A 72,089-nucleotide genomic window follows, 5' to 3' on the forward strand; every position below is an offset into this window, starting at 1 on the left:
AACGACAACCTTCATAATAGACCCAAATAATATAAAGTACCTCGGTGTGACTTTAACCAAGCAAGTAAAAGATCTGTACAATAAGAACTTCAAGACACTGAGGAAAGAAATTGAAGAAGACCTCAGAAGATGGAAAGATCTCCCATGCTCATGGATTGGCAGGATTAATATAGTAAAAATGGCCATTTTACCAAAAGCAATCTACAGATTCAATGCAATCCCCATCAAAATACCAATCCAATTCTTCAAAGAGTTAGACAGAACAATTTGCAAATTCATCTGGAATAACAAAAAACCCAGGATAGCTAACGCTATCCTCAACAATAAAAGGACTTCAGGGAGAATCACTATCCCTGAACTCAAGCTGTATTACAGAGCAATAGTGATAAAAACTGCATGGTATTGGTACAGAGACAGACAGATAGACCAATGGAATAGAATTGAAGACCCAGAAATGAACCCACACACCTATGGTCACTTGATTTTTGACAAAGGAGCCAAAACCATCCAATGGAAAAAAGATAGCATTTTCAGCAAATGGTGCTGGTTCAACTGGAGGGCAACATGTAGAAGAATGCAGATCGATCCATCCTTATCACCCTGTACAAAGCTTAAGTCCAAGTGGATCAAGGACCTCCACATCAAACCAGACACACTCAAACTAATAGAAGAAAATCTAGGGAAGCATCTGGAACACATGGGCACTGGAAAAAATTTCCTGAATAAAACACCAATGGCTTATGCTCTAAGATCCAGAATCGACAAATGGGATCTCATAAAACTGCAAAGCTTCTGTAAGGCAAAGGACACGGTGGTTAAGACAAAACGGCAACCAACAGATTGGGAAAAGATCTTTACCAATCCTACAACAGATAGAGGCCTTATATCCAAAATATACAAAGAACTCAAGAAGTTAGACCGCAGGGAAACAAATAACCCTATTAAAAAATGGGGTTCAGAGCTAAACAAAGAATTCACGGCTGAGGAATGCCGAATGGCTGAGAAACACCTAAAGAAATGTTCAACATCTTTAGTCATAAGGGAAATGCAAATCAAAACAACCCTGAGATTTCACCTCACAACAGTGAGAATGGCTAAGATCAAAGACTCAGGTGACAGCAGATGCTGGCGAGGATGTGGAGAAAGAGGAACACTCCTCCATTGTTGGTGGGATTGCAGACTGGTAAAACCATTCTGGAAATCAGTCTGGAGGTTCCTCAGAAAATTGGACATTGAACTGCCTGAGGATCCAGCTATACCTCTCTTGGGCATATACCCAAAAGATGCCTCAACATATAAAAGAGACACGTGCTCCACTATGTTCATCGCAGCCTTATTTATAATAGCCAGAAAATGGAAAGAACCCAGATGCCCTTCAACAGAGGAATGGATACAGAAAATGTGGTACATCTACACAATGGAATATTACTTAGCTATCAAAAACAACGAGTTTATGAAATTCGTAGGCAAATGGTTGGAACTGGAAAATATCATCCTGAGTGAGCTAACCCAATCACAGAAAGACATACATGGTATGCACTCATTGATAAGTGGCTTTTAGCCCAAATGCTTGAATTACCCTAGATCCCTAGAACAAACGAAACTCAAGACGGATGATCAAAATGTGAATGCTTCACTCCTTCTTTAAATGAGGAAAAAGAATACCCTTGGCAGGGAAGGGAGAGGCAAAGATTAAAACAGAGACTGAAGGAACACCCATTCAGAGTCTGCCCCACATGTGGCCCATACATATACAGCCATCCAATTAGACAAGATGGATGAAGCAAAGAAGTGCAGACCGACAGGAGCCGGATGTAGATCGCTCCTGAGAGACACAGCCAGAATCCAGCAAATACAGAGGCGAATGCCAGCAGCAAACCACTGAACTGAGAATAAGTCCCCCGTTGAAGGAATCAGAGAAAGAACTGGAAGAGCTTGAAGGGGCTCGAGACCCCAAAAGTACAACAATGTCAAGCAACCAGAGCTTCCAGGGATTAAGCCACTACCTAATTACTATACATGGACTGACCCTGGACTCTGACCCCATAGGTAGCAATGAATATCCTAGTAAGAGCACCAGTGGAAGGGGAAGCCCTGGGTCCTGCTAAGACTGAACCCCCAGTGAACTAGACTATGGGGGGAGGGCGGCAATGGGGGGAGGGTTGGGAGGGGAACACCCATAAGGAAGGGGAGGGGGGAGGAGGATGTTTGCCCGGAAACCGGGAAAGGGAATAACACTTGAAATGTATATAAGAAATACTCAAGTTAATAAAAAAAAAGAATAATAATAACAAAGCCATAGAGCACAGGTGAATAAACATTGGAGTGTGCATTCATGTGCAATGGTTTGAGCAATCCTTCTTAGGTATTATACTCAAATGGAAGGGAAAATGAAGATAGGAAAATTATCTTTTTGATTACAGGAGATCATCAATAGTATGAAAATGGCATCACAATGGGAATTTTTTGCATATCATTTATCTGATAACACCTTTCCAACCACAATGTATAATCACCTCTATCCTTCAATGGTAAACAGAGAAATAATCTAGGTTAAAGGTGAACAAACATGTGGATAGACAGTTTCTATGGATGATGTCAAAATACTAGAGCAGAACATGAAAGAATGTTGAACACTGTGTGTTTTTAGACAAGGAAAAGATACAACAAAATGTCCAGCCACTGCCACTAAATCAGGGAATATAAATAGAGATATTAGTATAGGTCTTGTCTAAGGGGTGGGGAACATGAAATCCACAAGTGCTGTTCCTGGGAAGGAAAATATTGAAATTGCTTTGGGAAATGCCAATTCATTCCTTAGTAACCTACTAAAGACCAATGAAGGGGTGTGTGTGTGTGTGTGTGTGTGTGTGTGTGTGAGCGCTCATAACTTCATATTCATAATGTACCAAAGTGGCTGTCAACTTATGAATGGAAAAATGTAGCCTACCTATGGAATGCAATGCCATATAGCAATGGAAAGGAAGGACATACTGACTCCTGCTTCAAAAGGAAGTTTGAAGTACACAGAAGCACAAGAGACCACATGAAACAAATGTCTATTTCTATGTAACAGCTAGTATAAAAAAACTCTATCAGTGGCAGGATTTAGTGGAAGGAGATGGGGTTACTGTTCCTAGGTATGGAGTTTCTTTTTGTGGCAAGGAATTTTGATAAAATCTATTTGATGATGCTGAGAGAGTTCTGTGAGTAAAGCAAAAATCTTCAAATACCCTTTGAATGGCTGCGTTGCATGGAGTCTGAATGGTATTTCAATAGAACATTTACAAGACAGATCTCTCACAAATTGAAATCCTTAATTCAGAGAGTAAATATCCATGGTGTGAAAACAAAGCTCCCCTCTCCAAGCCTCTTAAGACTCTGCCCATTTTGATCCTGTCCTGGATTGGGACACTCACTGCCTCCTGCCTTGGGCTTCCCAGTCTGCTCACTGCACCAAAGCTTCTGTCCTTGTTGGAAGTCTGTCTTTAGACAGCAGGGTTTACCTAGTGTCCTAGTTTTCTTTTTATTGCAGCAATAAAATCCGAGGAAAACCAGCTTGTAAAGTAAAGGATTAATTTGGCTCACGGGTTACAGGCCATCATCATAGGAAGCCCAGGCAGGAATCAAGGAAGAACCCAGAGTCAGGAACTGAAATAGAACCATGGAGGGAAGCTGCTAATTGAGTTGATCCTCATTGATCCTCATGTTTCAGAAGACTTGATATTCTTAACCAACACAGGACAACCAGACTAGGAGTCACACTGCCACAGTTGGCTTGGCAATCTCATATTGATCACCAAGAAAATGCTCCATACATTTTCCTACTGCTGATTGATAGGGTTTTCGTCTTTTGCTTTTTTTTTTTAATGTGAGGTTCCCTTTTTCCAGATGACTCTTGCCCCTGTCAAGTTGAGAAAAGGCAGAAGAAGTTGACACATTTTCTTCTTGACACACGAATCACCAATGCTAAAACCCTAACCCTGTGCGTCTTATTTGTTCCAAGGTGTGGTGGCAACACTACAATGTGCTTTGCCAAAGTTTTCTACATCTGTGAAACAGAACACAGCAGGAGGCAGAATGGGGACCCGCAAGACACTTGGTTCCTCATGTGGCCTCCAGAGGGCGCTGCTGCACTCACTACTGCTCCTTCTTCCTTTGTAGATCTCCACTTGCTCACCTCATCCTTCCTGCAGCTGCCTGAGAATTTAGCAAAGGAAAGTGACAAGAATCAGATATTCAAAACTTTCCAGGCTCCTGTTTGTAGCGTCAGTTTTTATCTGAGCGTAAGATTTTTCCAGCAGACTCTTCCCTACACCTGCTTTTAAGCTCCTACTTTCTTCAGTCACTTTCCTGCCTGTCCTGTTCCAGAGTTCCTCCACAACAGAGCTGCAGCCTTCCCAAGGCTCAACCATGTTCCTGGTGCTCCTCCCAGTGCTGGGGATAAACTTTCTCCTGAGTGAGTACAGCTTCCTTGTGGTCTCTGCATCTCTGCATTCTGACTGTCCTCACTGAATCTGCACTGCACTTACTGACCTAATATTCCCTTCCAGGAGTTGCCCAAGCTCAGTCAGTGACTCAACCTGATACTCATGTCACTGTCTCTGAAGAATCCTCTCTGCAGCTGAGATGCACCTATTCCTCGTCTGTGCCACCTTCCCTGTTCTGGTATGTCCAGTACCCACAGCAGGGGCTGGAGATGCTCCTCAGGTACTATTCAGGAAACCCCATGGTTCAAGGAGTGAATGGCTTTGTGGCTGAGTTCAGCAAGAGTAACTCTTCCTTCCACCTGCGGAAAGCCTCTGTGCACTGGAGCGATTCGGCTGTGTACTTCTGTGCTCTGAGCGCACAGTGTCTGGGGCTGTAGGGGGAGCTGATCACAAATACCCATGGCCGTGGGTGCTCAGACACAAGGTCTCTCCTGTGGTCTCTGAAGCATCTCTTCGGACTTGGAGAGGAAAGAAGGGAAGTTGCGCTGTCCCAGCTGCCTTTCTGCAACTCATTTCCAACTAAACCATCCATTATTTCTAATGCTCAATCGTAGAATGAGCTCATTCTGTGGATTGGAGGCGACTGTGTTGTTATCCTGAATGCTATTTCCTGCGTGGACTTTGCTTGGACCGTGACTAGACCAAGGATATGATGGGGAAATACCAGAAGCTGGACTTTGATTTTGTCGCTTTATGTATCATTTACACAGACAGTGAAAGGTGTACTCTACAGCTTTTGTCCTGGAATTTTCCTCCTCTTTTCAATCTTTTGTGTTCATCTCCCTATAAACTCTTTTGCTGTTAAATGGACTGATCAGAATTGGTCATACTATTTAAGTACCATCGTCTTGGAAATAATTTGATGCCTTATTAGTCAATATATGATTTCATCAGTGATACAAATTTTTGACATCTGTCATAATTATGTATGTTCTAGCCACCATTATAAACAAAACAGGAGAATAAGGAATTCGAGCTCATTTGTTTTTTTTTCCCCAAAGAATTCATCGCAGTTGTAAATGTACTATCTTGTTTTTGCTGCCATTTTCAAATCTTCTCATCTCCTTGAGACTCCGTAGTCTGATTTCTTCTTCATCTTTTATAACTGCTCGCTGCTTTGACTCTGGTGTGTATGATTTTAGAGAGTATCAAGGATAGATTCTTTGACCCTAACATAGTCCTGCCCTTCTGACAAGAGTTAGGCAAGAGTCATAGGGAAAGTTAATGCTCTCTGACTACAGTGAGGAATTTTAGTTTCTTCTCCATCTGAATGGGAGGATTGTAGAAGTTTTTATACTCTCTTGCATACAGCAGAGGAGGGTGAATAGTCAGGATAAGAGAGAAAGAAAGGGAGATTTTTCTAGTGCTGCTCAGCTCCGAAATGGAAGTAGGCGGGCACCATGAACCATGAGCACCTAAGCACGATTTTCAGTGCACACATCAAAGCTGGGCATGGTGGCTGTGCTCTCCAGACAGCCTAGACTAACCGTGAGCTCCAGGTAACAGTGAGAGAGCTTTCTCCAACAAACAAGGCAGATAGCTTCAGAAAAATGACATCCAAGATTGATTTCTGGCATCCACATGAATGTGCACATTTGTGCACATAAACACACACACACACACACACACACACACACTCACATACACACGGATGCACACACAGATACACACACACAAGCTCTTTAGAACATGAGGAAGAACATTCAAGGTTTTTCTCTAGTCTCTATATGTACACATACACATGTGCTTTTACATGCCCCACTTAGTTGTACCCACACCCCAAGAGCACATACATGTACACATAAATATTTTAACATAGAACACAAACACAAGTATCTGAAGATTCTAATATTAAGTAATCTATTCCACACATTACTCTGTTACTCTCTTAGTTTTGACTTTCTTTTTCATGAAATGAGAACGCAGGGACAGTGTATATCATTGTAAGACACAGAGCCTACAGCAGCCCATGAATGCTCATGTATAGCTTTCCAGTCTACTCGCCTGCTGCAGGCCATAGGGTTCCCCATTCTTGCCACACATATTTGGCCTGGCTGAGAACTTCAGGCCTGTGGAGTTGTGTGGCAGAGCTTCCTGTTTCTCATTCTGCTCACCTGCATGCAGCTGATAGATCCACATGTTCTTATGTGCATCACCACCACCACCATCATCATCATCACCACCATCATCATCATCATCACCACCATCATCCATCACTGTCATTGCAGTACAGTACCTCACAGACAAACGTACTGCACTCTGTTCCACTGTGTCTCACAGTGGCTAGACAAGGAATTGTTAGGGATTAAATACTTGGTTATTAGTGGGTCTAGGTATGGGCTATACTATGCAACATGCTTCTTCTCTTGCTAGAGAAACCCACTATATGATGTTCCCTATGACATGTGATGACACTTTGTGTATTTATCATGTTGTTGTCAACAGAATCTCAGTTTCTTCTGTCATTGTCTTTATTTAAATGGCGTCTGACAACCCCCAGAAGGAGCATTCTTGTCAGGCTTAGCTCACACTTTGAAGTGAGAGTAACTTCAGTGGGACAAAAGCAATAGAGCCTGTCTGAATCAATATGATTTCATGTTAACTGTAAACCTACCCAATTGTACCTGTATACTCTGTGTGTGTGTGTGTGTGTGTGTGTGTGTGTGTGTGTGTGTGTGTGTGTTTGAGATGTTCATATGTTTTCCTTCTCCATGTGTGTCCCGAGCAAACCTGAGATGTCCTGGTGCTGTGACACAAGCCCTGGGTGTGAAAATATCTAAAGCCCTGTGAGAACCTACAGGGGGATTCACTCCTTTACAGTAGCATTGGGAGCTCAGTGCAGGAAATGCGACCCCAGTCTTCCCAGCACCTTGACAAATTGGTGAGGCCATTAGACCTTTAAGTAGAATTCTCAGGCGGATTTTGGCAAGAATGGGGAAGTATTACCTGGGAGACAATAGCTGTAAAACAAAATAAAATGGTGGAAAGATAAACTGTTGAATTATTTCATCTGTAGAGTTACATCTTCAGAAACTTTTTTGGCTGTGCTTGTGCAGTAGAATCTAAAAATGGCCAACTATATTCATGTGGAGGGGGGATTTCACAGCACACCACAGGGTGTGTGGCTGAGAGAACAAAACTTCTTTTCTTGAAGTCTTAGAGGGGACAGTCCAAGATGGAGTTGTGAGCAGGACCCACTTTTTCTGAGATCTCTCTCTGTGGTCCCAGAAGTCCACAGTAGTGAGTCCAAACAAGGTCAGAGGATGTGCAGGTCTGTGCTCATCATCAGTCTGATTGGTCTGGCCCTCATGTGTACATTCATTTTACTTCAGTCAACTTTTAACCAACTGTCTTCAAGTATCATCACACTGGAGTCCTGGGCGTGAGCACTCCAGCATATATATTTTGCGTAGCACATAATTCAGACTTTAATATCCTTTTAAGAATAATAATGTTATCTGTATGATATTATATGGAGTTCTGCTGTGCACCTGAATACACATACACACAGACACACACACCTGGACAAATTCTATCCTATATGCTCAAATATTGGGTTGTTTTATTTGATATTGTTCTAAAGTAGTGCATTGCAATACTTAACATGATAATTCAGCAAAACAGTCACCTTTTAATGTAATTTTATTCCATTCGGTGTATACATGTGTATAAGCATGGAAATGTATGTATGTGTGAAGTGTATATATATATATGTAATATATATATTATATATGTGTGTATCAGTGTATATGTATGTGTGTATGTATACAAGCTTAAATGTGTATAAGTCTAATAATGAGTCAAGCTGAATCACATGTAAGTTTGATGATTGCATTTACACACAATCACTTGCATGTTTCTAGAAGAACCTGAAACAAAATAAAATGAGGTAATTGTGAAGGAATGGAAGGGAATGGAGCCGCAATAGTAACTGAACAGAAGGACTTTATCCAGAATTGGCTATGCAGCTCTCTATCCTCTCAGTACATGAAAATTTCTCAGTTTTGGCTTCATTTTTTTCTGCTTCATTTATTCTTGGTCTTTCTCCTCTGCCTATTTCCCATTTTCTCTTTGATCTAAATGTTAAGTCAACACTCACTCAAACCTCTCAGAAACACGGTTTCTGTGTAGCATGAGCTGATTCACCTGACAAACTTGACTGTCTCCTAGGCTGTCCTCTCTCTCCACCTGAGAGCAGAACAGGCCTGCTGTGGAGAAGGCTGTGGTGGTTATGGTGAGTGGGTTAGAGAGAAGGCGTCAATCCTTCCACAAGGACAGCAGGGGAAACGTGTCCTATGTTGTCTTCAGCATTGGTGGTTTCTGATTAGAGTTTCCCAAAGTAACATGAGCTGTAACTTTAATTTTTCAAAACTATTTTTAATGATGGACCTTGTATGTTGATGTCTATATGAAGGTGAGGGTTGACTCAAGTTAGGTCAAGGCCATGACTGGACAGTAAATATAAGGCAGAAGCAAAGCTTTTGAAGGCAGAGGAGAAGGGGGAGGAGTGGAGAATCAAGACGAAGATGGAGAAGGATGACCCAGATCTGGGTGTCTTGAACTGTGAAGGTAGTTGGGATGGATTTCTGTAGGCAATCTATGTAGAGCTTATCTATGTAGGAGGTTTATATCCTTATCAATTGGTTGTGAGTTCATTGGGAGGATGTATTGTGGATTGAGAATTTAATATATAAATCTGATTTAAAAATTACACTTTATTGAGTCATGATTTCACTGGGTTGTTGGGAGTATGAGCAGAGTCTGAGGCAGAGAACCATGATAGGCCAGCCCATGCTGGACTTCTAGAGCCCTGATTTTACTGGGCAGCTGGAACCAGAGAGTTCACAGCTAGCAGAGAGCCACCGGGAGAGATACTAATTAAGGATAAATTATGCTTAGTTCCATTTGGCTCCCCCTGTTGCTGGAACTAACTCTAGAGACCAGAGTGGCAAGGTTCCACTTGGAAGGGACTGCAGACCCCCAGGTTTAGAGAGGACTTGAGTGCAGTGTGGCCTCTGAGATAAAGATAACCCGCAGTGTCATTTGGTCCCATGGGTGCTGGCACTAGCATGGATAGTTCCTTTTGGCCCAATGAGGCTGGAAATTGTGAGAGAGCAACTGCCAAGGTTAGAGAGAGCCCAGAAGAGAAGCACAGGGCGGTAGGGGCAGGAACCGGTTGCAACACTTTTTATTACTGCAAGTGTTCTTAAATGTTTTACCCTCCCTTTTAGCCTACCACCCACCAGAGGTAGTGGATAAAAAAGGATACAGGGGAAGTGGATCTGTTTAGAAATGGTTCTTGAAGCAAATCCTATCTGCATTGTCAAGAAATGAGCAGTTCAGTTCACAGGTCAGCAGCTCAGCCCACTTGGAAACACTTCACGGATACTCCAGCAGTCCAGTTCAGTAGTGTCAGGATAGCATCAGCAGTGGCACAACCTAGTAGGAACAGCCAGGCCTCAGCTGAATCTCTGTGTAAGCAGGAGAGACCAGGATCACCAGGAATGTCAGGGAAAGTTCTTGGCTGTGCTTCTATGGGTGAAGCCAAGATCAGCCAAAATGTAAGACTGAGAAGCATTTAGCTATGCAAGCAAGCCAAGCAAGCTTCCGTCACTGTCTGCTGAGTCCTTTATGTACTCCTCCAAACACCATGTGTCCTCCATGGGTCTTGCCTCGATAGGTGCGTCCATCTTAGATGACATCACTCTGCCAATCATCCTGAGTCTGAGGAAGTAGAAAGAAATAGCAACATACCGCCAGAAGTTTTCTAGTGCAGTCCTGAAAAATGGAGTTCAACTACATAGTGTGAGGCAGACCAATGCATGCATATCATTAACGAATCCTTCATCATCTGTTCTTTCACGTGCTTGCTTCAGAAAAAATTCTTTCACCCGTGTCTGCTTCAGAGAAAGATTCCTTCATGTGTTTGCCCCAGAAAAACATTCTTCAACACAACTAACTTTTCAAAGACCCCTTAAGTTTCCACTTCAGTGTACAAAGAATTAAAGTTTTGATTCATTCAGAAGATCTTTTTTTGATAAACATTTATACAACTTTTACATTTGGATACAGTTTTAATACGTCAGTGTTTTTGGTAATCTCAATTTTTTTCTTTTGTTGTTTTGACAAAGACTTCATTGTTCTCTTTGGCAAAATGAACTGGAGCATCTGCATACAGAACTGTATTTCAGTTCTAATGATGAAGTCCATTGTTGAAACTATGTGCATATATTGTTACACATAAATATGTATTTGTCAAGCTGTTTGAAGGTGGGATGTGTAACCTGAGATGTGTCCATAACGCAGTGCAAGGCAAAAGCAGAGGCTACAGCTGCTGCTAACGTGAGAAAGACTCAATTGTTTGTTAGTTGTTTGTTGTGATGGAGCTTCATGGGGTTTAGGCTGACATCAAGTGAATTCAATTCTTAGCTCACAATGAGGTTGAGCTTCTGATCCTCCTTCCTTGACCTGCCAGTTGCTGGGATCCCAGACATGCCCCAGCATCCTCAGCTGAGGCTTATGAGATTGCAAATAAAAGTACAAAAGGAGCAACACAAATTTGAGATTTTATATCAAACAGAAAATGAGACATGAAATACTCTATATTTCCTGTTAGTCTGCACGTATAATATATGATTACGATTTTTTAAGAAAACACCAGGCAGCATCAGCTCCAAAAGGAAAGCTGAAGGAGAAGTTTAGGATGGCGAGTGATGAATTCAACAGGATGGACCAGGGTGTTCAGGGTATATGCTTTTACCATGAATGGAGTGTGCTTTTAGTCTTTTAAAAATAACTTACGTGTTCATTAACTTATTCAAATACTAAGACTATTAAGTTATAAAGGGCAATTAAATCTTCCCACCTTTTCATTTTTATAATAAAAAAGGTGTATAAAAATATACACCTTTAATTAACTTTGCATCCTAACTGCAGTTTTTCCTCCCTCCTCTTCTCCAGTCCTCCCTCCCTCCACATCCATCCTCACCCCCACCAATTCCTTTTCCCTTTAACTTCAGGAAAGGGGACGCCTACCACATGTATCAAACAGCCTTGGCATATAAAGTTACAGTAAGGCCAGGGTAGGTTCATCTTCTCCTGTTGAGGCTTAAGGAGGCCACTCACTTTAGGGAAAGAATCCCAGAGGCATGAAAGAGAGTCAGACACAGCCCCTGCTGCTGCTGTCAGGAGACCACCCACATGAGGGCCAAGCTACACAACTGTCCCATAAGTGCAGAGGGCCTAAGTGAGTCCCATGCAAGCTCTCTGGTTGATGGCACAACCTCTATAAACACGATGGGCCCAGGGTAGTTAATTGTATAGGTTTTCTTGTTTTTTGACTAGTATTGCTCCTACTGTCCTTCCTGCGCATCTTCCACAGGATTCCCCAAGCTCCACCTAATGTTCGGCTGTGGGTCTTTGCATAGGTTTCTACTAGTTCCTCCATGAAGCCTTTCTGATGATGGTTATGCTAGGCACACCTATGGGAAGCATAGTGTGTCAAGTGGGCAACCTCATGGCACGGTTATCAGGCTGGACTGGTAACTGTTTAGGAATCCTTCATTGTCTGCTCCATCTGTACCCCTGCACATTTTGTGGGTAGGAAAATTGTAAGTTGGAGGTTTTGTGGCTTGGTTGCTGTCTCAGTCCCTTCATTTGATGTCTTGCTTTGTTACAGAAGATGGCCAGTTCAGACTCCATGTCCTTCATTGCTAGGAGTCTTAACTAAGATCATTTAATAGATTTCTGGGAGTTGCCATTGCCCCAGGTTTCTAGCTCGTTCCGGACATCCCCCTTCAATTCCAATTGTCTGTCCCGTTATTCTCTCTCTTTTTCCTCTCTCAATGTGATCATTTATGTTTGCTTTCCTACCCTCAACCTCATTCAATCCCAGCTCCATATCCACCCACCATGACTATTGTATTTCCCTCTCTCAGTGAGAATCATGTTTCCCCCCTCCCCCATTCATCCTCCTTGTTACTTAGCCTTATTGTGTCTGTGGATTGTAGCATGATTCTTCTTCACTTCATGGCTAATGTCCACTTATAAGTGAGTCCACACTGTGTTTGTCTTCCTGAGTCTGGACTGCCTCAGTGCGAATGATTGTTTTTCTTGCTCCGTCTACTTTCCTGCAAGTTTCATGATGTCATTGTTTTGAAAACTGAGTAATACTCATTTGTGTACATGCACCCCATTTTCTGTGCTGACCTCCCATCCCTTCCCAGCTACCTCTGTTCTTCTTTCCTATTGTTCCCATTAACTTATGCTTATCTTGCCCTTACTTTCTCTGGTGCTTCTCCCCAACCCCGTGTTCCCCTTTGTACCTTTCTGGCCTCTGTGGTTACTCCAGGTTCTATCTGTCCATCTGAAAATGTAGAGCTGGGAGTCTCTGCAATTTCCACTGCAGTCAGCTCAGTGTCGGAATGTGTGGTCTTTGTTTCTCTGGGTCTCAGTCAATTCATTTGAAATTATCATTTCTAGTTCCGTCTGCAAAATTTGTGGCGATGTTTTTCTTTACACTGAAAAATACTCCAGAGCTTATAAGTGCCACATTTTCATTCTGCACTCACCAGGAGGAGGACATTAGGCTGTTTCTATTTCCTACTTCCTGTGAGTGGAGCAGCGATGAACAAAAGCAGGAATCTGTGAGGCAGGATGGAGAGTTCTTTGGACGCACACTGAGGTAGAATAGATGGATTGTATGCTACATCTGTCTTTAGGTTTTTGAAGATTTTCCACAGGATCCAGAGCAGCTCCACAAATTTTCAAGTTCCCTCACAATGAATGTGGGTTCCTTTCTCCCAACACCCACCTCAGCATTTGTTGTCAGTTGTTTTAATTTAGACGTTCTAACTGGTGTAAGTTGAAATCACAAAGTTGTTTTAAATTGTGTTCTCCTAATTACTAAGGATAATGAGCAATTTTGAGATTTTTAAAGCCATTTTTGTTTCTTCTATGGAGAACTCCATCTAGACACTCTTGTCTTCTGACCATTGGCATTTCCTTCACCAGGAAGTAAAGGGCTGGTTTAATGAGGCTTGTGGAGATGGCCTGAAGTCACATTTGTTGGTGGTGTCAGTCCACTAGGGGGCACTGCAGGGTTCCTAGAAATTACTGATTCTTAAGATGCCCAGAGGTCTGAAGGGCTGAGCTGAGATACAGTACATAAGTCAATCCACTCACAAAGCAAGGAATAGTGGTGATGGTTCAGAGATATACAGACCCTTAGCTCCTTGTCACTTAATAGAACCACAGATATCCAGAGCTGGTTCACTGGATCTCATATGTGTATAAATCTCTTTAAAGAACAATTCTCTGATGAGATGTAAACAAAACAGAGTCTCCCTGAGGATGGACACACAAGAGCAACTTTTATCACTGTTTTTTCTGTATCTTAGAATTTCATCTATAATTCCATAAAATAACATACTGTGGTGTGTGTGTGTGTGTGTGTGTGTGTGTGTGTGTGTGTGTGTTGTATTCTAAACTGGAAAGAAAAAATAATTGCTTTTTTAAAAAGGAAAACTAGAAGATATAAGGTATGGAAACTAGAAGGGAGCGAGCCTCCCTGAACCTGAGCCGGCGTCCTTAGCTGTGCTTCCCTGCAGAACCCAGCAGAACAGCAGAGCAGACGTCCAGAGACAGCAAAGAAACCAGGGCTGAAACAGGGCATGTCTTGTTCTTCCTATAACCAACAAAACTGTGCTGATGATCTTAATTGCAAGATATTCTTTTTATTCGGTGTAGTAGATTATATGCTGATTTGCCTGATTGTGTAATTTAAGAGTCCTGCCAGGACTTCCTTGTGTATGTCTTTTCTATTGACCACACAGCAGAAGATGGCCAGCACACAATGCCTTATCACTTAGTTTGAACATGTTTTGTTTTAATGGTCCTTCGTCCGTATTTTATAGTTTCCTGTCTTGTGGTGTGTGTGTGTGTGTGTGTGTGTGTGTGTGTGTGTGTGTGTGTGTGTGTGTGCGCGTGCGCGCGCACATTTCCTCTTTGTTAATTTTCATTTACTTCTGTTTGAGGGCTGTTTGTTTAAGTGTTTGCTTTCTAAAGAGAGAGGAAAAGAAAGGGCTGGACTTGAGGAGTTGGGAAAGATTTGGAGGTGATACAGAAGGGAAGAGAATGATCAGAATACAGTGTGTAAAAACCATTAGGCCAGAAAAGGTCAAACAGTCTCGCTAGGACTCTAAAGGCTCCGCTTTACACACTGAGCCATTGGTTTTCCTATTGGCATTCATCATTAATGTGTTCCCGTTCCTCATACATTTCCCTCAAACTCTCTCATATTACGTGTTACATTAGAAACACAGTGTCCTGGGCTCTACATCAATGTCCTCCACAGTCCTGGAGCAATGACAGTGCAGAGTCATGAGGTGCAGGTGGGTGGAGTTCCTCGTTCAGATGAATGAGGGAGCTCAGTGACTCAGAGAGAACCTGTAGTCTGTGAGCACAAGTTGTCTGGACACAAGACTGACCCCCTTCAGAGCTGGAGAGAAGACATCCCAGCAAGTGGACAGGGCCATGGAGAGGAACCTGAGAGCTGTGCTGGGGATTCTGTGGGTGCAGATTTGCTGTGAGTTGTGCTAAGCTAAGTTCCTATTAGGGATTCTCCAGAAATGTCGGTGGTGGAGAGGGAGAAAGTAGATGAAAATCTCCTGTGCATTCTTCCTCATGGGTGTTTCATGGGGTATTGATATGGGTAGATACCTCTCCCCATTCTGATTTCTTTTTCTGTTTCTAACAGGGGTGAGAGGAAATAATGTGGAGCAGAGTCCATCATTCTTGAGTCTACATGAGGGAACCAATTCTTCTCTGAGATGCAATTTTTCTATTGCCATGACAACTGTGCAGTGGTTCCTACAGGATCCCAGGGGCAGCCTCATCAACCTGTTCTACCTGGCTCCAGGAACAAAGGAGAACGGGAGGTTAAAGTCAACATTCGATTCTAAGGAGCGCTACAGCACCCTGCACATCAGTGATGCCCAGCTGGAGGACTCAGGCACCTACTTCTGTGCTGCTTATGCACAGTGCTCCCAGTAAGCCTGCAGCCTGGCTCCAAACTGCAGCTGGGTGTGCAGCTACAACCCCTGCCCTGGAAGACTCTGTAAAAGGCTTCGCACAGCTGTGGCCTTATCAGATCTCCACCAATTACAGAGAAGATGTGAGGAAACATAACATCTTTGCAGAAGTTCACACTTAGATTTACCTAAATTCAGACTTACGAGACACTGACTGCTTGTATGTCCAATGCTCAGAATCATCATCAGCCCGCAACATTAAAATACACACTCCGTTTTACTAAATGCTTGTGCTAACGTCACAAAATAACCCCACTCTCATATATACTCCAAACAGCAGCTGAGTGTGCAGCTACAACCCCGGCATGGATGACTCTGCACGAGGCCCAATCATTTGGGTCATTTCCTTTGATCAGAAACAGAAAACATTGTTTCTGTCCTTTGTTTAGAGTGCATCTGCCCAAACTTCCAGATAATTTGTCAAATATGAAGTTGATAAAATTGTTAATATTTAGATCTAATAAATTAAGCTGTAGGAAAGCAGAGTAAACTAATCTTATTATTTAATCAAGACATCATTTCTACCATGTCCTTGTATTTAAAAATCTAATACATTTCATTATGTAATATGAAACTAATATTTCACATAAAAATTATGAGAGCTGAAAGACAAATGACTCACTAGAGAGAGAGATATTTGCAATTTGTATCACAGTTGTATTTATAGCAATTGATTCTTCTGAAATATTTATACATTTGCAATGTAATATATATATATAAATTTTCATTAAAACTATGTTTTCAAAAGAAAACTGAAAATTTTCTAAATATCACAATAGGGGATTAAGTCATTATATCATAATTAAGTGCGAGACAATTGTTTTTCCAAGTGGTGGCTGAGTTCATATCGCAGTTGAAGGAACCTTGCTTATCCTAGTCTCTGTAAGGAACTACAGACAGCCATGCCATTCACTCACTCAGGTATTGTCTGTCCATTGTTCTTGTCACTTAGAACCAGGAGCTGAGTGGCTATAACAGTGAGTTGATTGATCGAAACATCTCCTTTCCTGAGCTTCACTAACTAATTTACCCCCTTGTGATTCACTCACATTCTTCCCCAATGCAATTGTATTTTGAAGTGAAAATTTCTGGTTCTTTGGAGACTCAATTGTGACACGTGATGCTTTGCTGGAAGCTATCTTATGAGAGAATTCTTTGTTGAAGCAGACATGTGAGAGGGTGTTTTGCTGGAGTGGACACTTGAGAGGTTTTGTGATATTTGGAAGAGTATGAATGGTACCCAATAAATAGTAAGAGAACACTCTTGCATTGGTATGCCTTGAAACACTTCACCTGTCTTCACTGGCCAGTCTTCTCTTGGTGTGCAACACTTAGCAGGGCTTCACTGGGCTTCACTAAGAACACTCTTGCATTGGTACACCTTGTAATGCCTCATCAGTCTTTGTTGATTGATCTTGGTTTTCCTGATTTTATAGAGAAATGTGCTAAAGAACTTCTCGTGGTATTCTGGCTGCTTCTTCAAATTTCTGCAGACTTGTGCCGATTTGACAAAGCCTCACTCATGGTTTCTGCTGGACCGAGCTGCTGTTGCTGGACCCCATTACTGACTCATGTTTGATGTTTGCTATTGGACTGGATTGCTGAGATCCTGAGAACAAAGACTGGAAGCATCTCAAAGAAAGACTTCTAAACAGGTCCACATCCTTGCCTTAGTAACCATCTTTCTCTTTTCGTTCATGGCCTAGAAGGGAAGTTGAAATGTTAAAGAACTCCAATTAAAGGAGGTTTTGAAAAAATCCAAGCCTACACATGGTGCTCCATGTACGGCACCATATGTTAAAAAATTATAGCTGATTGCTTTCCCAGTCCTGCTCCTGGAATGATGACTCTGAGGCTAAATATCTATTAATAAATTCCTAGGCCACAACCTTTGGCTCATTCCCTGACTAGCTCAGAACTTATTTATCCATTTAAACTATCCTGTGTCTGCCATGTGGTTAGTTACCTCTCCTTCAGTCCCTGCCTGTTTCTTCCTTCATTTCTCCTCAGCGTCTCCCTTCTAGTTCACGTCCATCTCCTAGGTCCATCTCTCATCTCACCCCTCTCACCCCTCTCCATGTCTCCATTTGATCTCTTGGTATTTCCCAGAATTCTCTCTTCCTGCCAGGGTGCCACCTCCTATTTCCTGCCTCAGTTCATTGGCCATCAGCTTTTTATTGACAGGTGATGTTTATAAGCGATTCTCTCTACAACCCTTGTTTAAAAAACAGATTATCTGAGCTTCCCAGATGATAAACAATTCCTATGTACCAGAAAGATTTATGAAAGCGTGTCTAGAAGTGGTGTCATTACAGTGGCAGCCTTTGCAGTAAGAATTGTTGGTTCAGTCATCTCAGCGAGTTCCCAAATTGCAACCACCCTAATTCTAGTTCCTTTATAGGGTATGACTGTGGAATTAGATGAGATGGTGATGTGGCAATTAGGTGTAGACAGGGATCCCTGATAAGGCGTTCTAACTGATCTTGCTAGAACTTTTTCCTAATCCCATTCCTGATTATTTTGTACTCAGAAATTCCTGTTTAATATACAAATATGCCTGAGTATTATAGATGACCATTTAAGACTTTTTCTAGTCAAGACATAGAATTGAATATTGAGAAGCAATATAAATGTTATAGTCTCTGTAAATCATTAAAGTAAAATAAAAATTAACATTAAATAAAAATAGAAACCTAGAGAAGGTTTTATTTATTGAGAAAAGCACTTTCTATTCTGCTGTTCTCATCGACCGTCATCGTGACTGTGTCCCTTTCATCCCATGCTCTCAGAAGGTCTGTGAATTCTCACACTTAAAGTTGGTAATGCCCATTCTCTTTTTAAATCTGGTTTACTGTAAATAGAATCAGTGTGATGCACAATTAACTTCGTCCTGTTATAGTCATCTGTCACCTGCTCCATTTCCTGTACTGACTCTTCGAGATCTTTTTCTCATTTCTTGTTTTTGAATTTCAGTTTTCTCATTAGCATCCATTAAGGTCTGAACTTCAACCAAATATTGAACAAGTTTACACTTCTTTTTAGAAGTGGCTGTCACTGTCTTCTCTTCCTGATCAAAGGGATTACTTTTATGAATCTACATATTTCTGGTCCTCAGTAATGTCCGACAAAACTGTTGTTGATCTTCTTAATTAGCTGTTTCCATTTTCTGCATCCCCATTCAAAGAACCAAGTTTGCATTAACATTTTTCTATTCAACAATTTTCCACATTCTATAAGTTTTTATCTTTTTATTGCAATTGTTTTTCAAGTCAACAAATTTCATCACATGAAACGAGTACCATGTCCACCTACAGACTACTAGACTATCTTAAATTTCACTTCTTTAGTCTTTAGTTGACTTTCAAATTCTTCTCCAGAATTTCAACTTCTCCAAAGCCAGGGCTGCCTCTTGAGCTGTCACCTTCATTAGTGACTGAATAATTATGAATAGATGTGCCATGTTTGCTCCATCTTCATATTTAATTAATTTATTTCCACTCTTGATGAAGCAATCAATAATTTATCTGCCAACTTCTTGAAGTGGCAGGTCATCTGGATCAAATCTGATGGTTCTCAGTTTATATTAGTGAGCATCTTAAATCCTTTCACTGTTTTTCACCTTCTACACTGAGGTTTGCAAATGGTTGCAGTCACACATTGACAACAGCCCCCTCTCTAGGTTATCTCTGGCTCAGTCTCTTCCTGTAACCTTCATCACACACTCAGGTCCCACCCACTCTGACTGAACAATCTAACAAACGGTGGCTTGTAGGTGACACATTTCCCTTCATAAATATTTTTATATAAATTACAATGCTGAATTTTCAGTGTATAAGCTAATTTTCCTGAGTACAAATTCTGTGTTTTAAAAGGTTGTTTTTTTCTGGATCTGCAGAGAGAAACAATTTTTTGTTTTACATCAGGTATCACAAGCTTTATCAGTTGCGAATCTGAGCCAAATTGTTGCCCCTGTGAAGAGGGTACATAACTCCAGAAATCTTGCAAGATGAGACCATCAGCGTGACTTTTGCTCCTATATTAATAATCAATATGCCATTCTCAGGTTTTTAAAGTTGCAGGGTACATATATTTCTTATAAGAAAGGTGTGTTAGATTTAGTGATTGAACACCCCCTCCATAAAGGAACATCCTGCCTATCTCTGCTTAGGCTACAGAGTCCACCCCCACATCATATCACATATGATCATTATTTTTTAGCAAATTATATTTTATTTGACTATAAATATTAATCTCCCAATGATCCACTATCAATCCCTTTATGTTGTGGGAGGTTTAGAAATGTGGTTAGGATCCTGTCTGATAATTCAGGGGCCCACGGTCATGTCAGTGAAACAGCAGGTTTGTTAGATGCATGAAAATGTGAATGAATGGTCTTAGGTTTCCATATTATGTGACACTTTCTCCCAGTCCCATTATTCTCTATGCCTGACACTACTTTCTTTGGATATTTTCTATGTTCAGTAGCACAAAAGAATTTCAGAGACTGAAAAATTCAGAGAAGTCCCTTATCCAATTCCATTACAAAACAGAAATTATGAGAAAATTATTCCAGACTTCCTCATTAGCATTATGTCTCCACTTCATTCCTGCAGGAACAATCACCCTGTAGAAAATCCACCATTTTCAGCTCTGAATGCAGAATCTGGAAAGGAAATGTGTAATCTGTCTGATCACAAGGATCAACAGCTCAAATCTGTGTAACATGCGAATTTTGAGCAAGCAAGAATCAGGCTGCACCCTACTGCTCTTTTTGTTTTTAATTGGAAGTGGATTTTTTTCATGCAATGCTTTCTGCTCAATGTTTCCCCTCCCTCATCTCCTTCCAGATCCTCCTCACTTCCCCACACAAACAATTCCATGCCTTAGTTCTCTCTGTTTAGAAAATATACAGGCAAACAAACAAACCAGAATAGAGATTAGATAACAAGAAAATCACACGAAGCACACACACATGTGATACCCATGCCTCCATAAAGAATCCATAAAAACCAAACTTGGAAAATATAATGTACAAGCATATGACGCCTCCCTTAAACAATGACCAGATAAAGCATTATGATAAAACATCTTGAAAATTTGCCCATCGGCCACTGCGCATGCTCTTCAGTGTGGTTTGTGAAAGTGAGTCTTAAGTGAAACTCTCGACAAAACTATTTTGTGAGCAGTTGTTAATTGGGGATGGTTTCTGGATTTGAGAGGGCATCATGTTGACCTCCTATGATTGACACTGGGACGCTGTCTTTAGTGGAGCTCTAGAGACCCTGTGTACACTGCTTGCCTTCCATCCCCACTGCTCTTCAGTAACAACAGAAACGACAGAAAGCCCACATATACATGGAAGCTGAACGATGCTCTATTCATGATAACTCAGTCGAGGAAGAAATAAAGAGAGAAATTAAAGACTTTTTAGAACTTAATCAAAATGAAGTCACAACAAACCCAAACTTATGAGACACAAGAAAAGCAGTGTTAAAAGGAAAACTCATAGCGCCAACTGCCTCCAAAAAGAAACTGGAGAGAGCATTCACTAGCAACTTGACAGCATACTTCAAAGCTCTAGAACAAAGAAGCAAATGCACACAAGAGGAGTAAAAGGCAGGAAATAACCAAACTCAGGGCTGAAATCAACCAAGTAGAAACAAATGGACTATACAAAGAATCAACAAAACCAGGAGCTGGTTCAATGAAAAAATTAAAAAGAGAGATAAACGCTTAGCCAGACTAACCAGAGGGCATAGAGACTGTATCCAAATTAACAAAATCAGAAATGAAAAGGGAGACATAACAAAAGAAACTAAGGAAAATCAAAAAATCATCAGATTATACTACAAAAGCCTATACTCAACAAAACTGAACAATCTGGATAAAATGGACAATTTTCTAGACCAAGATCAGATACCAATGTTAAATCAGGATCAGATCAACCATCTGTCACATATATACATTTACGTATGAAAATATCACATATATACCTTGCATGTGAAACACAATAGTTATGATATGTGAGATTTAAATATAAATATTATCAACATTAGTGTGTAAATATACTTTTCTGGATTTCCAAGTCCAGGAACCCATTTAACATGACATATTGTATGTTGTGAGTCTGAGTATCTCATAGGATAAGAGCACTAGTCCTTGCTTGTTAGGGATGCAACCATGAGGTGCTATTAGATCTCAAGTATTGGGGAGAATGCAGAGAATTCTCTTTGGTGTATGTTGATGGTTCAGGCTTGGGGAAGAAGCAAAGGTGATTTTTCAGTGGCTGAGGGGTTGACTCTAGAGCTAGAATTATTACTAAGAATGAACAACCAATTTGGAGCAGAGACTGAAGGAAAGGCCATCTAGAGACTGCCATACATGGGGATCCATCCTACATGCAGTCACCAAGCCCAGTCACCACTGGGGATGCCAAGAGGTGCATGCTGACAGGAGCCTGCTATAACTGTCACCTGGGAGGCTCAGCCAGAGCAAGACAAATACAGAGGGCAACACTCACAGCGAACCATTGGACTGAAAATGGTGTCCCCAATGGAGGAGTTAGGGGAAGGAATGAAGGAGCTGAAATGGTTTGCAATCCCATAAGAAAAACAACATTATCAACCACCAGATCCCCCAGAATTCCCAGGGACTAAACCACCATCCTGAGAGTACACAGGGATGAACCTATGGCTCCAGGCACATGTGGAGCAGAGGATGGCCTTGCTGCATCAGTTGGAGGAGAAGCCTGTCAAGGCTGGATGCCCCATTGTAGGGGAAAGCCAGGGCAAGTGGAAGGGTGGGAGGGAGGGGTGGATGTATGGGGAGCACCCACATAGATGCAGGGGGTGGGGGGATAGAATGGGAGGGTTCTGGAGGGGAAACTGAAAGGGAGATAATATTTGAAATGTAGGTAAAGAAAATATCCAATAAAAATGAATAAAAAACTAAAAAACAAAACTAAACTAAATAAAACACAATGAACAACACCCTGATAGCTGTATCATGCCCGCTAGTCATCGCGATCTACATTGGCTTTTACCTTAATTGGGAAGAACAATGGAGACATGTTTCCTACATTATTGATATTTCTGTGGCTGTATTGTATGATGAGTTAATATTCTAGGGCCACAGAATAATCTATGAGACATCTAGGCATATGCTATCTCACTCAGGTTTTCTCTAGCTACTGTAGAAAAGAAGACGTCTGTAAAGTGATGGCCTCACAGTCTTTCTCCATCATTTCCATCTCTGCATAGGGATGAGCTAAGGTGAGCAGGTGGAGAGCAGCTCCACTCCATCCTGAGAGGCGAGGAGAGGACCAGTACTCGCATCAGCTGCACTTGTGTAGACAGTGCCCTGCTCTCTTTCCCTCGGTACAAGCAAGAACCTGGGAAGCATCCTAAGCTCCTCATTGACATTCGTTCAAATATGGAAAGAAAGCAGACCCAAAGATTGATAGTTTTACTGAATAAGAAAGCCAAGCATTTCACTCTGCACAAGCCATTGAGACTCAGCCATGTGCTTCTGTGCCGAAAGTGCACACTAGTCAATGGCTCCTGTAGTCTGTCCTCAAACCTGCCATGGGGCCTGGAGCCCCATCCACATCCTGTGTCACAGGCCTTCCAGTGCAGGTTTAGCCATGGGTTCCTTTTAAGTTGCAGCTACAGTGCAGACATAAAAACAGAAAATTCCAATGTCAGTTATAACTCAATCCATTTAGGACAATTTTCTCTATCCTTCTTTTTAAAAATAGTTTTAAAATTGAAATATAATTTTAATGCTTTCCTCTGGCAGCACATGGAGGCTATGAGAGAACAGAACTCATTATGCTGCAGAGACAAAAAGACTGTAGCTGACTCGGCCCCATGTGGAACGTCTACATCCCACACTCTCCTCCCTTGGCTCAGAAGTCATCGAGGAAGAGGCTGTGGACAAACTGTGAGAGTGGTGGATGACTACACAGAAGCAGTGTTTCCTGCACATAGTAGGGCAGCTGCACATGTGAATTCACAGAGGTTGACAGTACACACGAGTCCTGCAAAGGATCAAGCCAGAAAGATTCCATCGCAGAGAAGGAAGATGGACGTACCCACCTTTTTTCATTAAAGGTTCAGCTCCTGGTGCAAAGATTACCTTCCAATGAAGGCCACATATCCAAGAGTACATGGGCAGTGCAGCCTATAACACAAAACTTGCTGAGTTTTATTTTAAATGGGACGATGGGACACAAACTGGAGTGTTATACAAAAGTGGATAAATCTTTTCAGGACTGGAAGGAGCAGAGGATAATAATCAAAATTCATTGCATAATATTCTGTAAGAACTAATAAAAATCAAAAAGTACATAAATTATATCAGAAGTCTATTTGTGTGTGAACATTCTTTCATGTACACTCGCCACACTATATACGGTAGGACACACATAGTTCAGTGACACTAGTGATTTCAGCCATCCAATGGGGACTTGAGACCTACCTTCTTTGGGTGTGGTTCCAAGTTTATTTACACTGTGTTTTCCAGAACTCTGTGGTGCAGGTTGGAGGGAAATCAGCAGAGGGCGCTGTCTCTTCAGATGTGGTTAACATCTCATTCAGGTAGTGACTTAACATGACAGACTCACTGTGCAGACAGAGGTCCTTGTCTCTGAGGGAGGAGTTTGAGGAGATCCTCCAGAGGACTTGCCCTGTGACTTTGGTGCACTCAAGGACCAAGTGTCATTTCTTCTATGAACATGCTTCCTGACACCTGCTCTGTTCTTGTGCTCCTCCTAATGCTCAGTAAGTTATGTTCAACTCTAAGGGTTAATGATGTCCGTTTCTTACAACTCTAGAAGTCTTTAGTGCTTCTTCTCAAATAAAAAAAGTAATTCCTCTGTACTTAGGTGTTTATGTACTTATTTGTTCATTTTTTATTATTTATTTTCAGGGAGGAGCAATGGAGACTCAGTGACCCAGACAGAAGGCCTGGTCACTCTCACAGAGGGGTCGCCTGTGATGCTGAACTGCACCTATCAGACTACTTACTCAGCTCCTACCCTGTTCTGGTATGTGCAATATCTCAGTGAAGCCCCTCGGCTACTCCTGAGGAGCTCCACAGACAGCAAGAGGACCGAGCACGCAGGGTTCCACGCCGCTCTCCATAAGAGCAGCCGCTCCTTCCGACTGCAGAAGCCCTCAGCACAGCTGTCAGACTCTGCCCTGTACTACTGTACTGTGGAGACACAGTGAGGGAGACGGCAGGGGAAGCTGCACATGAACCAAGGGTGCAGGAGGGCTGAGGGGGAGGCTCTGTGAGGGAGCCTAAGTGCTTTCACTGAGTGATGTTTACCTGGTTTCTTGAAAACATGAACAAATGTCAGATCAGATAACTAGAAATCTAGGAATTGCTGGATATTCTAACAGGGTAGGATAGACATCAGTGCAAAAAAGAAAAGAAAAAAACAGAACAAAATAAAAAACCAACCAACCAACAAACAAACAAACCAAAACACGATTTGATTACCTGACATAATTGTTCTCTCCCTAGAGATCTCTCGCAGGAAACATATCTGGGAAAACCCTGATTAGGATTTATCTCTACGAAAATGTCTTACAAAATTCAGTGGCTTAAATTCTCTTACAATCTTTCGCAAATCTCCATTAATTCATAACCTAATGAGGAACAGAGACTCTAGTCTTTAAATATTTTCTTCAGGCTCACTCCTTAAGTTATTTATATTCTTCCTCTCCTTGATCCATAAAACAGAGAATGTAGCCCAAATTCTGGACTTGCTTGCTTATCTATGACTGTGAAGTGACCATGTTCAAGACAATCTATTAACCATAAAAACAACAATGCCAACCAACCAGGGCTTCCACGGACTAAACCACTACTGAAAGATTCTACACGGACTGACCCAGGGCTGCAAATGCATTGGTAGCAGAGAATAGCCTTGTTGGGGCACCAGTGGAAAGGAAGCCCTTGGTTCTCCCAAGGTTGGACCCCCAGTGCAGGGGATTATGGGGGGCTGAAAGGGGGATGTATGGGGGGAATACCTGTATGGGGGAGGGGGAGTAGAGGGGATGGGAATTATGGATAGGAAACCAGGAAGGGGAATAACCTTTGAAATGTAAGTAAAGAAATATATCGAATAAAAAATTTAAAAAAAAGAAGAGACCAGCATCATTGAGATGAAATCTTCTGGGAAATGTCTTCTGACAGAATGAAGAAGTTGTGATTCAGAGATAGCCAAGGTTGTACCTTGTGCTGCAGCTGTATTTGGCTCATGTAAGAGTCACTAAAGTGTTCCTGGTTTTAAAGTCATGAAGAGCAGCTGAGGCATAGCGCTGTGAGAGGTCATGGCAGGCTATTGGTGAAGGTTCAGACTCAGTTGCAGTTGATGGCCCAGGACTGAAGGAGTCATGCAAAGGATTTGAGGCTTGGCATGATGAAGAGAGCCTATGAGAGACTATTAGTGAAGCAAAAGACCTTAGTGTATTGGAGATGCCAGTACCATGGGATGATCACCAAGAACAGCAGCAACACTGGAGTGGATCAACCTGAGCTTAGAGTGCTACAGAGGTCAGAGCTGGAGAAGTGATTTAGCCTTTGGAGGAGCCCAGAAAATCATATGTTGCCTAGGAGACCCCAAGATGTTTGACATGCCATATTCATGGGCAATCTGTTGAGGAAAGCTGCTAACAGGGAGTGGAACCAGCCCAGGAGAAAGAAGTTTGTTGCAGTCAACAAAGATGATAAAGGAGCTGGAGATCTGAAGACCACCTTGACATCAGACATGGAGATGGCAGAGTTTGAAGTTTGCCCAGCTGGTTTCCTGTCTTGTTTTGGGGATTACGGTTAAGTGATTGGATGAATCTCAGAAGAGACCTTGAACTTAAACTTTTAATATTGTTGAAACTGCTATAGACTATGGGAACTTTGGAAGGTGGACTAAATGTGTTTTTTTTTATTATGCTGTAGGTAGATATGGCCCCCACAGACTCAGGTGTTTGAACAAGCCTATGGGGATCAGGGAGTGGAATTTGATTTGTATATGCTTAGCCCAGGAAGTGGTACTATTAGGAGGTGTGGCCTTGTTGGAGTAGGTGTGGCACTGTGGGCATGGGCTTAAAACCCTCATCCTAGCTGCCTGGAAGTCAGTCTTCCTCTAACAGCCTTCAGATGAAGATATAGAACTCTCAGCTCTGACTGCATCACGCCTGCCTAGATGCTCCCCTGTTCCTACCTTGATTGTAATGGACTGAACCTCTGAACCTGTAAGCCAGCTCCAAGTTAATGTTGTTCTTTATAAGAAAAAAAGACAACCTATTAGAAAGCATTTAACTGGGGGCTTGATTACAGATTCACATCCTGGTAGGGAGTGTAGTAGCAGTCAACCAGGCATGGCACTGGACCAGTACCTGAGGCCTTCAACTTACCACAAAGAGGGAGATGTTGGCTCCAAAGCTCACCAACAATGACATGGCTCCTCTGACAAGACCAACCCTCATGATGATTTCTAAACAGACTATCAACCGGGAACCCAATTCTCACACTTTCTGACTGCCTTCACTTGATGAACTTTTCATGAAATACAGAAAGACTCCATGTATAAGAAGAGCCAAGAGGTGTGATCACAAGATATGTCATGGTCTTGAATTTTTTATTGCATATATTTTATTTACACTTCAAATGTAATCCCCTTTCCTGGTTGCCATCCATGAACCTCCTATCCCATTCACCTTTCCTGATCTTCTATGAGGGTACTCCCTACTCAACCACCAACCCCTTCCAACCTCCCTGCCCTGAAATTCTCTTACACTGGGGGGTCCATCCTTGGGAGAACCAAGGGCTTCTCCTCTCATTGGTACACAACAAGGCCATCCTCTGCTACATATGCAGCTGGAGCCATGGCTCTGTCCATGTGTACACTTTGGATGGTGGTTTAGTCCCTGGAAGCTCTGGTTGGTTGGTATTGTTGTTCTTATGGGGTTGCAAACCCCTTCAGCTCCCTCAATCCTTTTTCTAAACTCCTCCAATGGGTACCCCATTCTCAGTTCAATGGTTGGCTGCCAGCATCCACCTCTGCATTTGTGTTCTTTTAGTGTCTGTGTGACATCTGCCCAGTATCTTCTGGCTTTTGTAGTCTCTGGTGAGAAGTCTTGTGTAATTTTGATAGGTCTTCCTTTATATGTTACTTGACCTTTTTCCTTTACTGCTTTTGATATTCTTTTCTGTTGTTGTTTTGTTCATTGGGTATTTTGACTACTATGTGACAGGAGGAATTTCTTCTCTGGTCCAATCTATTTGGATTTCTGTAGGCTTCTTGTATGTTTATGGGCATCTCTTTCTTTGGGTTAAGGAAGTTTTTTTCTATACTTTTGTTGAAGATATTTACTGGCCCTTAAGTTGTGAATCTTCACTCTCTTCTATAGTTATTACCCTTAGGTTTGATCTTCTCATTATGTCCTCCATTTTCTGGATGTTTTGGGTTAGGAGCTTTTTCGTTTCACATTTTCTTTGACAATTGTGTTAATGTTTTCTATGGTATCTCCTGCCCCTGAGATTCTCTCTTCTATATTTTGTAATCTGTTGGTGATGCTTATGTCTATGACTCCTGATCTCTTTTCTAATTTTTCTATCTCCAGAATTGTCTCCCTTTATTATTTCTTTATTGTTTTTATTTACATTTTTTGATCCTGAATAGTTTTGTCCAATTCCTTCAACTGTTTGGTTGTGTTTTTCTGTGATTCTTTAAGGGATTTTTGTGTTTCCTCTTTAAGGGCTTCTATTTGTTTACTTGTGTTGTCCTATATTTCTTTAAGGGAGTTATTTATGTCTTTCTCAAAGTACTCTATCATCATCATGAAATGTGATTTTAAATCTAAATCTTTTTTTTTCTGTGTGTTGGAATATCCAGGATTTGCTTTTGTGGGAGAACTGTGTTCTGATGTTACAAAGTAGTCTTGGTTTCTGTTGCTTAGGTTCCTGTGCTTGCCTCTTGCCATCTAGTTTTCTCTGGTGTTAGCTTGTCTTGCTGTCTCTGACAGTGGATTGACCCTCCTGTAATTCTGTGTGTCAGCACTCCAGGTCTGGGTACAGAGAGATGGGTCACAGGGTCAGCTCAGGGAGCAGGCAGAAACTGGAAGGATCCTGTCCCAGACTGCTCCAGGCTTCCTGTGCCCAGACAGCTCCAGGTGGGTTCCTCTAGGGCCAGGAATATGCGCAGAAGTGGTGGTGTCACCTGAGCTGTCAGGATTGTCGACACTTCTGAGAGTCCAACTCTCTTCCCCAAGGGATCTGGGTACAGTGTACTATGAGAAAAGGGTGAAGGCCATGGTCTTGAATTTTAAATTGTATTCTAAAAGTAAAAGATTCTGAAGACTGTTACTCAGCAAATACTCCTCAATTACAAATTTTGTTTACCAGGTGATGATAAAGTGTCCATAAATATATTTTGGATCTGGCTAGGATGCATGACTGAGTTGGACTTATTTAAGTGACCCATGGCCTTTAGCTAATGCTGGTTTATATTTTGAGTATTTTCTCCTTGGCTCCTTAATTCAAAAATCACATGTTTGTTTCCAGACAGTGTCTGGTGTTGGAATGGGTATCTCAACTCCCTACATATGCAGTTGATATGTTTGGAGAGAATTCTGTACTTCTTGTGCTGTATTTAGCACAAACTTGCCTCACTGAATGGGCCTGTTAAGGTCTCAATTACATCATTTTGGTTGATCAACTTCTGTCTTATTTAGGGTTTCCATCGCTGTGAAGAGACACCATGACCAAGGCAAGTCTTATAAGAATATTTAATTGGGGCTGGCTTACAGGTTCACAGGTTCAATCCATTATCATCAAGGTGGGAGCAGGGCAGCATCCAGGCAGGTTGGCAATGAAGGAGTTTAGAGTTCTACATATTCTTCTGTAGGCTGCTAGGAGAAAACTGACTTCCAGTTAGCTAGAAGGCACACTTCCTCCAAAAAGGCCACACCTACTCCAGCAAGGTGCCACTCTCTAGGCCAAGCATATTCAAACTACCAGAATCATACGCATGCACACATACATGCTGGGTTCTGCAAATTGCCAAAGTAAACTGAAAGCCAGCAGGAATTGCTGGTCTTTGTTTTTGATGAGTTTCCTTCTTTCTGACCAAGTTTCAATGTGACTCTATCTCCTTCCATCTTCTTCAAGTATTTGTAAACCTGAATTCTTAGATGACTGTTATCTTCTAACTCTTGTGAATTTTGCCTTGTTTGAGGGGGATTTGAAAAAAAACCTGGAAAACACACACACACACACACACACACACACACACACACACCCCACAGGTTCATTTATAGACTAAACACTCACAAATTGCTGGCATTGATAAAGCCCCTCTTCCCCAGGAAAGACAATCACTACAAGAAAAAACAGATGAGAGAAGACCCTTGGGATGAATTTCCTTTTTGTTCCTGAAGTCAAAAAACATATGTATTAACACTGAGCCATTGCATTCCATTGACCCAGAAAAAACCTAATGTTTTTAATCCTGTTTCTTTCCCAGTGGATAGTACCTTAACCAGCCATAGAGGTCTCATAGTTGTAGTTCCTCTAGCTTTAGCAGTCAGCCTTTCCTATCTAGAGTCCTGTCTTGTCATTGACAGTAGAGGTAATCATTGACAGCAGAGGCAATCTAACTCCGAGTGTTTTTCATTGTCTCTGTGCTGCAGGGCATCCACCAAGGGCTATAGCTGTACCATAAAGCCTCACCATCATGGCTGTGCTAGTCATCCACACTCAGTCTGAGACAGTTGCATCTGAAGTCTAGGGTTTAGTTCAAAACCTGGTTTCATAAGGAATATTAACCAGCCATCCATGTCCACCAGATGCTAAACCTAATCCCTCATCATAGATTAGGAAAGGAGCAATGTGTTGTGAAAGTTTTGCTTTGTTTGTAAAACAGGAACACCACAGGAGGCAGAATGGGGAACCTCAAGACCCTTGGTTCCTCATGTGGCCTCCAGAGGGCGCTGCTGCACTCACTACTGTTCCTTCTTCCTTTGAAGATCTCCACCTGCTCACCGCATCCTTCTTGCAGTTGGCTCAGTATTTAGCAAAGGCAAGTGACAAGAATCAGATATTCAAAACTTTCCAGGCTCCTGTTTGCAGCATCTGTTTTTACCTGAGCAGGAGACCTCTCCAGCAGACCCTTCCTCATAAGAGCTTTCAAGCTCTTGCCTTCCTCAGTGATTTTCCTACCTATCCTATTCCTGAGAGTTCCAAGGCTCAACCATGTTCCTGGTGCTCCTCCCGGTGCTGGGGATAAACTTTCTCCTGAGTGAGTACAGCTTCCTTGTGATATCTGCATCTCTGCATTCTGACTGTCCTCACTGAAGACTGCACTGAACTTACTGACCTAATATTCCCTTCCAGGAGATGGCCAAGCTCAGTCAGTGACTCAACCTGATGTTCATGTCACTGTCTCTGAAGAAGCCTCTCTGCAGCTGAGATGCAAGTATTCCTCCTCTGTGCCACCTTCCCTGTTCTGGTATGTCCAGTACCCACAGCAGGGGCTGCAGCTGCTCCTCGGGTACTATTCAGGAGACCCCGTGGTTCAAGGAGAGAATGGCTTTGAGACTGAATTCAACAAGAGTGACTCTTCCTTCCACCTGCGGAAAGCCTCTGTGCACTGGAGCGACTCGGCTGTGTACTTCTGTGCTCTGAGCGCACAGTGTCTGAGTCTGTAGGGGGAGATGAACACAAACACCCATTTCAGGGGATTCTCAGACTCACGATTTCTATCCTTGAGGTTTATGAAGCATCTCTTTGGACTTGGTGAGGAGAGAAGTAAAGTTGAGCAGTCCCAGCTGTCTTTGCTCAACTAATTTCTACCTAAAATATCCACTGTCTGACTTTGTCTCAGAAGTCCTTTGTGTATTTTCAAAATTCTCTAATGTTCAATGATAATTGTTTTTGAATAAAGGAGACAAGAGTTATTGTCCATGAGAATTATTTTCTGAGTGGACATTATTTCAAGAGTGACTAGACGAAATGGCTGATAGTGGAATACCAGAATGTGGACATCAATTTCTCATTTTATGTGTTGCCTTTACAGAAATGATAGGAATGCTCCTCAATTTTTGTCCTAAAATTTGCCTTCTCTACTCAGTCTTTCATGCTGAATTCCTTGTATATTCTTCTTTCAATGCTAAATGTACTGATGAGAATTGGTCATAATATTTAAGTACTTCCATTTCGGAAAGAATTTGTTGCTTGTTAGTTAATATAAAAATTTACCAGAACCAGGAATTCTTAGAAATCTTTCATAATTATGTCATTCCTCACAACCACTAAAAATAAAAGAGAAGAATAATGAATTCTAGCTCATTGGTATTTTTTTCCAAAGCAATCTTCACAGTTATAAATGTATTCTTCTATTGTTGTTGTCACCTTAAATTCTTGAAATCTACTTGAAAAATTGTAGTATGATTCCTTCTGCGACTTTATTTTGTATGCTTATGAATATTTTATATGCACTGTCTTCTCCCTGATGTGTATGATTCCACCATGGGAACATCAGAAATCGATTCTTTCATCCTAACATCTCCATGTCCTGCTGAAATGCAGACAGGAGTCGCAGTGCTAGCACATTAGTGCTCGCTGGCTCCAGGACAGAACTTTAGTTTCCTCTCCTTCTACTGGTGATGATTGTACAAGAAGATATTTTACTTCTATGAACACAGCCTATGAGGATGAATGCTCAGGAGTAAACAAAAGGAAAAAAGGAAAAGTAAGAGGGAATTCTCAAGCTGTTGCTTGGCTTGAGAAATGCAAGTGAGTAGTCGCCATGTAACCGTGAGCACCTGAGTAGGATTTGCAGTGCACACATAAAAGTAGGGCACGGTGGCTGTGCTGAGAGGTAAGAACAGAGAGATCCCTGTAGCCTGATACTCAACCATCAATAATGAACTCCAGGCATCAGTGAGAGAGCTTGTCTAAAATATACAAGGTAGATAGCCTCAGAAAAATGACATCCAAGATTGACATCTGAGCTCCTCACGAATATGCACATATGGATAGCTAAACAAACATATTCATGCACATGCATAGTATTATTATATTATATTATATTTTATTATATTATATTATATTATTCCCAGCACAGAGTTAATACCTACCTCAGTGGTTTATGTTCCCAAATGAAAGTCACACAAACAGCCTTTAAATTTTAATACGCCTTAAGCAGTACAATAGCTGGATGACTGTCTATCCTCTATGCTGTTAGAATCTACCTCCTACCAATAACTCTGAGTTACAACTTACTAATTTCTATGTTCCATCTTGACTGATTTTGACCAAATTGACCAGCCCTCTGGGTCATGTTCTCCTGGTCCCTTATATGGTGGCACTGCTTCTCCCTCCTCACATTATTACCCCTCCATGGCAACTTCCGTGTCGTCCTCCTTCCTCCTTCTGGTAGTTCCAAGCCCAGGAAGCCTAAACCACACCAATGTCTCTCCTTCCCAGCTATTGGCTACGGGCATCTTTATTTACCAATCAGAATTAACTGGGGGTGTACTCCCAGAAGCTACAGGCAGACCCTCTCATCAAAACAATTTTGATGGACCCAATTGGAATACAAGCTACACAGACACAGACACAGACACAGACACACACAGACACACAGACACACAGACACACACACAGACACACACACACACACACACACACACACACACCTACCTCTTCAGAATATGAGAAACAATATGCAAGGTTTTTCGCTAGTCTCTACATGTACACATGAACATGCACATACATACATACGTACGTACATACATACATACACACATGTGATTGCATATACCCTACATACTTAATTTGTGGCAAGCTCAGCACTGGACAAAAAAATGTTCTAATCTTATCTACAGACTAAAATCTGTCCAAAAAAATATGGATGCAGGGAAGTGGCTTGTCAAGCTCTACCATTACAGGGAAGGCAACTCCTTCATAATCCCTGCTTCATAAAACATCTGTCAGATATACTGAGGCAGAAAATGGGTACTCCAACATTGTGGAGACACAATTGTTGTGGGGACTGTCCAGCCAGTCTGCTTGTCTCTGCCATTTGTATAATATTTGGAAGCTGAGTCCCTGCCTACCCAGGTAAAATTTATTCCTCAGGTCTCTGATGAGATTGAAGACTATATAGTTATAGTCTTACTATAAGCTTAAGTTGTTTAGGATTTAAGATGATGATCTAGTCTAAGAAGGTCTTAGCATGGTAATGCTAGTTAGGATAAAATATATTTAGATAAAGAACTCTAAATATATCTATATAGGATGGATAATTTTACTTAGTTACCAAATTATATTTACTAGACCTTTAAATTGGGAATCTTCACTCTCTTCTATCCCTATTAGTCTTAGGTTTGATCTTCTCTTTGTGTCCTGTATTTCCTGGATGTTTTTGGCTAGGAGCCTTTTATGTTTTACATTATCTTTGACGGTTATGTCAATGTTTTGTATGGTATCTTCTGCCCCTGAGATTCTCTCTCTTATCTCTTGTATTTTGTGTGTGATGCTTGCATCTATGAATCCTGATCTCTTCTTTAGGTATTCTATCTCCAGGGTTGTCTCCCTTTGTGCTTCTTTATTGTTTCTATTTCCATTTTTAAATCCTGGGTGGTTTTGTTCATTTCCTTCTCCTGTTTGGTTGTTTTTTTCCTGTAATTCTTTAAGAGATCTTTATGCTTCCTCTTTAAGGGCTTCTACTTGTTTACTTGTGTTGTCTTGTATTTCTTTACGGGAGATATGTATATCCTTCTTAAAGTCCTCCATCATCATCATAAAATGTGATTTTATACCTAAATCTTGCTTTTCCAGTTTGTTTGGATATCCAGTATTTGCTTTGATGGGAGAAATGTGCTCTGACGGTGCCAAGTAGTCTTGGTTTCTGTTGCTTAGGTTCCTGGGCTTGCCTCTCGTCATCAGGTTGTCTCTGGCGTTAGCTTGTCTAGCTGTCTCTGACAGTGGCTTGACCTTCCTGTAGTCCTGTGTGTCAGCACTCCTGTAGACCTGTTTTCTTTCAATCGGATTGGGAACAGACTAGACGATTTCCTCTTGGATCGGGAATGTGGGCAGAGAGTAGCCTACTCTGAATTCTCAGGAGTGTCTGCACTTCTTAGGGTCCAGCACCCCCCCCCAACGGGGTTTGGGTGAGGGGAGCTGTGTGACCAGTTCAGTTCAGTTCAGTTCTGGACCCAGGCTTGACCCAGCATGTCACTGAGGGTGCTGGGTACCTGGAAGAGAATAGGGGACAGGAGACAGGAAGAAGGATGCCAAGACAAGAGTCTGATCAAGGTGACAATTTTATTTTCCCAAGGCTGAAGTTATACTATAACAAGGGTAACAGAGGGAGGGGGTAGTGTGACACATTTACACAGGCCAAGGACACAATATTTATACGATCGGGGAATGGGCTGATGTTGATAGAATGTCAGAAAGTTCACATGTTTGTCATATTAGTCAGCAGGATGTCAGTTTTTCAGAAAGGTTACAAGTCATCACATTGGGCGTCTTGATGTCAGATGTATTTCTCAGCAAGAGAATTTATCATATTATTATTCATCTTGACCACTAGATTTGTATTAGTCTTCTTCAGCTGGCTGAGGATTTTCCATGAACCCAGTCATACTTAAATCTAACTATAATAATAACATCACTAATGGAGGGCTTCAAGGGCATCGCTCCCAACACCAGCAGGTTTCTGCTGCTGACTGATCCTATACTCCTGTATTCAGAGGCGCTATGCAGTTTCATCTTGGGCCAGAGATGTGGGCAGATGTGGGCAGAAGAGGCGGTCTGTCATGTGGTCTCAGGATTGTCTGCACTTCTGGGTGTTCAGCAATCTCCTCCAAGGGATTTGAGTGCAGGGAGATGTTGGATCAGTTCAGTTCAGTCCCAAGATCCTTATGTTTCTTTTCAAAGGCATGGTTATTGTTATTTCATCTTTCTCCTTCTCCTTCTGTGTTGACATCCTTTCCTTTCCCAACTACCCTGGCTTCGTTTTTCCTATTTCTCCCATTAAATTTTCCTTGTCCTGCTCTTTCTTACTCTAGTGCTTCTCCCCAAACACATGATCCCTTGTACCTTTCTGGTCTCTGTGGTTACACCAGGTCATATACTTTATTTGAAAATTTGGAGCTAGGAACCTCTACCTTTTCCTATGGAGTTAGGAATTCAGTGGCAGAATATGCAGCCATTGTCTTTCCAAGCCTTGGTCAAGTCATTCATTACAATCATTTCTAATTCCATCGATCTTCCTGCAAAGTGTATGATGCCATTTTTCTTTACATTGACGAACATCCCATTACATATAGATACCACATTTTCATTATGCTCACTAGTTGAAGCACATTAGGGTGTTTCCATTCCCAACATACTGTGAATAGAACAGCATAGAACACAGCTAAGCAAGTATCTGGAGTGGGAGGTAGCATTCTTTGGACATATACCAAGAGGTGGCACTGGTAGGTCATGTGGTACAGTTATCTTTAGATGTTTGAAGATTTTTCACACTAATATCCAGAGTAGCTTCACCTCCTCCAGTAATGAATGTGGGTTCCTTTCCCCGTAGCTACCACTAGAAATTGCTATCAGTTGTTTTACTTTGTATTTTTTACTTGAGTGAGATGAAACTTCAAAGTTGTTTAAATTGCATTGCCCTGGTTGCTAAGGCTGATGAAAAAATTTCAGATGTCTTTTAGCCATTTTTATTTCTTCTATTGAGTACTTTAGACACCCTTGTCTTCTGACTTCTGCATTTCCTTCACCAGGATGCAAAGGGCTGATGTAATGAGGCTTGTGAGGATGGTCTGAAGTGACTTTGTTGGTTGTGTGGGTTCACTAGGGGGCACTGCAGGGTTCCTAGAAATTACTTTTTCTTAAGTTTCCCTGAGGTTTGAAGCACTGAGACGTGACATAAGGACATAAGGCAATCCACTCACAAAGAAAGGAGTAGGGATGATGGAGTGTAGCTACCTAGCACTACAGCCATTAGCACTTGGTCATTCTGTATGAAAGCAGAGATAGCTAGAGCCTGTTTAAAGGACAAATCTCTGAACAGATTTAAACAAAATAGAAACTCCTCTATTATGAGGATGGGCGCACAAGAGAAAAAAAATCTCCACTGCTTTCTATTTTTTAGTTTTATACCTAAAATTTCATAAAATCAAAGAACTAGAGATTATTGCAATATCTTTTATATCATATATAATAAATGTAATATACATTCTAAATTAGAACAAAAGATAATAACTACTTCTTGAGCAGAAAGCTGGTCAATTTAATGTATGAAAAACTAGAAGGGAGAGAGCCTTACTTAATCTGACCAGTCGTCTGTAGCCTGTTCTGAATCAGTTTTGTTTTCCTAATGAGCACAGCAAAAGAAGCCAAGAGTTAGAAAATAAATCAAGGTGAAAACACAGACATGCCTTGTTTTTCTTAAAACTGTGTTGGGAACATTTTCTACGCATAAGAATATTTTAATTGCAAGAAATTATTTTCATTTTGTGTAGCACATTGCACGCTGATTTGTTACATTGTGTAATTTAAGAGTCCTATCAGGGCTTATCTAATTGGGTACAATGATCACACTTAAGGGTGGGCCCTACGCTCATCATTAGAAGACCAATATAGAATGAATCCAGTGGTGTCCTTGTGTCACATTTCTTAATTTGAGCTCTTTCTTTTTCCTTCTTCCTTCCTTCCTTCCTTTTTTCTTTTCTTTTTCTTGTCATACTGGTTTCATCTCTATTTTAGGGCTACATGCCTTGTGTTTTTATGGTTGTGTGTGTGTGTGTGTGTGTGTGTGTGTGTGTGTGTGTGTCTTTCTTGCTATTTTTATTTTAAATGTGTTTTAAGGGGTATTTACTTGTTCCCCTGTTTGTTTGCTTTCTAAAGAGAGAAAAAAGAAAGGGCATAGAGTTAGGTGGGTGAGGAGGTGGGAAAGATCGTGGACGTGATGGAGGAGTAGAGACAATGACCAGATCATATTGTCTGGAAAAAATTCAGAACAACAAAACGTCAAACAGTCTCGCTAGGATTCTGCAAGGCTCTGCTTTACACACTGGAGCCATTACCTTCCTCACTGGCATTCTTCATTAATGTATTCCCCTTCCTCACACATTTCCCCCCAAACTCCTTATATTACACACTACATTCGAAACAGTGTCCTGGGCTCTACATCAATGCCCTCCACAGTCCTGGAGCAATGACAGTGCAGAGTCATGAGGTGGAGGTGGGTGGAGTTCCTTGTTCAGATGAATGAGGGAGCTCAGTGACTCAGAGAGAACCTGTAGTCTGTGAGCACAAGTTGTCTGGGCACAAGACTGACGCCCTTCAGAGCTGGAGAGAAGACATCCCAGCAAGTGGACAGGGCCATGGAGAGGAACCTGGGAGCTGTGCTGGGGATTCTGTGGGTGCAGATTTGCTGTGAGTTGTGCTAAGCTAAGTTCCTTTTAGGGATTCTCCAGAAATGTCGGTGGTGGAGGGGGAGAAAGTAGATGAAAATCTCCTGTGCATTCTTCCTCATGGGTGTTTCATGGGGTATTTGATTGATATGGGTGGATACCTCTCTTTAGTTCTGATTTCTTTTTCTGTTTCTAACAGGGGTGAAAGGAGATTCAGTGGAGCAGAGTCCTTCAGCCTTGAGTCTACATGAGGGAACCAGTTCTGTTCTGAGATGCAATTTTTCTATCACCATTACAACTGTGCAGTGGTTCCGACAGAATCCCAGGAGCAGCCTCATCAACCTGTTCTACCTGGCTTCAGGAACAAAGGAGAACGGGAGATTAAACTCAACATTCAGTTCTAAGGAGCGCTACAGCACCCTGCACATCAGCAATGCCCAGCTGGAGGACTCAGGCACCTACCTCTGTGCAGGGCAGGCACAGTGCTCCCAGTGAGCCTGCAGCCTGGCCACAAACTGCAGCTGGGTGTGCGACTACAACCCCTGCCACAGGAAGACTCTGCAGGAGGCTTTGCACAGCTGTGGCTTCATCAGATCTCCACCAATTATAGAGAATGCATTAGGAAAAATAAAAATCTCACTGCAGAAGCGCACAGTTAAATTCATACTGAATGATGCTGATTTGTAGAATGTTAAAAACTCAGAAACATCAGTGATTAAAATATACACCACACTTCATCAAATTCTTGTGCTTTTATCATAAAATATAAACCCCTCTTAAATAGTGCTGAGTCATTTGGGTCATTTCCCAAAATGAGAACTGAGAGCAATGGTTTCCATCCTCTGTTTAGAGAGCACCAACAACTCTTCCAGCTAATCTGCTCAACATGAAGTTAATAAGAGTACTAATTCCTGAAGGTATAATAAATTAAGTCATCAAAAGGCAAGACAAACAAATCTTATTATTAAATCAAGACATCGTTTCTATTGTTTTTACATTTTAAAAATATAATACATTTAATTATGTATTATAAAAATATTTTGCTTTAGAAAGAATCAAAGCCAAAAGTTAAATTATAAATTACAGAGACCTTATTTGCAACTTTTATCACAGTCCTGCTTTTAGCAATGGATCTACCAAAATGTTTATATGTCATATAATAATATATTTTCATATAATATATTATATATCTATAAGTAGTATATCTATCTATCTATATATTTAAGTATACACATGCAAAACCTATTAAAACAGTGCTTTCAAAATAAAAAGTGAAAACCTCCCCAATAACATACAATATTGGACAAATTATTTAATTAAATAATTAAATGTAATCTTAACAACTGATTTTCCCCAAGGGTTGGCAGATTACATTGCACAGTTGAAAACTCCTGCCTTGCCACTTTCTGTGAGGAACTGGAAACCATCCAGCCTTACGCATTCACGTATTGTCTGTCCATTGCTGTTATCCCTTTACAACTGCAGCTGAGTGGCTACAATGATGATGGATTGGCTGAAACCTTTTCTTTCTGGAGCTTCACAGATTGACTGACCCCCTTGTGATTCAGACAGCTTCCATCCCTATTGCAACTACATGCCTTTAAAATACAGACTTTTCTGAGCTTCCTAGACAATAAACAATTCCTAATTGCCAGTAAGATTTCTGTGAGCATAGCTACAAGTGGTGTTACTAGAGTAATAGCCTTTGCAGTAAGAATTATTGATTCAGTCATCTCAGAGAGTTCGCAATTAGCAACCACCGACCGTAACCATAGATTCCTGGTAGGATATGGCTATTGAATTAGGTTAGATCTAAACATGGAAACATGGTCCAGAAATGTGGTACCCAGAAAATGCTTCCTAACTGATCCAATAGAGCTTTGTCCTAGTTCCATTCCTGATTAGCCTTGACTTGAAAGAGTTTGTCTCATAAACAAATGAGCTAGAGGACTACAGATAGCAATTTTAGATGTTTTCTAGACAAGATATAAAATGAACTTTTATTATTATTATTAATTTTAGTTTATTATTTAGGAATCTCACAGCATATGCCCTGACCATGCTCACCTCTCAATTGTCTCATACCCATGCCTTCTCCTCTTGACCTCCTCCCACATAAAAGAGGGGAAATGTCCCTTTTGTATGGTCCATTTCGTCACCAAAGCATCATCAAATTCCTAGTGGCAATACCCCAAAAAGAGAAAGAATCTTCCTCCTCCTGCATCCATGCCAAAAACCATCATCTGAAGAGAGCTATGAGGTGTCTGGAGTTAGTTTTCCCATTCCTTACCCTCCCATACTGCAGTGCTTTGGGCCAGCTCTCCATCATCCATAGCTAGTGCCTCTGTGTGACTGCCACTAAGGGGAGGGGCCAACTCCTCCCGTAGTCTTGGGCAATAACATGGCTTCAGGCAGCACTGGCTTAGGTGGTAATATAGGTGAAGACATAACACTGACCTTGGGTACATCAGGACCAGTGACCAACTCATGGCCCTCAGTGACTGCATAGTCGAGGAACCTCAATGTGGTCTCCGGTGGTTTACATATACTGCTCACCTCAACATGGCTCCACGAGGGAGCAAAGCCCGAGAACTTCACCAAGGCATCAAGAAGTAGTACAGACTGTGTAAGTCCTCATGTTTCTCAGGCTTTTTTGCAGCCTGGCACAGCAGCATGGACCACCAACAGCAACATGGCATCCTGTGGAATCACAGACCACAGTGGTTATTCAAGGGGGCTCAATCCAAAAAGTGAATCTTTCCTCATCTTGGGCCTCTGTCATTGCCTAGAACCAGGAGGTATCCTCCAGCCAGGCATTAGGCTTCTGTCTCCACCTCACTCCTGCAGGAACCATCACCTCTTGTTAAATCCACCATTTTCAGTTATGTATGTTGGGTCTGGAAAGGACATGGTCCAATCTGTCTACCAACAAGAAACAAGAGCTCCAATCTGTGTAACATGGGTACTTGGAGCAAGCAAGACACAGACTGAACAACTGTTATTCTGTTTTTAATTGAAGATATATGGTTTTCATGTAATCTATCCTGACCAGAGCTTTGCTTCCGTCATCTCCTACCAGTACCTCCTCACCTCCCCACATAGAACTCTACACCCTCCCTCTATTCTTAGAAAACAAGCAAGCAAATAAACATATCAGAATGGAACAAAAGAAACAATCAGAAAAAAACACAACCAAATAAGATGCATGAGAAGCACAAACACATGGGGACATGTGCACATACAAAAATCCATAAAAACACAAATTTCAAAACCATCATGTACAAGAAAATGACAAATATGGTAAACAATCCCCAGACAGAACATCCTGAGAGGAGAAAATATTTCTGAAAATACTTTGAATTTATATGAGTTTGCCATCTACTTCTGGACATGAGGTTGCCTTCAAGTGTGGTTTATGTACACAGTCGAACTCTGTTGGAGAAAACTAAGTTTTTTGGTTTTTTTGTTTTTCTGACATTGTCAATTGGAGACTTCTTGTTTAGGCCTGAGCATCATGCCCATTTCCTCCTGTCGTAAGTGAAACTCTATCTGTATTTGATCTGTGCAGGCCTTGTGTAGGTTGCCCTTATTACTGAGTTCACATGTAAATCACTCTTAATGGTTCTAAAAGGCATTATTTCCTTACTGCCTTCCATGTCCACTGGATCTTACAATCTTTCTGCTTTTCTTCTATAAAATTACTTGAGGGAAGAAGTTCAATGAAAATATTCTATTTAGCACTGGAAGTTTCAGAATCTCTCATTTCTGTGCATTTTCCAGTCATGGACTTGTAGGTTTCTCTGTTTGTTTCCATCTACTACAGAGGATGCTTCCCTACTTATTTCCAAACAAGACAATGATCTCAGGCTATAGCAGAAGTCATTAGAAGTCATTATATTGATACATGCTTTAGGAGAACAATATGTGGTTTTCCCAGGGTCTATGCCCTATCTAGTTTGAGGTTTTTGTCCACCACAGAAGAATGAGGCACAGGTTCCTCCTCATGGAGTGGGCCTTAGTTCCATTCAGAGGTAGTCCAGTATCATTTGTGCCATTATTGCACTAGTGTACCATTTAGGCAGGTCAACATTGTAGGTCAAAGTGTTTAGAGCTGTGTTTGTGTTTACCTCTCTCCTCTGGCAGTGTTCAGAGTACTTTCCTATACCATGAACATTATTAATCCACAGGGCTGAAAACTCTAGTTAGGCAACAGCCTGACATTGCCATTTTTAATGGGATGTGTATGTATTGTCTTCAACAACAGTGTGTTACCATCAGTTTGTGGAGAGAAACCAATAGCCTTGAAAACTAGGAAATCGCTTGAGTTTTTTTAAATATTTCCATGGGGCACCTTTGGCTAACAACCCAGATGATACCCATTCTTGGAACTGGTGGATTCACTTGTTGGTAAGTGATGTCTACTTGGTTCTTTGTCTCCCTGTTATTTGATAATTTCATTTAGATTCCATTTACACATGCACACGCACACGCAGATGAATGTATTTATTAAGAAGCCTCCTCTATAGCAGGTTCCATATGACGTCTCAGTTGGAGCTTAGTTTCTCATCCTCTATCCTCTCCCTTATCCTCTCACCCCTCCTACTTTCTGTTTAGTCCTCCGGTTCCATACTCACTCTGTCTCTTTTACTATCTATTCTATTTTTCCTCTACTCAGGAAAAATAATCCCTCTACCCTAATCACTATCTTATTCTGAACTTCTGTAGGTGTAAAGATTGTAAGAAGCCTATTGAAGACTTAAAAGCTAATATCCACATTTAAGCAAATACACACTGTATTTGTTTTGGGGGTCCGGGTAACATGACTCAGGATGATTTTTTTCTAGTTTCAACCATTTACTTGTAAATTTCATAGCTCAATACTGAGTGATATTTCATTGTGTATATGTACCACATCTTCATTACTATTCCTGGGATCTAGGCTGCTCCCAATTTCTAGTTATTATGAATTGAAGAGCAGAAAACAAGTGTTTCTGTAGTAGGACAGAGTCCTATGAGGATGTGCCCAATGTGGGGTAGTTGAGTATTGAAATGCATCTAGTTCTGTCTTCCTGAAGAACATCGCACTTGGTTCCATAGTGGCTGTCAAAGTTAGCACTCTCTCCAGCAGTGGATAAGTGTTCCCTTTACACTACATTTTCACTCACATAAGGTATTTATTTTATTGATTTTGGTCCTTATTACTGATGTAAGGTGAAATCTCATAGAGATTTTAATTCACATTTTTCCTGAGGTCTAAAGATGTTGAAATTTTCTTTGAATATTTTTCAGCCATTTGTGTTTTATATTTTGAGAACATTCTGTTTAGATCATTCCCAGTTTTACTTAGGTTGTTTCTTTTCCTGATGAGCAGTCTTTTTATTTTTTATTTATTTATATTAGATATAATTCCTTGTACTAGCTGGTTTTGTGTGTCAACTTGACACAAGCTGGAGTTATCACAGAGAAAGGAGCCTCCCTTGAGGAAATGAGGAAATGCCTCCATGAGATCCAGCTGTAAAGCATTTTCTCAATTAGTGATCAAGGGTGGGAGGGCCCATTCTGGGTGGTGCCATCCCTGGGCTTGTGTTGTATAAGAAAGCAGGCTGAGCAAGCCAGGGGAACAAGCCAGTAAGCAGCATCCCTCCATGGCTTCTGCATCAGCTCCTGCTTCCTGACCTGCTTGAGTTCTGTCCTGACTTCCTTTGGTGATGAACAGCAATGTGAAGTGTAAGCTGAATAAACCCTTTCCTCCCCAATTTGCTTCTTGTGCATAATGTGTTTGCAGGAATAGAAACTCTGACTATGACAGTCCTATATCATATGCATAATTGATAGTGATAATTTCTCCTTCCATAAAGTCCCATATTGTTCAAATCATGGCCTGTACACAATCTTTTCAGTTTCATGAACTTCCACTTATCAATTATTGTTTTTAGCAACTGTGCTATTGATGTCCTGACCAGAAGGTTTTTTCCTGTACCAATGATTTCAAGACTATTCCACATTTCTCTGTTAGATTCAGAATATCTTTACATCTATTCATGTCCTTGTTCTATTTATACTTGAGTTTTATGGACTTATGTCTGGTCTTTAATTATATTCCCTTGATCAACATGTCTGTTTTAATGCCAATACCATGCTCTTTTTCTGACAATAATTTTGTAGAACAACTCAAAATCCAGGATTGTGATATCACAAGCAGTTCTTTTATTGTTCTTGATTGTTTTAGCCATCTATGTTTTTGGTGTGTCATATGAAGCTGAAGTATTTTTCTACTTGTGTGAAGATTTCTGTTGGAATTTTGATGCAGATTGCATTGTATCTGTCAATTGCTTTTTGTTAGGATGGCCACTTTCACTATATTAATCCTGCCAACCAATAAGCCTGGGGTATCATATCTGATTTCTTCTATTTCTTCTGTGTTTTAAAACTGTTCTATATACACTTTTCATTTACATGTGTAGAGTTTATACAAGATATTTCTATATTTTTGAGACTATTGTGATATGTGTTGTTTCAATGATTTCTTTCTTAATGTGTTTGTTTTTACTATATGGAAGTCTACTGAGTTATACATGTTTCTTTTCTCTCTTGCTGCTTTGCTGAAAGTGTTATCAGCTGTAGGAGTTCCTAGGGGAGTCTTTAACATATAAAAATCATATAATTGTCAAGTAAAGATACTTGACTTCTTCCTTCCTTATTTGTGTCTTCTTGATCTTTAATTGTCTTATAACTCTAGCTAAGATTTCAATCACTAAATTGATTAAATGGACAACTTTGTATGGTTCCTGATTTTGGTGGAAATGCTTTAAAATTTGCTCCATTTAGGTTGATTCTTGGTTGTGAGTTTGCTGTATATTGATTCTTTATTTTGTTGAGCCATGTCCCTTGTGTCTAGTCTCTTCAGGACTTCTATTATGAAGTCATGTTTATAAAAGTATCTCTTATTCGCCAGATGTAATTGTAGTCTCTGGAGCTTACTGCCTGTGTATACTAGCCTCAGTCTAGTCCTGGAAGCGTGGGAGCATCTTCACAGAAGCGGGGCCAAGGGGAAGTATGGAGAAGGGGAAAGGGGGATAACATTTGAAATGTAAATAATAAAATATTCAAGAAATATAAAATTTAAAAAAAGAAAGGGGGTGGGGACACAGAACTGGGTTAGACTGGAAAGAACAGATAAATACAATCAAGCTTCATTGCATAACATTCTCTAAGAACGAATAAAATGAGAAAAGGTAGATAAATTTTATCAGAGGTGTATTTGAATGTGTATATTCTTTTATATATGCTCACCACACTAAATACCGTAGGATACAAATAGTTCAGTAGCACTAGTGATTTCAGGCATCCACTGGGGACTGGAGACCTGCCTCCTTTGTGGAGCTTCCAAGTTTATTTACACTGTGCTCTCCTGATCTCTGTGGTGCAGGTTGAAGGGAAATCAGCAGAGGGCGCTGCCGCTTCAGATGTGGTTAACATCTCATTCACATGGTTGTTTAAAAGGACAGACTCACTGTGCAGACAGAGGTCCTTGTCTCTGAGGGAGGAGTTTGAGGAGAGCCTGCAGAGGACTTGCCCTGTGACTTTGGTGCACTCAAGGACCAAGTGTCATTTCTTCTATGAACACGCTTCCTGAAACCTGCTCTGTTCTTGTGCTCCTCCTAATGCTCCGTAAGTTATGTTCAACTCTAAGGGTTAATCATGTCCTTTTCTTACAACTCTAGAAGTCTTTAGTGTTCCTTCTCAAATAAAAAAGTAATTCCTCTGTATTTATGCATTTTTGTACTTATTTATTCATTTTTTTTATTATTTATTTTCAGGGAGGAGCAATGGAGACTCAGTGACTCAGACAGAAGGCCTGGTCAGTCTCACAGAGGGGTCACCTGTGGTGCTGAACTGCACCTATCAGACTACTTACTCAGCTTCTACCCTGTTCTGGTATGTGCAATATCTCAGTGAAGCCCCTCGGCTACTCCTGAGGAGCTCCACAGACAGCAAGAGGACCGAGCACGAAGGGTTCCACGCCACTCTCCATAAGAGCAGCCGCTCCTTCCGTCTGCAGAAGCCCTCAGCACAGCTGTCAGACTCTGCCCTGTACTACTGTGCTGTGGAGACACAGTGAGGGAGACGGCAGGGGAAGCTGCACATGAACCAAGGGTGCAGGAGGGCTGAGGAGAGGGAAGGCCGGGGGAGGGAGGCTATGTGCTTTGGCTAAGTGATTGTTTTCCTAGCTGCTTAAAAAATACCTACAAATCACAGGTCAAATTGCTAGAAATGTAGGTATTTGTGGTTATTTTGACAAGATAGGATGGATGTCAGTGCTAGTAAGAACCCAGGTTTTGATCCCCAGAAATAGCGCCAGACCTCTCCCAGAAAATACCTCCAGGGACACCCTACCATGGAACTTAGCTCTACCTGGCTGTCTTACAAAATTGAGTGATTTAAGTTTTCCAACGATCGTCTGTTATTACCCCATGAATTTATGACAAATGAAGAACATAAACTCTAGCTTTCAAAATCTGCTTCAGTCTCACTCCATAAGTTATGTACATTTTTCCTCTCCTAGGTACATCTTTCAAAGATTCCCTCCTTATTCCTGTCTCAGTTCTTGTCTTTTGTTGTGAAGAGACACCACAATCAAGACAATTTACAAAAAGGGCATTTAATTGAGGGTTTAATTACAGTATCAGAGGGTGACCATTATGATGGGGAGTGTAGCAGTCAATCAGTCAGGCAGGCAGGCAGGCAGGCAGTCATGGCCCTGGAGCAGTAGCTAAGGGCTTACATCATATTACAAGCAAGGGGCAGAGAGAGGGAGAACTGGGCCTGGTTTTGACTTTGAGATTTCTAAGATCACCACCAATGACATGTTTCTCCTGACAAGATCTCACCTCATGATCCTTCCTAAACAGTCTACCAGCTAAGAACAAAACATTCAGATATTTGAGCCTATTGGGGCCCTTCTCATTCAAACCACCATACTCCGTGACAGTCTTCACTTAGTGAATGTGCTCATGAAATACAGCTGGTGGAGCTTTCAAGATGATGCCCGGAGAGGGAGCTCCTTCCCTCCCTTCCCAGTTCTACATCTTGTGAAGGAGGGAGCTTGTGTATCGAGAAAACTCTCCCCATTAATGACCACTCTCTTCCTCCGTTGCACTTTGACTAAATCCTGATAATGTGGTGTAGCCACTCACCTGGGATTTGGGTTCTTTGATAATATGGGAAAGGAGAGAAAGGTTTTGAATCTTCTCAATTCTCTAAACAAAATATTAGTTTAAACTCAAATGCTCTGGTATTCATGTTTATCTCTTTCTAAAGAAAGAAAGACCTGAAATTTAAAAAATAAAAAAACAAACTGTAATGTGTGTTAAGAAAGACTCAGTTTTCTGTACATAAAGAAGTGAATGTTATCTTACAGTTTATGGAGAAAAATGGAATGTCAAATTGTGTTTCTACTCCAAAAACTCTTACTAATGGCCCAGCATAGAACAGAGTCTCTCAGGTGAGAGCTTGTCAAGACTGGAATGAGTGCTAAATCTAATAAAAAATCCCAGTGTCAGGCAAGGGAACCCTCCTTTAAAGTTGTTGGTCAGGGGATTTCTAGAGTTTCTTCCAAATAAAATTGGTTACTACCACTGCCATTGATTGCCTCATAGAACATGAAGGTAAGACCATTTTGTTTAGGGCACCATGTACTTCAGACATAGGGCTTGGAGGAATATATAACTAGAACTGCCCTGAAGACTCCTCCCTGAGGTGAGTTCTCACAGTGTGCAGAGATGCTCTGTAAGACTCCACTGGAGAAAAGCAATGAATTATCATACCAAAATGTAAAGTCTCTGAAAGAAAACAATGACCAACGTGTCAGGATATCCACAGGGTGTAATAGCAGCACTTCCACATTGGGAGAAGCTAACATATGCCTTACTGAACTTAAGGCACGTTCAGTAGGAGGGAACTTCAGCCTAAAACTCTAAACCTAGTAAAGTCCCCATGGCTGAGAATGTCATAGACGCTAAAGGAGAACCCACTACAGCCGCTTTCCTAAATCAGTGTAGCTCCTAACTGTATTCAAAATATTTATAATTACACACAGAGACAAATGTAGTTTTCAGCCCTCATCAAAGAACTTTCATTTTGAAGCAGATGAGGCCACTACAGCGATGACAACTGACCTGAATGCAGAGTAAATGGCTATGAGATGTCCAGTCCCAGTTGTGCTCCAGAGTCCCTTATCCAGATAGACTCCAGGTATAAGAAGTACCAGTGGTGGGGTCACATGGCATGGTCTTGAGTTTTAAACCATTCAACATTTTGAAGACTGTTCTTCACCAAATACCCCTCAATTACAATTTCACCCACCAGGTGATGAGGAAGTGGCCATAAACATATTTCGGATCTGGCTCGGTTGCATGGCTGAGTCCACAGTCTCTTCATTGTAGATGCTGCCAACATCCTTTCTCAGCTTTTAGCCAATGCTGGTTTACATTATGAGTATTTGCTTCCTGGTTCCTTAACTCAAATCAAAGTGGTTTATTTCCAGACAGTGTCGTGGAATCTGAATCTCTCCCTCCTCCCTAACTGCTTCTAATAAGCTTTTCTGCTCTCACTGTTCACTGCTTCAACACTATGTGCTCTCTGATCTGTCTAAGGAGGATTTTGTCCTTAGTGAGCTGCCTTTGCAAAAATTGCCTCACAGAATGGACCTGTTAAGGTTCTCAATGCCCTCATTTTGATTGATCACAGGCACGCGTACACACACACACACACACACACACACACACACACACACACTGGGGGAGGCAGGCAGGAGAAGGAGAGGGAGAGGGAGTTACAAACTAACCCTTGCTAGAGTGAGACTTGTGGTACTGGAACTGGAAGTCGATTCTCATAACCACTGCCCCCTGGTGTCCATGCTCTGCATAGTCTCCTCCTGTAGGCAGGACCTACAGTATGGCAGGTGGCAATCCTAAGTTATGTTGAATTTATAAGAAAGGCCAAGGCACTGCACAGGTAAGTAAGTCTCTCATCACTTTACCATTTGTTGATGGGACTTAGAGTTTACCAAAGTGAAGATTGTCTGTGCTGGACTTGTTATTTTAAATGTACTTTCACAATGTTTATTTGAATATATACTTCTTAACTCACTTGCTCATATGGAAACACATATGCAATATTCTTAGCTGTATAAATCACACATCTTTCTCAGGCATTTTGATGGCATAGTCTAGAAATCTAGTAACTCCTCAGTGTCTGAATTCTATGTTCCTGGCTCTTGTTTGAAATGTGTAGAGAAGCTGCGATTATATCACTCTAAAATATTTTTCTCCCATTTCATTTCATAACTTTATATTTGTCTTTTAAAAACCCACAAGTCTTACACTTAGACACACATACCCTTTCCCTGTGGATGATCAGCAATCCTCCTCATTCACCCTAGGAAGGCAGCAAGAACAGAGGAAAGTCCACGGCAGTTGGGAACTTCTCAGTTCTCAGTTGAGCCTCTTGAGGACACTCCTCTCTGCAAAATGAATGGCTTTGCCATAGATTACAGTCAACTCAAGGAAACCTCCCATCTCTGTCCTTCTGTCCTCTCATCTTTTTTTTTAACTGTAAAACACCAAGTCTATATTTATATCCACATATAAAAAAACAACTTTAAGCTGAAATATATCATAAATAAAGCTTGTCTACTGACAACTTAAGTATCAACAATTAAAATAAATCAAACTGGAATGAAATAAACACATTAACAAAAATGCAACAAGTGTACCTCCTCACGCGTACTGTTGCCTCCCAGGGAAAGACACACAGCCTCACCTCTCCCCATGGCATATTTAGCTTTATACTACCTGTGCTTACTGACCTATTTTCTTACTAAGCTCATTCTTGTCTTATGACCCCATTTTAGTTTTCTGGCTTTGAGAGGGTGAGTGGGATAATAGTGGGTTCTGGAAAGTTTTGTAGGAGGCATAGGGAGGTGGTGTTCATGAATATAATATGTTCATATATGAAATTACTGAATAATTATTTTTTTAAAACCTCCTCCACTTTCAGTAAATGTTGTGACAGCACATTTACTCTACCTTACACAGAGGGTAGAGGCAGGCCAAGGGAAAGAAAATGTCCCTTCCTAGTTGTTTCTTCAGTGTTATTAGGATGAAGTTTTCTAAATCTCCTTCAGCTCAGAGCAACCTCTGTCTACCTCGTCAAACTTTATTTGCTTCCTGGGAATCTCTCAGGAAGGAGTGAGCTGCTTTCTACTCACCTTAGTGACCTTGCTGTGTATACGAAAGCTTGGAGAGCTCTGTGAGTATCACTCTGCTTCAGTACTTCTTCACAGAAAGAACAGTGTGTGGCTTTAGTCTGAGCAGAGACCCTCCTGTGGCTGAGTTCCCCACACAGCACTAACGCTGTAAGAAGGTAAAGAGCCCAGGGGTGCCCCACCATGATGGCTGCACCTGTGCATGTTTAGCAGCTGCTCACCCCTTGTCCCTCAGGATCCTTCCCTGCATGTGTGAGATTCTCATCTGGGAGTCTCACCAGTGACTCCTGAAGCTCACACAGGAAGATGACTTGTCTCATTCATGGGGAGTTTTCAGGATCAGTGCAGGTAGGGTGAACATCTCTCCACCTGAGGATCCCCTGACAATGGGACCAAGGGAGCTGGGTGCTCCTCTGTCCTGAGTCACAAGTGCTGAGCTGGACACAACCTGAGCCTTGCAGAGTAGGACACCAGGGTCCCAGCCTCAGGCACTTTCAGGGAGTTGGCATGGTCCCTGAAAGCAACAAGCAGAGAAAGTGGAATCTTGGGAAGTGCTTCATTCCTATGGGATAAGTCTGAGCTGCCATTTACTTGTGTCTTGTTAGAAAAAAAAATCTGATTCTTAAGGAACATTTTCACCCAAGAATAAAAATTGTACAAAATTACACTACTGAATTCTGATCAAATTAGAGGTCATTAATTGTTTTAATACTGTATGAGACAACTGCAGGCTTAGATGCTATAATGTTTACTGTGAATTAGTTTTGAGGAGATTGTGTGTGTGTGTGTGTGTGTGTGTGTGTGTGTGTGTGTGGTTGTTACTAGTTTCATTTCTCAAGTAACCGTCATTATGGTGAAACTTTAAAATGCACTCCTGCATTGTTATGAATGCAAGCCCATGGTTTCCTGCAGTCACCATGCACCAGCACACCAGGGCTGCTGCCCCACCCTGCCCCTGTCACTCTAGACTGCACACTCCTGCATTAGTTTCCCCAGTGTTCCTCCTCCTTACACAGTCGCCATTTTCTCCAGCATTTAGAACAGATCTTGACTGTTCCAGGACTGTCCCACATTTTAAAATGCATTCCAAAGCTAGGAAACCATTGCACTTAAGCTATATTTTTATGTTTCTCTCCCTCTCCCTCTCCCTCTCCCTCTCCCTCTCCCTCTCCCTCTCCCTCTCCCTCTCCCTCTCCCTCTCCCTCTCCCTCTCCCTCCTGCAGTGGTTTCATTTAAATTATTTCACAGTGAAGACTGTTCTTTGTAAGGTTTGTGAGTGTGAGTCTATGTCAATGTCAACCCATGCAGAGGTTCTGAGGAAGACAGAAGAGAGCATCAGAATCCCTGGAGCTGGAGTTACAGGCAGCTGTGAGGCACCTGATGCAGATGTTAGGAAGGGAACTAAGGTCCTACAAGGACAGCAGGCACCATTATCTGCTGACCCATCTTTCAGACCCCAGTTCATGGTCTTTCGGGAGAGCATGTACCTGTTCCCTGGTTGTTGTTTCTCTGAGTTTCCAGGCTACTGTGCGGCTGAAGCATGTTCTCTTTGATGTGCCCAGTCCTCCCCTGGTCCTGGTTTCCTAAGTACATAGAACCCCAGGGTCATCTCAAAATGTACCCTTCCCTCACTGTTCTCCACCCAGATTCTAGGCAGGTCTGGTTTGTGAGGAGCTTCAGTCTCTGAAGTCAGGGAGGGAACACCACAGGGTGTGGCCTGGTAGGGTTCCTGGGTGGAGCTGACTAGTTGCAGGAGGAGGGGTCACTTCACCATCCCCACTAACACCACAGCCCAAGAGTTGGTTATTTGGTTCTGTCTCCAGCAGACACACAAGCACCATGAAGAGGTTATTGTGCTCTCTGCTGGGGCTTCTGTGCACCCGAGTTTGCTGTGAGTCTGACTGTCAGCATTCAGGGCACCTGAGAGGATCTGGCTCAGCACATGGAGGGGTGGGGAGAGCAGCTTAGGACAGAGCTACCACCTTCTCAGAGGACATGTTCAAGGCTCTGTGGGCACTGCAATGGCAGTCATCAGTGTCTCTTTCTTTGTTTCTAATCAGGGGTGAAGGGGCAGCAAGTGCAGCAGAGTCCTGTGTCCTTGGTTCTGCAGGAGGGAGAGAAAGCAGAGCTGCAGTGCACCTTTTCTACAACTTTCAACAGTGTGCAGTGGTTTTACCAACGTCCTGGGGGAAGCCTCGTCAGCCTGTTCTTCAATCCTTCTGGAACAAAGCAGAGTGGAAGACTGACATCCACGACAGTCCCTAAAGAACGAAGCAGCTCTTTGCACATCTCCTCCTCCCAGACCACAGACTCAGGCACTTATTTCTGTGCTATGAATCCACAGTGCTCCCCACACACCTGCAGCCTGTACACAAACATTCAGCTGGGTGGGTGAGTGCCTAACCAGTCACAACACATCAGGAAGACATCACAGAATGTCTGCCAGGGTTAATATCATTTTTTTATTTATATTTGTAGAATTTTAACTTCAAGTAAGCTTTGGCCCAGGAGGTTCAGGACTTTGGTTTTTATCTTTATTGTTCAATACATACTTCGTTCTGAGCCATAAATTTCCATTCTAGAACTAACAGAGAAGCTGACAGGAGGATTGAATCAATGTGATCATTTAAGCCACACTGCAAAAACAGCTGCTGTGCTCTCTGCTGGGGCTTCTGAGCACCCAGGTTTGCTGTGAGTCTGGCTGTCAGCATTCAGGGCACCTGAGAGGATCTGGCTCAGGAAATGGAGAGGTGAGGAAAGCTGCTCCATTCTTCTACAGAGCTCCCACCTTCTCAGAGGACATGGGAGTGTTTACAGGGCTCATGGGTGCTGCAATGACAGCCATCTGTGTTTCTTTCTCTATTTCTAATCAGGGGTGAAAGGGCAAGAAGTGGTGAGGAGAAAAGGAGTGGAAATCAAAGGCAGGCATCCAGGGAAGCTGGATGCTCCAGCATTCTTACTGCTGCTATGAAAAAAATGCAATCTAGAGGGTGAAAAAGTGTATTGCACTTTTACTTCCAGGTCATAGTTCATCGTTGGTGGTAATCAAGGCAGGAACTCAAACAGGAGATTCAAATAGAAACCTGGAGAGAGTCTGTTGCTAACTCACTCACAGACTCATTCCTCATTAGCTTCCTTACACAGACCTGGTCACTTTCCCACAGAATGGTGGCACCCGCAGTGGGCTGGTCTCCAATACATCAAAAAATGCTGCTTGGCGTTATAGTGCTATTTCATTAAATTTACAGAAAACTTTAGGGTATATTGAAGCTATTGAACCTTCCAATTCATGATTTTGAGTCATCTTTTCATTCATTTAACTTGTCACTGCTTTGAGCTTTTCTAGACAGACATCTGAACATCTTTAAGAAAATAACTAGAAAATATGAAAAAAGAACTCAACCATGTGTTGTTATTAAACAGTATATATAACACTATTACACATAGTTTAAATAACTTTAAATAGAATGTTTTCAAAGTTTTTACAACTTGATAAAAGAGAATGATTGACTCATTCTATAATGAACAAAATGAGCAGACTCTAAATGCACATGTACGGGATAAGGACAAATACTTGGAATGCAGCTAGGGATTGTCTGGGTTAGTACAGCGTGGTTGTGGGGTCTCCATGATTTTACTAGGACATGGAGGACATTGCAGAAAACCACAGCAAATCAAAGTGAGGAGCTGTGGATCCTAGTGACGGTGGGCGTGTCTACAGTACAACCCCTGCTCCTGCTGAGGCTCAGGAAACCCTGGAGAGGACAGCAGGAAAGATGGCGGGAGTCAGAGGATCAGGTGATGCTGTGTAACTAACTGTGTCTCCTAGGAATGTTGGAAACTGCACAGATGAGGTCTCACCAACATAACTGCCTCAACAGGAGCTGAAACACAGCAGCTAAAGTGGACGGGGAAAGCACACACAGTCTCCATTCTAGACAATGAACTACTGGAAACCAGGAATGCCGAAGGTGGGGAAATGGTCTTTCCCTGAGATGAGCACACCAATTGGTTATCCAATACTGACTGGTCAGTCCTGAAGGCATACAATTAACATATGAACTGAAGAAGTTGCATTTTTGTATGGACGAATAGACATGTATATACATACATATGTAACAGTAACAACATTTAATGACACAGACGCCATACATTTGAAAGAGCAGGGAGAAATAGATGGGCAGTTTGGGGAAGAGGGAAGGGAAGGAGGGTTGATGTGATTATATATAATCCCCAAAACTAAGAGAAACATAAAAATTAGTGGAAAAGGTATGTTTATAATTTAATAAGCATCATTTGTACACGTGGTCTGTATAAGGGGTAAATAAAATATAACTCATGTCAAATTAAACCATTTACTTATTTTCTGATGGTTTAATATAAGTAATGCGCATTTTCATTTCCTCGTTTCTTATGAGTGGTTTCTCTCATTTTTCCAGAAGGAAGTAGTTTTAGGAAAGATAGGGAGATGGAGACTTGGAGAAAAGGCTGGAAGGGAAGGAAAGGAAACCATCCTGTAGCTGACCTCAACATAGGCAAAATCTCTTTCCATCACAGAAATATTGTCCCCCAGAGTGTCCATGCATTTCCTCAAGCCTGGGCCTTAAGCTCAAAAAACTGCTGAGGGAAGACTTCCCTATGTGGCCACAGGGGGGCAGTGCTGCTTCAGAGCGGCTGAGGGCGCTGGCTCTTCTGCACCCCTCAGTAAGATGGAATTTAAATTGTTTAAAATAAGTAAAGCCTTATCTCCTATGTTGCCTAAGGTTACTTAGAGATCAAATCCATGGATCTATTCAGTCATTTACCTATAGTATATCTGTTAATCCTGGGACCATCTTGTCAACAAACAGGAATTTGCAAGTGAACACTATGCAGATGCACCATTATCCTTCAAGGCCAAGGGCACATCAACTTCTCTATTGTCCATCTCTAAGGTTGTCACCCACATGTGGTCCTTCTCAAGCCACACTGATATAACCCAGTGCTTTCCACTGGGAAATCTGTTCTTCATTTGAAGCCAGTTCAATCTTCTCCATCAAGATCTTCTCTGACTGGATGGGGAGGCGATATCCACACTCTTTCCTTCATCATCTTCTCTAGACACACAGGTATCTGTGGTCGTCTTCAGTTTTCTGTTCCTGAGTGCTGAGGCTAGTTCAAAGGCTAGAACTGTGCCTGTCATGGAAAGACACAGAAACACAACCCACACAGGAAGAAGTTAGGCACTCAGCGAATGATAGCACTTCTTCCTCATCCTTCTTTGACTTTTTCAGTTTTCAAGTCTCTGTATTCAGTCACAGTCTTAAAATAAATATCCAATGAGAATCTTAGAGATAGTTGAAATCACCCATCCTCTCTGGCAGTATCAGAGACCCTCACCATTGATATGGAGCAGCTTTGGCCAACATCTCCCTGCTGTGCATGTTACAGGACTTTTTTTTTTTTTTTACCAAGCAGCCATGTGTCACTATAAGGACTGTTCAGGTGTCACTGTGCTGTGTGGCTCCATTTTCTCTGCTTCGGATCCTGTCCTAACTACCCTCGGTGCAGGACTGTAATGTAGAACTGGTAAAACGGAATAACCCTTTAGTTGTTTTGGGTCAGAGTTTCATCATAGCAGGAAGTAATTAATACAGAAATGAATCCCAGGAGCATGAGGGTGTTGCTATGTCGAACCTGACCATGCTGCCTTTTGGGAAGATTATGGGAGTGTTTTGGAATTGTGGAAGAGAAAGGCCATAAGTGCTCAGAATGTAATGAGCTCTACTGCTGGGGTGTTAGGACATAAGAATGATGTGAGATGTACAGACAGTGTAGGCCTGGCTTAGAAGATTTAAAAGAGAAGAAAAACCCTACCAGAACGGTTGATTAGATGATTTGAATTAAGAATCTGTGCAAGTGAAACCTCTGCTTTTGGGGGACCATCGGTTCTGATGAGCTAGGCCTGAAGAGTCGGTTGTAATGAACATGGGATTAACTGAAGCAAATCTTCTTGGGATTCTCTCCTAAGGTTCCACACACAGAAACTGTGGTCTGGGGGAGATCAGGGCTTCAACTGTAAAAGCAACATAGCAATCAAAGTGTAAGAGTCTCACATATGACACCGTTTTTGCAGAGCAGAAGCTGCAGGACAGAAGGGAACATGTGAGAAGCTAAGGCTTAGCACCAGGAATTTACTTTGTCTGCTCTAAGTGGACTCTGGTTCTTACCACTTGGAGTAAGAAGTTTGTAACTTGTTTTGGATTTTACAGAAACAGAGTGTTAGAGAAGTTTAGATATTAAAAAGGTTTTGAACTTTTAAAGTCTTTAAAATTTTTAAAAGTCTGGTTATTTAAAAGTTATATTTTGTTTTATATTTTGATACTAAAATGAGAACTTGGGGCGCAACAAGAAAAGAAAGATTATGATTTAATAATGATTTTTATGTATCAGGTTGACAAGTGGTAAGTTGTGATGGATAATTTTTGTCAACTTGACACAAAGTAGATACCCAGGACGAAGGAACCACAATCCAAAACTTGTATTTGACTTACTAACGGTTCGGAGGCATGTGTGTGAGCATTTTCTTCATTCACAATTGATATGAGCTTGACATCCATGTTTGACATCCGTTTTGGTAGATATCCCTGGGAAGCTTGCCTTTTCCAAAGTTAGATGTAGGAGGAGAGAATCTGGAGAACATGGAGGTGGGAGGAGGGGCTGAGAAGAGAGGGTAGAGGGGAAACTGTACGTGGGATGTTATATATGAAGGAAGAATAATTAAAAATAATTGATTTGGAAGTGCCCAGCTCACTGTTAGCACTGTCACCCCTGGGCAAGAGGTCCTTGATTGTATAAAAATCAAGATGTGCAAGCCAGGAGAGCAAGCCAGTGAGCGCTTTTTGTTTATGTTTCCTGACACGATTTCAGCCTGAAATCCTGACTTGACTGGTTTAGGGATACACAATAATCTGAAATGTAAACCACAGAAATCATTTCCTCTCCAAGTTGCTTCTGGTCATTATATTTATCTTGGCAGTAGAAAAACAAAGCTAATTCACACACCAAAAGAGGCAGCCCATCCTTTGCGCTGGCTTTTTTATTTGCTAGCCTGTGGTGTCTTGTAGGAGCATTCTTCTTAGCCTATGTGTGTGTGTCTATATGCTTCTAGGATTGAGAACCTTTAAATTTATCCTTTCTTTCATCATATCATCAAGCTATCAGCACACATTAATTGTACAAATTACTGACTTGTGAAATATTAATATACACATATGTGGTGAGGTTTTTCATATTCATCTTGCCTTCACTCTCCATTGTCCTCTTTTTTTTCTCTGCCCCTGTTCCCCTCCCCTTACGCATTTGTCTAACTTACAGTTTTAGGTCATCTTTACTTTCCCCCATCTTTTTATATTTGTGTGTGTGTGTGTATGTGTGTGTGTGTGTGTGTGTGTGTGTTTTCATATAGAAGAATACTTATGTGTTGTGTGTCCCTACATGTCTGCTTTACTTATAATATCACGTCCTTCAATACCATCCATGTTCCTACAGATGTTGTGAGTTGCTATTTCCTCATAGATGAATATCACTCTGTTGTTTTAGGTACAAGATTTTCTCCATTCATCAGTAGACAGGGGGTGCATGAGTTGCACCTCCATTTTGGCAATGGTTTTAGTGCTAAAATAAATGCGCATATGCAGGTATCTCTTGAGCAAAATGGGAAGTACTTCCTATGTCAGAAATAGCCTTAGACTAGTGTTTGTGAAGGGTGGAGCCTGCTGAAAGGACTGAGGTGCCTGTGAAGTTGGAGTCTGTTCTGTGGGGAGATAAAAGGCCACCTGAGTTCCCCACAAGCTTCAGTCTAGGAGGAATGGACAAGATCCTGACAGCATCGTTTTTACTCCTAGGCCTTCACCTGTCTGGTGAGTCATGGAGGAGAAACCCGAGGATATGGGATTAATGTGGAGGCACAAGAATATTGGGGCACCAGGAAGTCATGATATCATAAGCAGGAAGTAATTCCTGGGAAGCTAACAACAGTTGTTATTTCTCTACACAGGGGTGAGTGGCCAGCAGGAGAGACGTGACCAGCAGCAGGTGAAACAAAGTCCCCAATCTCTGACAGTCTGGGAAGGAGGAACCACAGTTCTGAACTGCAGTTATGAGGACAGCACTTTTGACTACTTCCCATGGTATCAGCAGTTCCCTGGGGAAGGCCCTGTACTCCTGATAGCCATATATTCAGTGTCCAATAAAAAGAAAGATGGACGATTCACAGTCTTCCTCAGGAAAAGTGAGAAACAGCTCTCCTTGCACATTGAAGACTCTCAGCCTGGAGACTCAGCCACCTACTTCTGTGCAGCAAGGGCACAGTGCTCTCCACACACCTGCAGCCCAGACCCAAACCTGCAGCTGAGGCTCCAGCAAAGCCCTGCTGCGGGCTGAGCCGGGCAGAGATGCACAGGAGTTGTCATGTGCAGGAGCAGGTGAAGTGGTCACTCAGTGAGTGTAAGGATTAAACCATTGGTCCAGAGACAGACCAAGCTGGAGTCATGGCTTGTTTTCTCCTGTCTCCCTCGAGAGCAGCTGGCGTCTTCCATCCATTCCCTTAGCTAGTTTAGATGAACCACTTTGCTGTGTAGTTGTATAAATAGTTCTCTATGTGATTGGTTTGTGGCAACTATAAATTACAGAGGCTCTGTCTCCCTGCACTCTTGTCAACAATGTTCTGAATGTGTGGTGTTACAGTGCAGTGTCAAGAGACAATGACATTGGCTCCTGGGATAGGAATCACATAGAGTTTTCTTTCACCTTAGTTTCCTCTGATTACCAGAGTAGTGGTGATTCACATGACCACTTCCTCTTGTTTTGCCTCTCATATCATCATCTACCTCCAACAAATTCAAGTACGCAAAGCAGGAGGTTTTCACAAGGATGCAGTCCTGTCTACAATAGACAGAAGACATCAGTGGGGAATGAAGAATTCAATTTCCTCATATACTGAAAATGCATAACCTTCACTAAAGAAATGATTTCACATGTATATTTCATAGATGAACAAAATATCAAATGGATGTAAAATTTCTATCATATAAAATCAGCTCCCATCTTTATGGCTATCTGCAATGGATAGAATTGAAAAAGGATCTCTCATTGCATAACACTTTGCAAGGTTTACTCATTTGGTGCTATAGAAATGCCAACCAGATTTCTAATGGAAAAACTTTCATTGTCTTATACGTTTAAATATTTTCTTGTCACAGAGTTGATGTGACAAGATGGAAGCCAAGTGAGGAGGAATGTGAGCCTAGGATTGGGAATCTCACCTTAGCAACACAGTGGACCTCTGTCTCAGGAAAACAAAATGAACAAAAGCACTGTGGAAGATATTTAATTTAAGAATGTGAACGCTATAAATTCTCTTTCTCATCCACAGTGAATTGATTTTCAGTATCACAAAGGGAAAGTTACAAAGGAAAATAAAGCCAGTTGGCATTAAGCATAGGAGATATATCACAAAATACCAGTAAGTGACCTTCCCATGTCCTTCAAAATCTTCTATCCTTGTCACCTTTTAAACTAGAGTCAGAAATTGGGAACAGTATTTGCATCTGATTGGGGTAGGATTCACAGAATGCAAACACTGAGCTGGACATCAGTAGGAGAGGGAATGCATACTTAAGGATGTACCACAGAGAATTTGGAAACTCTGGGTACCTTGAGGCCAAACCTGAGCTTCCTCTGGAATGGAAGGCTGGAAATTATTTAAAGAGAGCTGAGAGAGAGTTTTGACAGATTGATGTAGTATAACATAACAATAACCACTTCATTGTCTTCCTGTGGTGGGCAATCAAATGTCTGCTTTTGGAGTTTAAGGTTTGACATAAATTCCTTTGCCAGACGCATTTTCAGCCTGCAGTCAATTGTATGTGGGGGTCTCCATGCCTTCAGTGTCTCTCCTTCTGCTGGTCACTCACCTCTGTGTAGAGAAAGAAATGTTATTTGGGGCAATGCTGACATAGTCATGGTTTTGTGAGAGAAAGATGATTTACAGAGGAGTTTTCTTTTTCTGAAAACTCTAACAATAACTGAAGAACAACACCAACTGTGGCCATGCTCCTGTGACAGTGAATGGCATCACTGAACATCTAGATACAGAAGCTCCTCACTCTCATGCTTCTCATTCTCCAGACTTCTGCCAAGATTCCCAGAGCTGTGTCATCGGATAAGCCTTTGTCGGGACCATTGGCTCTTGAGGACCCAACACAACAGTTCAGTCTCACAAATCTGTTTTGATTTTATTTTTCTGTGATGTTTTGGAAATGTGAATTCCCAGTGGTTTTGGGTAAGGAGGAAGGAAGGGTAAGGATTTCTGGTTTGTCTCTGCAAAAAGCCAGGATTGGTGATCATGTTTCACCTTTAATCAGACTGGAGTCAGAACAGTTGAAAGTTGAGTGAGTCTAGGCAATAGAGTGGGGACTCATGCGTATCTTCCCAACTCCCCTTTCCAGTCTACCAACTTCATGTTCGTTCTCCCTCTCTCAGCGTCAAAAAACAAAATAAAACAAAAATATCACCCACCCCAAACAACAAAATCAAAACCCACAAAATAATAATCAAAACAACAAACAGGCCAATACATTTAAACGTGCCAAAACAAAGCAAAACTGAAATGGCAGGCATAATGGGAGGGGAAAACCTGAATAAATATGCTACATGAACAAAAGTGTTGATTGTAAAAAGGAAGAAGCTGTTGCAGTTGGTTCCTGGTGCTAAATGAAACCACTTTTCTTCCATGTCAACCACGACATCAGTGAGGCAGCTCTGTCTCCTAACTCCATTTTATGTCTGTTTTCACATTTCTCAGTCGCATCTGCCTTGACCACACATTGGGAATCTCTGTAGCCCTGACCTTGGTCCAGACATATTAACCAAAATGATATTCATACTGACTAAATATGAAATAAAATAATTGAAGACAGAGTCAAAATAAATATTGTGTTGTGCCTGAAATTCCTACTATGTTCTATCAAAGTAGAAGTTACAAAGTTACTAAGACACTAGCTGAACTTTGATATAACTTTGTCTTTCATGGTTTTTATAAAAATGGTGTATGCCTGACCTTTGACACCTTTGACACCAAGAGACTCTAAGGCATTACCATTTTATTGGTCACTGGCCAAAAATTAAAGGGCTCTTATAATCCTGATTACCCTAATTAGCATGGTAGTCTGCATTCCACCTACACTACAGGGCAGGACCCCTAACACATAATGGTTTCCACATACTCTTTGTTTTGGTTTGGTTTTATCTTTTCACTGTTCTTTTAATCTATTACATTTTTTAAAAAATAATGGCTTTGAGAGACAGAGAGAGAGACAGAGAGAGAGAGAGAGAGAGAGAGAGAGAGAGAGAGAGAGAGAGAGATCATGGAGTTGGGTTAGGTAGAAGGTAGGGGGAAGGATTTGGGAGGTGTTGGGGTAAGGGGAAAGAATATGATCAAAAATATTGCATGAAAAACTTGTTTTATGATGCTATAAATAAAAATTAAAAAAATTAGTTCTGAGATGGCCCCTCAGATCTTATCACAGATCACAGATTAATTTATTAACTTTGATATTTTAGGTTATTATTTTTATTTTGATTAAAACATATTTATCTCATTTTCCCCTCCTCTTCTCTCCCTGAAACATCTTCTGTGTCCTCCACCTCCAGCTTTACCTAAGCTCTCCAATAGTAACTTCAAATCCGTGGCCACTGTTTCTATGGTTACCCTTTTACACACACACACACACACACACACACACACACACACACACACACACACACCCCTCTAGTGTGTGTACATGACTATATAAATAAACCTGTTGAGTCTGGTGTTGCTTGTGTCCATATGATTTCTGTGCTGACCACTTGATGCTGTAGCATTCATCAAATGCTCCTCCCTGGGGATGTCCATTTGTCTCTGTACTCAGTTGTCTGTAGTTCTTTGTCTAGGGATGGAGCCCCATGACATTTACTATGTCTATGGGCGCCATCATTGTTCAGGACTAGTTATGCAGTCTATTGTGGTATCAACCAAGAGCATTGCTTCCCTGTCATTTCTAACAGACAGTCTTACAGCAGACTTCCTGGCCTTCTCACTCTTAGACTTTCTTGCTACCTTCTTTTCTCCAGTGTTTTCTGAGCATTCAACATAGATGTAGATGTAGAGAGAGATTCAGCACCTTGTTGTAGATGTATAGAAGGGGCTGACTATCCCATGGCTTGTTCTCTATATTTTGACCCGTGGTGGTTTCCTATAATAGTCTCCATCTACCGCAAAGGAAAGCTTCCTTGAGAAGTAGGAGATCTACACTTACTCATGGGCATAAGGAGGAGTATTTAGATTACAGTATAAAAGGTTTCTGGTTTAGTAAGAGGCAATAGTAGATTCTCCTCTAAGACCCATTATGTCATGAGGTCTGAGTAGTTAGCTACATTTTAATGCCAAGCTTTATTTCCCTCTTGCTGAGTGGGCCATGAGTCCCATTAGAGAGGCATTGTTTATAACCAATTTATTAGTGCTACCATTGCACCTTTGTAAGTACCTTGCAGGGTTCTCCACTAATGTGATTCATAAGAATCACGTCAAGGTAGAACTATTGGTGTCTTCCCTGCTTTGGCAACTTGAATGGCACCTTTTGATGTTATGAAAGTTAGCGGTCAGCAGTGAGGTTTTCAGGTCAGATCCAGTTCAAGTCTTTAAAGTCCTATGAACAACGTGCACTGTATCTTCAATAGGGACTTAACTTCAATCTCTGGGATCCAAGGGCAACAGGAATAGCCAGCACTCTTCCTAGAGCCTCTTGGATTCCCATGATCCACATATGGAAAGAAGTTTCTCATGCCTGGCATTTGGTTTCTTATTAGATGATCTGTCTCTTGAGGGGTATTGCCACCTTGACTGGGATAACTTCCTTAAAAAATACAGAGTGTAGTTCAGGTAAACATGAAACAATAAGTATCTTTAAGGCTATTTCAAACATCCTCAGTGGCATTTATACTTTCTCTTTCTCTCTCTCTCTCTCTCTCTCTCTCTCTCTCTCTCTCTCTCTCTCTCTCTGTATTGAACTTCCTCCCAACTTCTTAACTAAGCACACCATTATCCCAATTTTCCTGAATTACTAATTTCTTTTTCTTATTTTTGAATATTAAGCTCCTTTCTTTTTAAAAGATTATATTGATTGATTGATAGGTTGGTTGGTTGGTTGGTTTTGTGTTTGTGTATGTGTGTGTATGCTAGCACACACATCTGTGTGAGTACACAAAGACTTGTGTATATACATGATTGATCACTCCTGTGTGCATGTGAAGGACAAAAGATGGTGTCCAATCCCTCAAGGCTGGAGTCTGAGTTTTTGCAGGACACTTAGCTTGTCAAATGTTCTGGGAGCTGAGCTTCTACCTTTATTATTAGCAGCAAGTGCTGTTCACTGATGAGCTGTCTCTCTACCAATCTTAAGCTTTATCCTCACTAGGAAGTATGTCTATCAATAAATCACAAGGAAAGACACAGGAGCATTTAGAATAAGACCAGTTGTTCAGCCCAGGACTCAAATCCAGTGTACTCCAAAGCCACATCTCAGAGGCTGTGGTCATGCAGCAGAACATCCACCTGCTCTGTGGAGAACTAGAGCAGGGGCAGAGCCCTGCCATCCTGAGCTCCCCAGGCTGCTGTGGCTCCCATGGTCTCCTGCTAAGTACAGAGACTGCAGTCCAGGGCATGTGATCTCAGCTCTCAGCAGTTAAGTGGGCAGAGGAAGATACCTCAGAGTTCAGACAGTAGTCTCTGATGTACATGCTTATTGGTCACTTGATCTCAGAAATGCTGGATCTGTTTCAGAGACCTTGTTTGTATTTTCTCTTTTGATTGCTTCCTGGGTTATTTTAATTCACCCGTTGGATTAACAACTACACCTGGAAGATGAAGAGCTACATTCAGAATAGGATACAGCAGGACACAAAAATTCCACCACCAAGTCACCTGGAATTAGCATGTTTCTAAGTACAGACGGTTTATATGTAGCATGGACATGTAATAGGTTTGAGTCACAGAGAGACCTGGCAAGCTTATTATGAGACCGTTTTGTAAATTAATAATACACAGAATTTAACAAGCAAGACTGAATACTTCTTGTCAGTGAGATAGAAACTTCAAGGATGTGTAATAAGTATATTTCTCTGTTTGGAGAGAAATGAACATACCTTCTGAATAAAACTTGATGTTAGACTTTAAAAACCTAATCATTCTTTTGTAACAGTGGGTTTTTTTAATTGGTATAATGTCTATCAATCTTCCCTGCCCCATCTCTGTATGTATGTTTCTCTGTCTCTGTTCATCTGTCTCTCTGCCTGCATATGTGTGTTTGTGTGTGTGTGTGTGTGTATACATATATATATATATATATATATATACATATATATGTCTCTGTGTTCATCTTTCTCCCTGTCTGTGTGTATGTGTGTTTGTGTTTGTTTGTGTGTATGTGTGTGTCTTTGTGTATAAACCAGTGGTCAACATTGGGTATCTTCTTCTATTGTTTCTACATTTATTGATTGAATAATTGTTTGATTGATGATCGATCGATTGATTGATTGGTGTCTTTGGTTGAGGTTTTCACTGAGACTGAAGCCCACCGACTGACTGATCAGTGAGATTCCAGGATTCTCGCATCTCTGCTTCTTAGTGCTCAGACTTCAGGTGCACCCATAGCAGCTGAATTCATATGTGACTGCTGGAGATGACTCATGATTCATAACTGACCCCTGACACACTGAGCATCTACTTAGCCTCTAAAGATTATTATGTCATTCCGCTTACTATTTTACAGACTATGAACAAACAGGGATCTTTAATAATTCTGATCTACTATCCTTCACCATGTGATTTAAAACTAACTTTGTTCATTGCAGAATTTAGATAGACCAACACACTCACTAAGAAAGGAAGATAATTTCAGATCCCAGTGGTTTGCGGGGAAATTTGTGAGATCCTTGAGAACTTATTATTTTTATTAAGCTGAATTTGACAATAGAGTAGCACCCACATGTGTAAAGCAGCTACACCCTCAGCAGGCATGAGTTTTCTGAAGCTCCCTTTTTTAAGTGCTGCCTCTTTTGACTGCTAAGAAAAACAAGAAAGCAACTAAAAGTCTGTGGTGAGCTACACATTTCATCACTGTATATGGAACTTGTGGCCTATGATCACACAAAACCCCATTTCCTGCTTGAGGTAAAATAAGACACACAGGCAGTTCATGTGCACACTGCCTGTTGCTCAGACTAAGAGCTGAGCTGGGACAGAACGGACACACTCATGCAGAGGGACAAGTGCCACATGCTTCCTCAGAGCCTGCTCTGTGTGCTGGTGGCCTTGGCTTTGTCTGGTATGATGCATCATGATAACTAAGGGTATTAAACAGGAAACATTGCCCCAGGCATATGACAATTCCTATAGACATGAGGGACAGGAGGGATTGGAGGGAAGCCAGAGCAATGTGTATTCAATGAGATTTCTCCTTGGGTTCCAAGGTGCCCAATTCCAACAATGTTTGGTTCACACTGTCACAGAATAAGCTTTTAATTCATTCTTCTGGTTGTTTTGCAGGATGTATTGTGGCCCAGGAAGTGACTCAGGTCCAGTCAACAGCAAGCAGGCAGGAGGGGGAAGAAGTCACCCTGGACTGTTCATATGAGACAAGTTATGTCGTATATTATCTTTCTTGGTACAAGCAGCTTCTTAGTGGAGATATAATTTTCCTTACTCGCCAAATTTCTTCTTCTACTGCAGAAGAGAGGAGTGGCCGCTATTCTGTAGTTTTCCAGAAATCACTCATGTCCATCAGCCTTGTCATTTCAGCCTCTCAGCCAGAGGATTCAGGGAAGTATTTCTGTGCTCTCAGTGATTTGACACAGTGTTAGAAGTGACAGCACAAGCTGAACAAAAACTGGGGCTCCCTAAACAGAAGCCCTCTGAGGGAGGGAGCCCAGCTGAGATGCACACCTGCACATCCTGAACAAGAAGATCTCAACTGTGGATGCTCCGTCTGTGTCTGCATCAGAACTGTGTTTCTAAGTAAAACCTCAGGGCATGCTTTCTATACTACATTATCTTAAATCAGAGTTAAAAATAGATCACTGAGAATATGTGTAATATTTTCTACACTTGGAAATCTTGCACCACAATAATTTGAAGTTTCTCTTTAATTTGTTAACAGAACATACCTCAGAGGAGGCATCTGGAATAGCAAAGAGCATAATTTCCTGGAGAAAGTTACACTCAGAAGGAGATCCAGCATGAGTGAAGTAGTCAGAGACAGACTATAAGGATTTCTCTCCATGAAATACTGGTGGTGACTGAGTTACTCCACCAATCTTTACCTTTGTATCTAGTACTGAGCCTGAGGTACTGAAGGTCAGCAGTTGGGGAGGACAGGTAAATGAGTATAGCACCTGGCTGTCCTGAGACTTGTGAGAATTCAGTGAGACTCAGAAAGCCAATGGAATCTAGAAGGATAAACCTCCCTCACCTCCTCAGTCCCTCTGGTTTGGGGGAGCATCAGAAGAAGTCACGCCATTTGCCAACGTGATACACACAGACTCAACCTGAATAAAGAAAAGCTGCAGAAGTGAGGAGTAGAGTGTCAATGGTAAAGTCAGCTGGAATCTAATGGACATCAAATATTTATGGGGCCTGAATCTGCAGGGCTATATAAAAATAATTAAATATATCACTCCTGTTTCTTAATTCTTCTACAGTTGCCTTTTCCATGTCCACCCCCAAAACACAGCAACATGTTTCCAGATATGTTTTTAAAGATTATTTTTTATATCATGTGTGTAACCTTTTTGTCAGCATGTATATATGTGTACTGGGTGAAGTCTGGTGCTCATTGAGGCCAGAAGGGGATATTAGATTCTGGAAATTGGAGTTATCGAAGGAAAGGATTTACCATGTGAATGTCAGGCACTGAATCTAAGTCCTCTGCTAAAGCAGTGACTGCTTTTAACTAGTGAGTGTATGTTCCAGGTCCTGTTTCTACGTAATTTGTATAAACTGTACATGATAAAGGAGGTAAATAACTTCAATTCACCAATTAAAAACCATAGGCTACCTGGGGGCATTAACAAAGAATACTATCTGTGTCTCCAGGAAACACTTCCTACAGCTAAGTACATCAAACACTGAAAGTCAAACCATAGAGATCAGCATCGGACGTAATTGAGAGCTGTAGTCATGGCACTGCACGTCTCATATTTGACAAAGAAGACTTCAGACCACAGCTAGTCAGAGAGCTGAGGAGAGTCACTGCATAGCCACAGAGGGTAAGTCTTGTGCATGTGAGTACATGGAGCATGGCTCCCCGTTCAACAAAATAAACTCTAATTGACAGAAAATGTCACATGGGTCTCTAATCAGTAATGATCTTAGACTTCAATGTTTCCCTGTGACTTTAGCAAGTCTTCCTAAATTAAAAAACTACAAGGAAACTGCAAAGCAAAAGATTCTGCAAGCCCACCTCTCTGAGTTTGGCAGGAGAATCCCAGGCAGGGAAGGGAAGCCAATGTGCACTCAGAGAACTCACTGAATGCAAGCAACAGAATCTTAGCAGATGTAAAATTTATGATCTTTACTGTAAGAAGCAAAAGCCTGATAAGTCAACAAGGGACACAAATTTTAAAGAATGTTTTAATGAATAAATAAGTGTAATATCCTATGAATTTGTTTGTAGTTGCCCTTTTTAAAGATTCCTCAGGAGTAGAATAGCTGGGTCCTGTTGTTGTAAAAATATAAAAATAAAAATGTATTGTTGTCTTTTAACCCCGCTAGGTCTGCACCGCGGTGCCCCAAGATATCTGCTAGATATCTTGGTGGAAACACAGCCCAACTGCACACTTTCCTACTCTCAAACCCTCACATAAAAGAACACACAATACAATAATCTTTGACCCAATTGGTATGATATAATTGCCCACTTAAACATACAAAGCCCAGTACTATCCATCCCTTGAGAACATTAATAACAACCTGTAAATACACAGAGCAGAATCTTAACATCACCTGCCATCTTGTCCTGCCCTGGCTTCTCCCCTCTCTCCATTTCTCTTCTCTCTCCCCTAGTCTCCTCCTATCCCTTCAAACTTCTCTCCAACCCATCCTTCCTTCTCCTCCAATGACAGGCCTCCTTCTATCCTGGACCTGCCCCTCACCAGTACTTTACAAATTCAATGGAGAGGTGGCTCTGGTGAAGTCACCTGAGTTCTGAGTCCTTGACTAGGCAGCTGTCCTTGGGGCAGTGGAATTAGCATCAAAATACAGTAACTTCAGGGCAAACCACAACATTTCACCCTTTTTGTCTAATTAAAAAAAAACTTTTCTCTTAAATATAAGCTGAGCATAACTACTATCATTTTGTAATTAAGAGCACAAAATATATCTAACACCCAGTCCAACACTATATCAGTTAAACAGAACATTTAGTTATCCATTCCAACTTAAGAAAGGCTTAAAATCTGTTTTATATCTTGGCTAGCTTGTATACTACCTGATAACTATCCAATAAAATATGTATATTTAGAGTTAAACAGCCTGATAGGCTATCAGACTATAATGTCTTCAACCCCGTCAGAAATCTGGGAATGACCAAATATCTATACACATAGGAAGCCTAACACGGCTTCTAGAACTGAGAGGTTGTAGAGACAAATCTCCACTAGCACAGTCCCCTGTTAGCAACTCGTGAGCACAAGTCTTTAGCCTTCTGGCCCAAAATCAACTGACAGACTCTAGAAATGCAGATTTTGAAGGGCTGATCACCCTGTCTTGGCAGAGTTTATCAGTCAACTATTCTGCATAATTTGTCCTTTTCTGGACAGCATAGTCTGCAGATGAAACAGGCAGTTTTGTGTAGTGGCTGCCTAGCCACAAAGTATTGTCTCACCTGGAGGTAGAGATGTTCACATTCTTCGTTAAATCCACCAAAGGGGAACTGTTAGGAGCAGATATCTCTCAACAAAAGATAAATAACTTTAAATCTCTAATTTTGTGGATTTCTGACGTTTTTGAAAACCATATATCTATATAAGACAATCTGGACTATTGTCTTTATATCTTGATAATATCTTGAAAGTTCTCTCATAACGTCGGTAATATGTTTGCTATTTGGCCCTTAACTCACATGTGTAATCAACTCAGAAGTTTGTAATGACATCAATAGAAGGACTGGCTCTAAACCTTGTACTTTTAAACTCTTTAACAAATAAATTCTATATGAAAACAAAGATATGATTTTAGCTTAGTTAACAAATAAGATTACGACTCTATAACTCAATCTACCTAATTCCTCCCTGTTAAATTACAATCATTTCTAAATTTCTCATAAAAACAACTTTAGAATAACCACTTGCAGTCCCCCCAAAGTCCAGGGAATTGGGGTGATGACCCCTCCATAACTTCTTCAAGCTGTACAGGGGCGTTGAGATATCCTTGGGGGTAGGGGGTAGGAAGAATGAAGCAAATGCTGTAGCAGGATGTGTCCTGACTGGACCCAGCTGAAAGTCCTTGAGACCAGGATTCCAAGTAGGCACACTCTGTAAAATAGAACTCTCAAGAAAAAGTTTAGAATTGAGATATCTTTTTGTTTGATTCTCCTAAATAAATTTTTCAGGCGATCTACCTCTATCAAATCTGATCAGTATGACTCTGTGAGGTTTCCAGAGCCTAATCACATTTTTTCAAAGCACAAAGACAAAATCTTTCTCCCAAAATACTGTGTTCCTTATTCTGAAACCAGAAAAGCTTGTATCTTGCACTCTCTCCCAGAGTAATAATATAACCATAAAACTCAAAGTCACACCCATCATGAATATTAGACAATTTTTTAAAAAAGGAAGTAAGCTAAACAATGAGCCTGATAGGCTTTTGTACTCTGTGATATCGGGAAATTAACCCAAAATTCCTGTGGAGCCCACGTTAAGAGAATCCGAGCTTCCTGTGGTGGGAGATATCAAAAGTAACCACAAACCCTCGCTAGCCAGCATCAACGAGCCATATGGCCTTTAGTGGTGTAATTCATAAAACAAACCAAATACTTTTTATCAATTCCAGTATCAATAAGCAATGTATCAAACCAGGACTTTAGCCCAAAATATCTCAATCTGTTAAGCTCTCTACCCGGAGCCACAGATTTTTCTTTAACCTTAATAACTTCTATTATATGCCTGCATTCACTCTCCTTGGTGTTACAGACAATTCATCACAACTCTCTACTTGGAGTTAGTGACTAATTTTTCCCTATCTAAGTTCCGAACCATAGATGAAAATCTCCACGTGATTCGGGTAATCTCTTTACTCTCCTTAAAACAAATTTAAACACCTTCTATCAATTCTAATACCAATAAACAACTTAAAACTCGGGAATTTAACCCAAAATATCTCAATCTGTTAAGCTCTCTACCCGGAGCCACAGATTTTTCTTTAACCTTATTAACTTCTAAAATATATGCCTGTATTCACTCTCCTTGGTGTTACAGACATTTTATCACAACTCTCTACTTGGAGGTAGTGACTAATTTTTCCCTATCTAAGTTCTGAACCATGGATGAAAATCCCCACCTGATTCAGTTAATCTCTTTACTCTCTTCTTTCTAAAAACAAACTCAATCACATTTTAATAATATCTGTAATTAAGAAGTAGCTTGCCTAACTAGGATTTTCTGGTAGTACTATTTCCAATATTCTGAGGAACCTCCAGAGTGGTTGTACCAGCTTGAAATCCCACCAAAAACTGAGAAGTGTTCCTATTTCTCTACATCATTGCCAGCATCTGTTGTCACCTGAGTTCTTTATCTTAACCATTCTGACTGGTGTGAGGTGGAATCTCAGGGTTGTTTTGATTTGCATTTCCCTGATAACTAAGGTGCTTCTCAGTGATTTGATATCCCAGAAAATTGGATGTAGTATTACCCGAGAACGCAGCTACACCACTCCTGGGCATATTCCCAAAAGATGCTCCAACATAAAACAAGCACACAGGCTCCACTTTGTTCATAGCAGCCTTATTTATAATATCCAGAGGCTGGAAACAACACAGATGTCCCTCAACAGAGTAATGGATACAGAAAATGTGGTACATTTATACACCGGAGAACGACTCAGCTATTAAAAACAATGACTTCATGAAATTCATTGGCAAATGGATGGAACTAGAAAATACCCTGAGTGAGATAACCCGATCACAAAAATAAAATTAAATTAAATTAAATTAAATAGAAAACCACATACATACATACATACACACACACACACACACACACACACACACACACACACATACACACACACACCACGTGGTATGCACTCACTGGCAAGTGGATATAAGCCCAAAAGCTTGGATTACCCAAGATACAATCCACAGAACACATGAAGTTCAATAAGGTGGATAACCAAAGTGCATATAGCTCAGTCCTTCTTAGAAGGAGGAACAAAAATATTCACAGGTAGAGATATGGAGACAATGTTTGGAACAGAGACTGAAGGAAAGACCATCCAGAGACTGCCCCACCTGGGGATCCAACACATGTACATATAGCCACCAAACCCAGACAATATTGCTGATGACAAGAAGTGATTCTGACAGTAGCCTGATATAGCTGTCTCCTGAGAGTCTTTACAAGAGCATGACAAGTAGAGTGGCAAATGCTTGCAGCCAACCATTGAACTGAGAATGGGGTCCCCCATTGGAGGAGTTACAATAAAGATTGAAGGAGCTGAAGGGGCTTGTCA

General features: G+C 41.4%; 1 pseudogene and 4 gene segments (V, D, J or C); all 5 read left to right on the top strand.

Moving 5' to 3' along the window:
- Positions 1–15,023: 15,023 nt before the first annotated feature.
- On the top strand, positions 15,024–15,542 carry LOC134482282 (T cell receptor alpha variable 22-like). The segment is given in 2 exon segments: positions 15,024–15,075; positions 15,247–15,542. Coding segments are annotated over 2 exon segments (348 nt in total).
- A 15,192-nt stretch (positions 15,543–30,734) lies between these two features.
- Positions 30,735–31,293, top strand: LOC134482283 (T-cell receptor alpha chain V region PHDS58-like). The segment is given in 2 exon segments: positions 30,735–30,884; positions 30,980–31,293. Coding segments are annotated over 2 exon segments (360 nt in total).
- A 6,693-nt stretch (positions 31,294–37,986) lies between these two features.
- Positions 37,987–38,511, top strand: LOC134482284 (T cell receptor alpha variable 22-like). The segment is given in 2 exon segments: positions 37,987–38,038; positions 38,216–38,511. Coding segments are annotated over 2 exon segments (348 nt in total).
- A 7,005-nt stretch (positions 38,512–45,516) lies between these two features.
- Positions 45,517–46,188, top strand: LOC134482199 (T-cell receptor alpha chain V region CTL-F3-like; annotated as a pseudogene).
- Positions 46,189–58,133: 11,945 nt separating this feature from the next.
- LOC134482285 (T cell receptor alpha variable 23/delta variable 6-like) lies at positions 58,134–58,708 on the top strand. The segment is given in 2 exon segments: positions 58,134–58,185; positions 58,323–58,708. Coding segments are annotated over 2 exon segments (438 nt in total).
- The last annotated feature ends 13,381 nt before the right edge of the window (positions 58,709–72,089 follow it).

This window comes from Rattus norvegicus, chromosome 15 (assembly GCF_036323735.1).
Source record: "Rattus norvegicus strain BN/NHsdMcwi chromosome 15, GRCr8, whole genome shotgun sequence".
NCBI lineage: Eukaryota > Metazoa > Chordata > Mammalia > Rodentia > Muridae > Rattus > Rattus norvegicus.